A 72,089-nucleotide genomic window follows, 5' to 3' on the forward strand; every position below is an offset into this window, starting at 1 on the left:
GGCTGTTTTTACTTGGTATCTACAATTGCATATTGGGTCCTCAGGAGATTAAAAAAAAAAACTTTGATATTTAACTCTCATTTAAGTCACAGGCTGTTTGGGTCACCTGTCTCTGTGAGCATTGGTAAATGGCATGAGCTTGTATTGAGGCAAAATTTGGTATCAGAGGATCATCAGCAATAAGACGCATGGATGAAAATTTCAAATAGCATCTATTTGCCTTTACAAATTTGACCCTAACTTCTTAGGCCATGAAAAAGAGGTTACTTAAACTGATTGCATGAGCTCCTAGGTTGTTAAACTGGAGATGAAGCAATGAACTAGAAAGTCACGCCTCTTCTGAGTTCCTGAAATATTTAGACAGTTCCCATCTATCTGTTCCTATTTGACTGTATTTATTTTAACAAGTTTGGCAAAACTAAGGCCTGAGCTTTCAAGTACAGCCCTTCCAAGAGTTCTCCTTGAGACCAGGAACACTAGTGTCATGAGTCTTGTGTGAATTTCTTTCTCATGAGATTTTCAACTCTGATGGCAAACTAATGGCATGGAAATAGGACTATGGCCAGCTGCAACACTGTTACCGAATTATTGAGTTACACAGTGAAATTATTTTGCAGAAATGTGTTTAAGAATATAAAAATGTTCTTTTTCTCTTCAGAGGCAGGGAACCTTGTCACATATTACCATTTGTTTTGGAGTAGCACATAGAGACACTGGATATCCATGCCTAAGTCCATGACTTGCCTGACATGTAGGTGTTTTGAGAAGAAACTGATCTTAATTGAATTTGATGTTGGTTGTCGTTGCCACTTACTTCCCTTCCTCCTTAATTCCTTTTCTGAAAGTGTTTAAAAAGTTCCGACTTCATTTTAATGTGAGGAGAGCCACATTGTGAAATAACGATGAATGTTACAAAATAGAATTGCCAATCTCAGTCAACTTTTTTTGAGAAATTCCTCCATTAATTGAAGAATGTAAGGGTCCTGGCAGATTATCATAACCCAGCTAAATAAGTTGAATCATAAGTGGGTTTTAGCTACCATTTTTCTGGGAACAGAACCTGTGTAGAGATGGAGAGTGCACTGCAGGTTTCATAATAAGCCTATTACAGAGCAAGGTTTACTACAAGTAAATCCCTTGGCATTTCTACTTTCCTGCCAGCTATTCCTTGCAGCTTTTCTTCAGAAATGGAAGTTTCTTTTACGGTGAAACTAAGTACTTCTTCTTGTCTAAGTAACGTAAGATGTTCTTATTGGTACATCTGTGTCAAGTACATACTGTATCAAGGTATTTCATACTCGATTTCAGGATTAGTGTTTTACAGGTTTTGACGTAAACCATAAACCTGTGAGGATGGTGCCACCTAATGCAAATAGAGAACATGACAACCGGTTTCTGTTCCATGTTACATGACCAGTCGGGATTGAAAGGTTAGAAATTTAGTATTCTTTTATCCCTTCTGTCTAATTATTTGGAAGGCTGTTCTGCCAGAGATTTCCATGGAATGACTGAAAGTGTTTAATTCCTACAAGATCCACTTCTATTCTGGTCTTATTTCATCAATATGTTTTGAACTATTTCAAGTTTTTAAAACTTATAAAATACATAAAGTGTTTTACTAAAAATCTCTTAGGTTTAGCTGCTCCTGGCTTCAGTTGGATTCATCTGTCACCTGAGAACATTTCCAAACACTACTGGAGGAGGAGACAGCCAAATTTAGTAGATACTCTGCCTGCTAAGAAGAAACAAGGGACAGTGATTCAGAGAAAGCCTGACAGAGTAGCAGCTCTCTCATATCCTCCTGAACTATGTTTTTTCACTTGCACTGCTGCAGACTTAGTCATGATCATGCCCAATTACTGGTGTAAACCTTTGTGCTTAGTGCCACTGTCATTGACAACGGTGGAGCCGACTCAGATTTTGAGAGTGTGTATTGTGGTCTGCAGCAATTTACCTCTTCTGCATTGCTGTAACTTCAGGTATTAAGTCTCAGCTCTGGCTGAACATGGTCAGAAATGTATTTAAAGAATTTTTTCTCTAAGAGGAAAAGGGATTTTAAAGTTGCATAAAGGTACCTATGATAAAAGATAAACTACCTATGTTGAAGAAAGACATTATGGAGACGTACTTTCAGATGCTCTATGTCTTAGGCCATTTTTTGATAATCAGTATGGAAACTGTGGATCTAATATAAGCCAAGCTGTATGATACAGTGCTTTGCAAGACACAGTCAGTGCCCTTGTCTTCTAACTTGTGTAAATGGGATACGTACCTTTTCCCATGTAATCGATTACATTACTCAGTGAGGCTGAGTGTCTATATAACTTAGGGTGTTTTTTGGAACCTGTTTCTAAAATTCTCGTGAGAATTCATGATTAAAAACATCCCAAGCATAGTTATGAATAAATAAAGTGTAAACATTGTGACTGTGGATGCACATTTTAATGAACTAGACAGTTACATCTTCTTTTCATTGATCCTCTTGCTCTTTTCCTAGGCTCATGTGTGGTGACTGTAGAGAGCTGAATAATGTTTTAGTCACCAACTTTAATTAAAGCTATCAAAACCATGCAGTTAATTCCCTGAGCTCAACCTGGAAAATATAAAGGTTGCTGTTTATCCCTGTATCTAAGAGCATAAGCACTTGTAACTAGCTTAGGAGCAACAATTGCTTCATGGGGTAAAAATCCCCTTTATATGAGTAGAATTACATGAATTGTTCAACATTACTGTCATATTCTTTGGATGTTTTGAGAGCCTCTTTATAGAAACATGAAGGTGGATGAAAAATCACAATGTTCAGATGACCGGGGACAGGCCATAAAGAGGACAATGAATTTTTCCCATCTTTCTGCTAGGCAGAATGTGAAAAGGCTCTTGAAGACTGAATGGGTATGGAAAACAAAAAGCTGTAGAGGGTGGTGGCAAGAGGTAACAAGAATCAAATCATGATGCACTGGTCATGGTCCATGCTGACAGCCTGTGGTTGATGACAGCCATCTAACCTTCTTCCAGCAGGGGTTCATGGCCTCCTGAATTAGTGTGGTTCTGCAATGAATTATGAAGACTTCATGCAGATTGAAAGATCAGTAGTTACAGCAGCTCAGCCAGTGACACCGCTGTGCTGATGAGACAAGCAAGATCTGTTACATCTGCCAGAAATTTGCATGGTAAATTGGTACAGAAAATCCCAGCTGCCACAGAAAATGGTGCTGGTGCTTCTGTTGTGCAGTTTCTGTCATGCAGCTTCTTCCAGTTCACCCCAGAGAGTGTGTCATAGCTAGACAGCATTACAGGGACAGCTGTAAAACTAGACTAATGGCACTAATGTTGTCTAAACTCCCAAATTACCAAACTCTGATTTAGTTAAACAAGAATGTGCACAAAGTTTAGGTCAAGCTGACCTACTCTCTCAAGTTGTTAAATGACTCACCCTCCCGAGTACTCACCCTCCCGAGTACTCACCCTCCTGAGTCCTCAAAACTGATGAATGGAAGGACTTCTAATCAAGGGAGTCAGTCTTGGGAAGCAAAGAACAGATAATGCTAAGAACACTGTTACGGAAATTATGCAGAAAGAAGTCTCCAAGTGAGAAAGTTCTGGCCGCAAGAGGAGACAAGCTGTTCAGGTGTTACAATCCTCAGAAAATTAGTTGAAAGTAGGACGAAGGTAATTGTAGTAATGGGAGATCATGACCTCTAACTCAAATAACCCCCACCCTGAAAGAGGGCAAACCCCTGCTTCGGGAGCATGCGGAGTTGGTAAAAAAATTGTGCTACCTGAGGATGCATATTAATTTGCATTAGAAGCAAGAAACTTGTAACCATTTCTGTGTGTGAATGAAAATTAATATGTAATGTACTATGAATATGCAAGTGCTGTACTGTATATAAGGTGTACCTTCGATTAGCCTGGGGTGCCTGTTGGGAAGAAAGATCCCCCCGGGCACCCAGCGCTGCAATAAACCGGTGTCGGCTTTCTGAACTATCATTTGGTTTGGAGAGTTTTCCTGGCTACTGTTTTTGGTAACACTAATGCTCGTATGACATATTTTGCAGGATTAGAAATTCAAGAATTACCTGGATTTAATTTAATCCATATTAATTGCTAATTTTAGTCTGCAGGGCCAGGTGCAGCCATAAGGTTCAGAGGAGGAGTGCCCTGCACCTTGCTTGCTGGTCTCCCTCTCCAGACCTTGCCACAGGTTACATGCCTCAGTGTGGGGTAGGTGGGAAGAGGTGCGCGCAGGGACATGCTGAAGGCAGCCTTGCCATGTGGTGCCTTGCTGGAAAAGGCACGGGAAGCCAGGGACAGAATTTTACAGCTGCTGCACAGCTCGGTGGCTGTTCACCCGCTGCAGCATCTGTCTTGTGGCAGTGTGTGGCTGCCAAGGGGACTGAGCATATATTGCCACCATGGTGGCAAAGGGGGAAGATGTACTGGGCAGAGCTAAGGGCACAGGAATTATTGTTCTAGCTATGGTCTTAATTTAGTTCCAATTTAATATTCTTCATCGCCTGTCTAAAATCCTTAACATTATTCTGTAACCTTTTTTTTTTTTTTAAATTCTATTACAGTGACAACTGTATGCGGGAGCAAGTAAAGTACCATATGCTTTGCAAGTAAAAGCTGGCCTGTGAGGAAAGACTTTTGGCACAAAGCTCTATCTAATATATGAAGAACAGACTGGAAGACAAATTCTATTTTTGGCAAAGAATGAAAGCAAAAAATAAATCAACAGATAAACAGAACCATTTCCATTCACTTAATAAGACAGAGGAAGCAATGGAAAGGATGAAAAAATATTTGATTCCTCTTATTAGGAATGATACAAACTCACAAGGGCTTGGCTGTTTGTGTAAGAGTATCACTTTGACTCATAGAATGACACTCTTTGTGTTCTAATCAGTGGTTCTTTATAATCTGAAAAGTAATTTTAAACTTTCAATACGGAAAATGAATCAAATTTGTTATTGAGATTAAAATAAATAAAAAGGTCAATGCTTTTTCTTTGTATATTGATATATAAAAGACCAAGACCTGGGAAAGGTGTAATAAGGTCTGGCAATTCACTTTAATGCTAAAATCATGGAGAGCATATATTAAAGCATCATTTGAAGCACAAATAGTGCTACAGTTTCAAATAATCAACCTTTCTGAAAACTGTATATAGTAGTATAAAATAATTGCTTATTACCTTTTGATAAGTTTTCTTATACAGGCCATTGATATAAAAGTTAATTTCATTAACTTCTAACACATCTTAGGCCAAGTTTTTAGTCCTGTCCTTGTCTGTGAGTACCATTTGTGCCTACCTTTTGGCACCTGCAAACAGGAGTGAGCAGTGCTTCACTGTGGCGTGTCTAGCTATCTAACAGGAGTACAAATCACTGGGCAACAAACGGGGGATATCGGATAAATGCAGTCACACATAGTAAAGGTATTCTCCTAAGAAATTGGGAAGAGAAAACCATATGAATAAAATCTTAAAAGAGGACCTAGCAGAAAGATAGCTATTAATATGCAGTAATTGAGTAAGGATCAGTGCAAATCCAAGCTCTAATAATTTTTCTAATTTTATATTTTATTTGGTGGCAATATGAGTTTAACTAGCTGAAGTATTTCGCAAATCTTTATATTGAATAATTTTTTTATGTCAGCTGTGAAGAAGTGGTGAAGAAAAAGACACTTTGTGGAAGGCAAGCTACAATGTTCAATAATGATGGCAAGGTGCAGGATTAGAGGTAAAACCAGAAATAGATCCGGTTGGTGAAGGAACACATTAGATTAGATTTTCCTGAAGGGATTTTGATGTTCCAATTTCTCCTTTGGCTTTGTGATGCCAGCCTTTAGGTATTAGTACAGAATTTTATAGGTTTATGGTGGTGAGGGAGAGACTTAGTGAATATCTCCTTTTCCTGGCCGTGTAATTGCCAGTCTTAGAACTGGCAGCTCAAGGGTCTTAGTTTGCAGAAGCTTGTGGGACAGGTTGGTGTGAAAATCGTCTTAGCTTGTCTATCCATACAGTACTGTGTAGTGTAAATGTTAGTTGGCACTAGCCAGCTGGCACCACTTCGAAAATCTCCATGTATTTTAAGATTACTTCAAAGCTTTTAAAGGCCTTTTATTTTGAAGGTTTCTGAAACTGGAGGAAACTTTTCAATTTGAACTGTTTTCTCTGTTAACTTTTAGTTATTTATTTTAGCTGCCTTTAAGGAGAGGACTACTTTTGATCCAGTCAGGGTGGATATGTGTATTTTGGCATGACTAACAGGATTAGAAATGGGAGTGGCCACATCCCATAAAATTTAGATGATAAAACATGTGATAAAATTATTCTGAGAAATTATCCATGCCTATGAGCAGATGACAGGATGTAATCCTTCCTTCCTCCAACCTGACAAGCATCAGGCATCATCCAAAACCTATTCTGGATGCAAAATCTGTATCCTCTAAAGTTTCTTTTGAACAATTTAGGCATTTCAGGGGACCCACAGAAATTAGCAGCTGAAGGTAACCTATACTAGTGGGGAGAAAAGAAAGTTTCCTGGTGGATGCTCTGAGGGTGATTCTTTGCTGCTTAAAACATTGTTGACTCAGAATATATAGAAATTTCTCCTTCTGGAAAACCGATTTGAATGGGAGGAGAGTACAAGCAGTGATAATTTTAACCTCTTTTTTTTTTTTTTTTTTAAATACATGACAAAACCCTTGACATTAGTTGCTGGAATCAGGAGTGGTTCTAAACCATGTGGTGGTGATGGTGGTGTGTGTGAAGGCTGCTGGCAGCCCGCCAGCAGAGAGCTCCCCTGAACTATCAGTTATTTGCTGCAGTAGCTGTTGTCAGAGGAGCTGTATCTCTTTTTTAGCTGCTCAAGAGCTGCCAATGGGATAATGAGCAGTTCCCACTTAATTCATCATACAAAGTGCATACAAAGTACCGGTAGTTCAAGTACAAAGTGATCAGTTTTGTCATATTTGGTCTGTGTTATGTTTCCAAAGTGTCTAGGTTTTTAGATTGGTATTTGATAGACCACGGTTGCAGCCCAGCATATTTAAATTAAATAATCACATAAACTCATGATATCAGTTCTGTATTCTAAAAGAAAGGGATCATTTTGTGTAAATCTCTGCTTCTTTTCCAGAGAACAGCCTTATGGGCTGTTCTTCTGAAGCTCCCTTTCCAGGATGCTGCAAAGAATATATAGCTATTAAAATATTAGACCACATGATACACACCCTTGAGGAGCTGGGTTCACTAATAAGATGTTAAATATGAATTTGTAGTCGCCAAATTGATTTGAAGAATCAGTCAGCAATATGCAGGTGAGCGGAGGTTATCTTTATTCAGCAGGGCTGGGTGCATGAGGGATCGCTCCACCAGTCATGCACACCGAGGGGACTTTTCAGTCCCCCCTTTATACAAGTTACTCATGTCTATCCATTAGTTTTCCAGGAAATCGTTTACATATTCATTATAATTCTGAGAATTCATTTATATATCTCGTGCCTGCGCAATGTCCTTGAGGAGTTATCTCTGTGTAGACTTTATTCCTTAGCAGCCATGTTTAAAGTCTCATCTTCGCCACGTTGCATGTACAACAGGAATCTAAGACCAAACGTCCCTTTTAAAGATAACCAACCAAGGACTTAGCAGTCTGTGCATCCGTCATGTTGCAATAAGGGTCCTTGGACATTTCCTGACTTTAACTAAACATAGGTGCGTCATCCTTTAGATCAGTGGTACAGCATTCACTATTCAGTATAAGCTGGAAAAAACATTCTTAGCACAGAGTTATGCTAAAGTTAATATTGAAACCATTTCAAGGCTTCTTAGCAAGGAGGATTAACTATATTTTTCTACATCTACCTGAAGTGATTAAAGACTGGACAAGATGCATCTCTAAATCAAATGAAAAAGGAGGAATGGAGGGAAGATGGGACAAGCAGCAGAAAGGGGAAGAACCTGAGAGGCAGGTCTGTTCCACCCCATCCATATGTCAGGCACCAAAGTAAATGGTATGGAAGTGGTACAAGATGTTTCTCCCAGCTGTGTCCCTGATGAAGCAGCAGTCATTACTGCATACTCTTTGACCCCTTCTTTGGTGGCCAATGCAGGTGCTACACTGTGTTTCCAGGGATTTGGATTTCATCACTTATAATGCCTCTCATGGATAATTCGATGATAAATGTAAAACAAGCATGGTGTCTTTCATTTTATGTTCCCTTCTTTCTGTTGGATACTAACAGAATACATGTCCCTCTTAGGATGCCTTTCTCCAGAGTTTTTTTGGGGAAAATACTGTAAAGAGGTTTGTTTTTATGAAGCAATACTCGCATATCTATGTGAAAGCAGATTTTTGCAAAAGCCTAGTGACAGAAAATCTCTTTCTGAATGCATGTAGAAAAAGCAGTTTATTTACACAAACCTGGGTGTTCCTTATGCAGATACAGTAGATTTGGCCTGATTTATCTTATTTGCCAAAGGTGGGGTGATGATGAGTATTGCTGAACAAATGGTGCTCTTTGCAGTAGTCCGGATATTGCGGTAGATGTGAAATGGGCTTCCATCAGTTTCTGGATCAGATTGTCAACTTCTCTGATCAGCACAGTTCTACTGAAAACAGCAGCTTCTCACAGGCACATATTGGCAGGGAACCCTCTTCCTTTCCTATTTCACTCATTCCAGAAAAGAAAACGAAACAAACAACACTGTGTTTATGAGGATCTAAGAGGCACTTGAGATGGAAATAGTTGATCCTTCCAGGGCTGATAAGAAAGATTATTCATTACTAATGGTGTTTGCAAGACTGGTGCCTCAAAACTACACTTTTTAAGACACAAGTTGTTCTTTCTTTGTGTTCTGTTCTGAGTAGAACAGAACACAGAGTATGGTAGAGATGTCTTGTACTTGCAAAAATGCAACAAAGTTAATAAAAAATATGTATAAATGAATCAGATGTACAATCATAGAATAATTTAGTATGGATAGCATCTGTTTTTATCCACCACTTAAATCAGGGCCAACTCTGAAGTTGCATCAGGTTATTCAGGGACTTGTACAGTCAAGTTCTGAATACCTCCAAGGAAGGAGATCCAACAGCCTCTCTGAGCAACCTGTTCCAGTGTTTGGCCACTCTTGTTGTGAAGAATATTTTTCTTGCTCTTATTAATGAGATTTCTAACCTGAAGTGTCCTTTCCAAACTATGAGCTGGGGTTGTTCATGCTTGCACGCAAAATGCAAAAATCACAGCGTAGACTCACAAGCAACTCTGCCATGGCAAGTTATAGGTTTATGACACCTGTATGTTTGCCTAAAAGAGGGATCTGTGCAATTGTGCTAACTGTTGTGTGATTACAGTCTAAGGGCAATTTTTTGGAAAAAGTATTCTGCAAGCAAAATGCTGCCTTCCACCATATCTGTCTTGCAGAAGCCCAGTCTTATGTAGTATACCAAGTGTTGTTTTTTTAATGTCTGCTTGACAAAATGTCAAGTCTTATAAGTAAGCCTATTTCTTGACTACCAATAAAATTTCAGTTATTGCCTGCTCTGCTCTGTGATAAGTGGGGCAGTTCAGAACAGGGGTAGTTACAGAAACTGAGCAGACAGTCACAGTTAGGAGCTGTAGCCATTCAGTGCCCCCAAGACAAGGAAGGATTTTCAGAATTACAGTCTGGGACTTCAGCACCTGTATTTATGCATTTCACTGGCAATGCCTAAGGTTTTTGTGGACTGTAGCTCCTAATCCATAGTCATTATTTTGATGGGATAATTTTAACAAACTAGATTATTATTTTTTTTAAGTATAAAAAAATGCCAAATTTGAGTTTTTACAAGGTTAAATGCCAATTTTAGCATCATGCTTACTTGTGTTTATTGAGTGATCGGTTGTCTGGAAGGACTGGTGCAAGCATATGTGATATGTTCATCCTGTAATGTTGTGTCAGCTAAAGGAACTTGAATGAATGGAATGTGTTGACAGTCAAACACAGTCCTTTCAATTCATGATAAACCTGATAAATAGAAAAGCACAAGAAATACAAGCTTGACTACCTAATCTTTGAATTCGTTTTAGAGGTCTAATGCAAAGAAGACCCCTCCCCCAATACTAATGCAACCAGATCCACCAATATTAATTAACAACACGTAAGCACCTAGAATAACAGGCTAGTACTGCGTGTTGCTCTTGCAGCTCTCTGTGCCTTTCAAAGCCCTGTCCATGTGCCTCAATAACATACTGTTATAATGCCCAATATAGGTTTTACCTCTAAGGAGCCTAACAATAGCTTCTGTTCCAGAACAGAAATGGCTTGTTACAGGACAAAAGCCTTTTGTGAGGAGAAAAGTTGAGCAAAACAGTTTTATACTCAGTTGTCTTTGTTTCCAGGCAGGCAGGCAGCTAATAATGTGTGTTTGTCAGTTTACTACTTTAACGCTGTTCCAGAAAGCAGTGCGCTTGGCCATGACATGTTTGGGTTGCTCTTTATGGTTCGTCATCTGTGTGGCCTTCTGGGAAAAGAACTTTACAGCAATTCTGTTTTAAGTAACCTTTGTTGTATCTGTGCCTATAAATACAGGATGTCTTTCTACTAGATTTTTGCTAGGCCATTTCTAATGGTGACCTGAACTAGAATGAAGTGGACATGAGCAAAGAGGAAGATCTTACTCAGCAGGTAAGAGGCGGCCTGTGGATGATTTCTGAGCAGATACACTGATATAAAATACTTTTGCATCCACTTCAAGATTTCAAGTGAGTGAACACTTCATTGTGGATCATGTGCATGTATGTTAGGCATGGTCTAATTCTGAAGCAAATGAAGGTCCAAGAAAAGCTTCTTGTTTTAGCTAAAAAAAATCCCATTTGCTTTAGGAAGCAACTCTAACACATTTAAACTTCCTGTTTCTTTCATTTATAACATTATCAAAAGTAATAGAAATAAAGGTCTAAAATCTGATCCCATTAATATTTGTGGGAAAACAGATTAGCTTTGGCTTCATTAATGTAGATGAAAGCACTATAATTTGTGGACCAGAGTCTGACCTGGATTAGAAAGTGGCACACTTGAATCAGCTACCAATCTAAGTGGAGCTACTCAGTTTCTATATGAGTGCATTTTAAAACAAATTCTGGTTCTGAATTTGTAATAGATACTTTCAACAAAGTAAAAAAAAAAAAAAAAGAAAAAAAGAAAAAGTACCAGTTGTTTTGAGTAGTGTCCAGAAGATTTTATTGTGAAAACATTAAATAATAATTTTTCATTAAAATTTTTGAGAAAGATGTAATGTGGCTTTTAAGTAACAGTGCGGGCAGACTTGCTGAAGCTACTAGACATTCTTATCAAGGTGAACAAATGGATACTTTATATGCCAGAGGTGCACCTACTCTGAGTCACTGACTGCCCCCTAGACCATCTTTGTATATGAAATGAGTCATAGAAATTAGAGATAAAATTATTGTAGATCATGAAGTTCATTCTCTCGCAAATGTCTTCCTGAGGATTAGTCAACTGTTAAATGGATCCTGCTTTTAGCTCTCATTTACATTGCTGCAAATTGGAGGTGACACCAGCAGTGTACTTTTGTGGTCCCAAATCACTGTGAGAGCAGGATCAGCCTCTTCATTTTGAGACTCTATTTTACTTTAGGGATTTTTTTTTTTCATGGTGCAGGTGGCATAGTCCAAGGGAAAGCATTTACAAATAACCTTGCCACAAAGACAACTCTGTTGCTTTGAGGCAGCAAGGGAACCAATGATCTTGAGAAGCTCATCTAGTAATTGCATATATAGTATGAAGGCTCTGGATGGGAGTAGCAGATAAAGGCAGATGTCAGATGTGAAAATAAGTGGCACAATATTGTGAGCTAAACTCATTCCATGAAGGACGTTAATAATCTTGAGTATATTTGAAAGTTTTGAAGCTGAAGGAGACTTTGCTTCCACTCCTAATATTACCGCACATCTTCCTGTGACCTATGGCAAGTTTGTGCTTCAGCTTCTCTAACTGTAAAATAGTCACACGTACCTAATATTTACGCCACTTGCAGGTCCTTCCCTAGGAGGTTTTTGCAGCAGTATATTACTCTCAAAGAGCCACTTCATCAAACAAGGTCACTGAGGGAGAAATTAGTCACAGCAATATCTTGACAATGTGCTGTGATCTTCATGTCTCTACCTTACAAGCCACCAGTGTCTGTAGCACACATTTTTTAGCACTGTGCACAAGAGCCAAAACCTCCCTCAGTGCCTGGAGCTACTCCCTGGAAATGTCTGTGTTGTCCTGCGTATGACTCCATGGCCAGATTCGCTCCTGGTACAAATCTGTGTGGCTCCAGTGACTGCAATGAAGCTGCATTAATTCCCAGCAGTAGATAATTTGTTCCTGTGCCCTCTCTCTGCTCCTTCGCTGCCTGGTTACTTGGGGAGCAGGTGGGTAATGCTTTCCATCTATCAGGGGCAGGGGCAGGGAAAGCACTTGGACACGGGTATACTTGCTTTATGGTTACTGTTGTGTGAAGTCTTAAGAAGCATCTCCTGTTGATTTACTTCTAGTTTTTGAAATTCATTACTACACAAAAAGATTAATTAAACTTGACTGTACCAACCTGGGGCTGTAAAGGGTAACCTGGTAACCGCCAGAGTGGGCCAGAAGAGTTCTTCTGCACTTACTGTTTCGTAGCAATTGAAATACTTTTAAAACTGTGTTGATTTTTAAATAGAACTGGAAAGAAGTCTGAACAATGTGAATAATGTCACATGTCAACATCACTTGAACAATATTCTTAGCGTTTTTTTAGATTGGAAAACTTTTATTTCAGTTTTTAAACATTGTTTTACATGATAGAAAAAAAATTCAAACCTAAGTGAAGCAGTTTAACTCTTCATAAATAAAAAATTCAGCCAATCAAACCTTATGTAATTTTGACTTTTCTGTTTCACATGTTTTTCTAATTCTTAGTTATACAGGATTTTGACATTTTGATGTTCTTTGCAAAATTAATCTTTTGTTCTTGAAAATTCTTTAGCAACAACTCAGAAGATCATCACAATTTGATTTCTTAACCATAACTTAAAATAGTGGCTAAAATAGGTTAATGATCTGAAACAAAAGAGAAAATGAGAATGTGACTGAGACCCCAGTACTGAAATTTGCTAAGTGTTTGCATCACTTTTTTGGGTAGCCAGTAATAGGAACGTTGGGGTTTCTTGTTGATTAGATATACAAAAGCTCCTGCTACAGTTGCATCTTGCCTCTTTCACCTTCCTCTCTGATAGAAATCCTTCTGCAGCTATTCATCTACGGTTACTCAGAGCATCTTTTAAACTAACTCCCTCTCTTCCTTTTTTCCCCTTTCAAGTGCTATACTGTGCATTTCTTTTTCTCATTTCCCTGTTTCTTTTTATCAATGTGTTTTTGAGAGAGGTTTATAAACCCATTAGTGTTTGCAGTCTTGCCTGAGGTCATGACACAAACAAAAAGTATGAGAAAAATAGAAGGTTCCCTCCTCAGCCTCTGAGTTTGCCTCGTAGAACATTACAGATATATTTTCACTTATAAAATCCTTCTAAGGCAAAAGTTCAAGAACCGCCTTGGATTTTCACCTGTGTTTCACACACCAGGAACCTCAGTGCTTATTATTCCTCCCAAAGGCAACACTTTGCATTTCCAAATGCTCTCAGCTTGCAGATTGGCATATTTACAGATGAACTGCCTTTTGGCAGTGCTGTATTTCATGGTATAGCTAATGTTCCACTTCAGAGCTTATATGAAGCCTAAAAGTAAACACAAACTGATGAAGAAAAATTGCTTTAGATGCATATACATTTTCTGTGTTACCACAAGATAGAAAATGTCTATGAGCTGTAGAAGCCTGATGGGATGCCAGAAGTGGCAGGTAATTGGGTTAAGTGGAGCAAGCAGTTTCATCTGCACAGTGCTGAAATACTCGCTTGCTGATACTGTCCTCTGTTCTCTCCTCTTCCTACATGCACGGTGCGCTAATATGTTGCTGTAATGCACGAGTGGAGCCCTTACGCTCTTGTGGATTGTCACAGACATCCAGACTCTTGTGCACCTGAAGTGATGCGGCGGGTAACTAGTGAATACAAGCAAAGCTGTTATTTGTATGAGTTGAGATTATCCATAATGGGAAACGAAGTTTGATCCACTCCTACTCTTCCTGCCTATTGTAGGACTGGTGCTGGTCCACCCCTACTGAAACCTTACCAGGCACAGACCCCCAGTGCAGGGGGGGCTGGTGTACCAGCACAAGTTGCAGCACTGGGGCAAGAAGTCCTGATGGAAATCAGAACTTGGGGGAGTACCAATACCTATCAGCGACAATTAACATCAGATACATCTTTAGAAAGAAAAATCTGAATCTCAGATTTGTGACATAATGTGGCCCACAGTGCTTAGATTTTGAAGCTAATCCTTCTGGCAGAAACATTTGGATCAACACCCAAATGTTCACTTACTAAGAAAGAGAAGCAAATTTCAGAACTTTCAAGACCTCTGACTTAGACTGCCAGTAACTGTATTTGAAAACAAGCAAAGAAAAAATGATGCTGAAACAGATGTTGGCCAGAAGAACTTTCTAGTAGTTTCAGTATCTCCTGTTACTGTTGCCACACAACACCAAAAATATAGGAACATTCAGCAATGAAATAAAATATTATCAGAACTTTTGCCATATTAGTGCCGTGCCTGTTTTGCTTTCCTTTCAGCACAGCAGGACACAGAGTTCCATGAAATTAAGTCATGATCTGTGCCCAGCTCACTTGCACTGGAACTCTTTCAAGCTGCTGTTTTACTTAATCATGCCTGTCTTCTGTAGAAAAAAAACTTACTAAAAATAAGAAGTTAAACAGATGATTTGTAAGTCCTATTTCCTGGATGCTTTCCCCTCTGCCCAGGTACTGGGCCCTTCCTGATGGTAGACACTACGTAAACAACTAGACAAGTAAAGCTGTGTCATAACTCGTGCATATAACTGCTTGAATATGAAGGGATGCTGTATTTGTACCTTGCAACAAATCTGTTAAGTCCGTTTAATTCACTGCAAAAAATACTGTGAACGATTTATAAATGAAAGTCCATAAATATCTGAGTTTATTTAGAAAAAAGACTCACTCTTCTGCACAAAATCACAGTGCGCCTCATGCTAAGGACCTTGAGTAATGCATAGGTTGACCTCTGTATAAATGTAACAGTTTCATTTATCTGAAGGTATAAACAACCAATGTGTGTGTTTGTGAGCAATGGGTGCAGTATTTCTTTCAGGTCGATGATCAAAATGCATAGTCTCAATTTCTTCATGGAAAATAAATCCTTTGTAGATGACTATAGACACACTAGTTATTAGAGTTCTAATGCAAATTAATGTTTCCATTAATAAATTTACAAGTGATGAATCCTTACCCTGCTCATGTCTATTCAAAGGAATTTGTTTTGGTAAGCATTATAATGTGGAGATGGTACCTTGTGTTCATGAAATCATTTAGAATGGTTAATTACATGAATAGGCAGTTTTCTGATGTATTGCTTTTGATACATGAACTGCTCTTTGACTTCAGTATACAGGTGTTATAAAAAAGGATGTGCTCACCTTTCCTTCAGTTATTTTACTGAATAGTTTTCAGAGATATACAATAGGGACAATGGGCAAAAACTGGGTCAAACATTAAAATTTTCAATAGTTATTTTTGAACACAGAGAGTAGGAATACGTTATAAAGCAGAAATGCAAATGGTGTTATGATTATGTTACCAGTTTCAAGTTTTTGAAAGGGAGCAAAAGAACTCTGAAAACTTCATAAAACAGAAATCAGGATATTTTAATGAAGGCAACCCCTGCCACAAAAGATATTTAAGAAAATATTTTTCATAAATTCATTAAACAATACATTTTTTAACGACTATGGCTTTTGTAGCTGGAACTCTTCTCTCCTTTCTCTCAAAAAATTAATTTTATACGTCTAGAAATTAAATGTATTGCCATTTTTATTTCAAAATTATTTGGGTTTTTTCCATTTGGCAGACACTGGTTCCTCTACCCCTACTGTTTCTCCCACAGCTTCATTCATTTTCTTGTATTACTAATGGAGGTGTTAAAATTCTCCATTTAATTGTCCATTATAAGCAGGTTTTGTTTCCTTCATTATTCAGGGAAGTTCCTCCATTACATTTATATTCCAGAATGATGTAGGAATCAGGTCTATTCTGCATGGGGGAGTATCAGCAATACACCCAGAATTATTTTATGGGGTATTATAGGGTGTGTTATGGTAATAAACCAAAGCCTTTAGATGAAGAAACAGGTTCATTAAAAACTGAGTGCTAAAACTGGGGTAAGCAAGGATTTCTGTTGTAAATGAGCCAGACTGTGTTTGACTGCAAGTGGGCATCACAAGTATGTCACTGTCAAGATACGTGCACGGGAGTTACAGGCACAGAGTGGATTATTCTGCCTATAGAGCTGGTGGCCAGCTGCCTTCCACACTGACAGCAATGCCCCAGCGGGCTCCCAAAGTAGCTGTAAATACAACATGTCACAGAAATTTAGAGCAAGAGGGAGAGAGGAAAGAAATACTTCTGTGCTAGGAGAAAATTTTTGGACTAAATAATGATAGAAAATAACATAATGAGAAAACAGGGAAAACAGTGAGGAATAATATAGAATAAGGGAGGTGTTAATGACCTTAAAGGAAGTCACACAACCGTTCCTTTCCATATGCACATGAGACGCTTCTGCCTTTTCTTCTACGTGCTTTTGTCTGTCAGCAGGAACCTCTTTTGCCTTATCTAGACAGGCATTCACTTTGCTTTTGTGCAGATCCCTACTTCTTCTGGAAGTTCAGAAATTGGAGGGAGTACAGATTATTGCTTTGTGGAAAAGGTAAAGAATGGTCTCATGCAGAGGATATCTTTTGATTTCCCAGTCTTTTTACAGGTGTTAATTCCAGCCCAACCCAAGAAAATCAAGGACTGCTGGTTAAGTTAGAAAGTCTTAAATATGTGCTTGAGAAGATAATCATAAGCAATGTAACAGTCTGTGATTGGCTACGGAGTGATTTATATTTTGGTTAAACCATATGGTGGGGCCTGTTTTAAGACATTGTGAGATGGAGAATTCAATGCCTACCTTGATAATTTGTGAAATAATTAATCACACACAACATTAAAATCTCTGCTTTTTTTTTAAATTTGCATGTATTTGATTTTGATTTTCTGTCCTTTTCCCTGTCACCATCAGATTAATCACACTTGTGGTAGGTTCAGGATACTCAGGAGGGACGATGATCTAGACACTTCTTGACATTCTTTGGGACCATGGAAGCAGATTAATTTTTGTAGCTTCTTTTTACACCTTCTCCATGTTTTCATCTGTTTAAAAATCTGCTCCCAGCACTACAATATAAATCATACCAATGCCATATATAAAGGTAAACATCATCTTCTGGTTCTTTCCTGTTTACACATTCAAATATGGGTTTTTTTTGGTCCTTTTGACCACTGCCCTGGAAGTTCAGTTATTTGGCCACATTAGATCCACAAATTCCTTTAAAAGCTGTTTATTTTCAGGTTTCAGTCCCCATACTTACTAAGAGTTACCAGTGTTCTGTGTTTCAGGGCAGTTAGTTTCTTTTATATATACAAATGTTTTTAATATGAGCAAGAATATACTTAAATGTAGCCATTAAAATAATTTTTTTCATATTTAAAGGGCATGTGCTTGACAAATGATGTCACACAGTGTACGTCTTATATTTTTATCTACTAAATCTAAGATATTATGAAGAAATATCTACTAAATACTAAATATATTATGAAGGCATATTCACCAATTTTGTTCTAAAACATAAGAAAAAGAATCCTGTGAGAGCTTTTTAAATCAAAATACTGACCCCCAATTTGAGGATCAGTAAGTGTCCACAGAGACCTCCATCAGCAAGAAGTAATGGAAGTGCTACAAGGTAAAAACAGCTGGTGGTTGTACTCCATTGCCATGTTCTGTTTCATTCATGCATGTTATTTGGTTGTATATTTTATTGCTGGTTACAGAACACATCTGAAAGTGACAATGATGAAGTTGATGGCAACAATATATGTGGTTTCAGAAAGAAAAAGGGAGTCAAAGGTCCTACAAAGTACATTCCTCCTTTAGAAAATGAGAAGATGGAGCTGTCCCACACCTCAAAAATCCCAGATCCTTGTCCACTTCAAGGAACCACCAGTTCCTCAGAACCACCATCAGACCAGTCTCTTCAAAACCCAACTGGTTTCCCTCCAGTACAAAAGGACAGAAGAGGTCTTGACGGTTCCCACACTGGCAGTGACATGGAAGAAGACATGTCTGCAGAAACACGAGAAGTCCAGGAATATGCTGACACTGGGAAAAGAAAAGCAGGAAAAATACACAAGGAAATAAATACACCAGCTAAAACAGAGCAGCCCACAGGCGTGCAACCTGTGAGGAGCACAGGGAAAGCTGGGTGTGCGGAGGCAGTGCGCAGGGGAGAGGGCAGCAAGAAGGCAGAGAGTAAGCAAGAAGAACAGGGTGCGATGCAAGAAAAAGATGTCAAGTTTCATGTGGCCAAGATGGGTGCCCTGGGCAGTACTGTGACCGCACAAGGGAGCGGTACTGCAGAGTCCTTCACGGGGGCCCCTGACATTTCTAAACGAAGTCTGCAAGAGCTGAAAAATCTGCTGAGTGAAGGTCCTCTGCCTGCTTATGGGCCCCATTACAGTGGCCAGACAGGTGGCACTTTTTCTCAGAAAAATCTGAAGCCCCGGGAGAAAACAGCTGACAAGCAGGGCCGGCCCTTTGAGGCTTTTAGTCCCCATTTTGGAGAGGAGAATCAAAAATACCACAGCTTCCACAAGGAGGGAGTGGGGCAGCAGAACAAACCTCTCTTGGTCCTCAGCTCTGCCGGGTCGGATCAGCAGCAACCAGCGGGAAGTGATGTGGATCAACTGATTCTGGGACTACCAGCAGCTTCTACACGTGCAGAAAACACAGCTCCTGATATTCCGTTCGAGCCCTCTGCAGGCCATGCCGGTAAGGATATTTAAACATCACCTGATGTCCTGTTAAAAAAAATATTTCTGTTGTTTTGTGGGGTTTTGTTAAGCTGCAAACTTTAGTCAGAGCTAGCACATGAGAGAATTGATACCTGCATTTTCTGTGTGATTGGGATGGATCAGATGTTGTACTTTACATCTATGCGACCTTTTTTTTTTTTTAAAAATAAGGCATTTATGAATCCCAGCTGCCTGCCCAAAACTGCCACACACAAGCGGTCATGTCTTTTTCACTGAAACTGAAATATTTTGTCATTTAAAGTGAGCACAGGCAACAGTTCCCAAAAGTCAGGTAGACACTGCAAAGCTCTGATGGCATCTGGGCTCCTTAAAATTTCCTTTTTGTTAACATTTCCAGCAGCGGAAATTGCTGCCTTGTAGGGATGATGTTTTCAATTATCTGTCCTATGAGATGACTGGAATGTACAACCATCTCATATAAACTGTAGGGGAAGAAAAGCAAATGAGGCAGAGAACTTCCATTTACCTTCATGCTGTTCAGTAAGTCCATTTTGGAAGTGTTTACAGAGCCAATTAATTGCTACTAATAGGCTGAGATTTCTTTGAAACTGTAAAAGCTATACTTCTGGGCTAGCTGGATCAGCAAACTGAAAGCTACTATTAGCTATGATAATGTAATGGGCTTTAGCAGTTTGTTGTTTTGTGCCTATTCCAGGAAAATCAACAATTTGCTGGTGGAATAGTTATCAGATTAATAGATTTCCAGGAACATCAGGCTAAGATCATACTATCAGCTTTTCAGGATCTACATTTTACCCTTACATCAGACCCTCTGTATCTCACTGGTACAAGATATATGAATCTCTTGATAAAATACCTTGTCCATCATTAACTATGTAATAAAATATAATAATAGCAATTAAATTTTTACAACAGTATTAAGTTATCCTGCTTTTTTAAATGTCTCCTTTCAGGTGGGTAGAAATATTGCTTTGCATACTCTGGAAACAGACAATTTGAATATATCAGGTGTTGTTAGCTACAGCAGGATTTCTTAGTATGGTGTTACCCGATTTGAACAAGTCCAAACAAGAAAATCCATGAACATTATCTGTGCTAACTCATGGCACTGCATGAGAAATATAAAGCTTTGAAAAGATACTTCATGCTCAAACGACTCTCTATTCATGTCTATCAGAATAAAGAGGTTAGAGGATTATTTCTTAGCCTAAATTTGATGCTGTTCCCTGTCCAGATTACATTGGTTTTCCACATTGCTTAAAGGCTGGTGAAATGCATTGACAAATTTAGATTACTACTGTTTTCTTTTTGTCTGCAAACCCAGCAAATGTATTTTAAAATACAGGAATAATTATTCTTTGTCATAATGCCATTTACACGGTACAGGGAACTGATAAGATTAATTGCAGATCCCACAGGGAGGTTTCAAACCACTTTTAGTCACTTAAAGTGAAGTGCCTAATCCAAGTTTATAACCTGTTCGGTAGGAAAAGGTAGACATTTTGGCTCTGAAGAGATATTAGGCGTTGATGAAAATTAACCTCTGAAAGTGGGCATTTCTTTCCACTCAGTAGGGACGAATTCCCATGATGATTAGTTTAGGTTATTTGCCTAACTCTGACATGCCTAAAGCTACCTTGGGTTAGTCCTACTCTGCATCACTGGCAGTAACGAGACCGTAAGAGAACTGTGGATGAGAACTGTGAAGGAAGGTGGGGGAAAGCTGTTTTAGCTCATCAGAAACATATCAAAACCCAAAAGTTTAGGAATCTCATGAGGTTTGGATTCTATTTTGTGCTGACCAAACAAATTGTAAGGCTCAGTCTGTGTTACTACACAAGTAAAGGGAATGCACAGAAATATTTCTACTTATTTAGAAATACATGTGTTTGAAATTTAATTTTTTGAATACCTTCAGTAACTTAAGAGCAGAAAGTTTTAAATGAAATTCTGCACTCTTTAGTGAGCTGTTGAATAAACAGTATTTCCTTGCTGCCAGTGACAATTAAGGCTGATAAGATAAAAGCATAAATATTTAATTTTTATAACTAAAATATTATCTTAAATATTTTAAATATTTAAATATTAAATATTTACTTACCAAAGTGCCTGAAGTCTTGGATCTAAACATATTTCAATACTGAGTAGATCTGAAATGCAGCCTCTTGTAGTTCACAGGTTTTCAAATATTTGAACTTTCTCAAATCAGAAATCTTGTTCCAAAATGTTTGGGAAAATTACAAGAGGTTGTATTTCAGATCTACTCTGTGTTGAGATATGGCCAAAGCAGGAAGGCACCTTATTGTTCTAAAAGTACACAGTTAGGGGATAATCTCTAGAGGTCAGCAGCAGAAAGGCTAAACATACAGCTGAACTTTAATGATTCAGTGTAATGCAGAGGACTGAAATCCAGTCATGGTAGTTATGTGGTTAACATCTCTCTAAAATAATAACTCCATATATTTTTTCCAAAATTCTGATTGGAAATTGTGGAAATATTACTGTATGTGCATTCTGTCCATTGCTTGTCAGCTCTTTTGTAAAAGAAGTGCTTGGACATGGGGAAAAAAAAAAAAGAAAAGAGACAGACATGCAAGATACTTGGTTCAGTATGAAAAGTATTACTTGGATAGTGCCAGTGAAACTGGAGCTGAACCTAAAGCTCTTTTAATCTAATTCATCCCCATGGAAAGATATAAACTGAAACATGTAGTTAATTAGGCAAATCTACTGACTGCACTAACATGAATTTAGGAATTTTATTTGCATAACTATATGTGATAATGATGTGCACTTCTGCAAATTGGTATGTAGTCGTTAATAATCTGGTGTTTCTTAAACTGTTCAGCACTTGCATTCTTGGGAGACCAAGAGGGATTATTCCAAACAGTAAAGATTCAGATGAAATTTCAGATAAAAATTCAGATGAAATAGCATTAGTAGTGTAGTGTAGTATAGTGTAGCGGCAAAGAAATAGAAATGTTCTTCTGGAGCTGTAAGTGGACAATCAGGAGACATAAGTGGACACTTCATATTCACTGCCTCTGCAGTCATTCCTGTGGAATAACCACATCTTACACTGGCGATTACTTAGGACTATGTTTTTCACTTGCTACTCTTCTCTGCTTTTATTTTATGTAATCTGTGCTGTTCTTGCACCTTTCCTAAAGTGAAAAAAACTGAAGCCATATTATTCCTTTGTATTCCTTCCTCATCTCCTATCTGTAGTTCAAGAATTTTTTTCTAATATTTCTTTTTCAACATTTTGAACTCAACTTGAACATATCAGGGCTGAAGCTCAGCTACTTTCTAAACCTTCTTGATTACCCTTATGTTCTGTTGCAAAAACCATCATATTTTCTGCCTATTTCTTTCCTTTTCCCTCTGAACTGAGCTGTATACAACTTACTCCTTTTTTTTTACCTCACAAGCTGTAAGAGCAGCTATTTTTCTTTAAAGCAAATCAAAACTCTTGAGTCCTTTATCTTCCATACCAACAGCTGAAATCTTCCTGCTCTGTGACTCTGTATGATTTTCCATTTTTCCCTTCAATCTATACAAAATAAAAATGCTAAGACAACACTTCCATCCTATCTTTCTGGTCTATTTTGTCCCCTTTTGGGTGAGATCCAACTTATCTGTTTCTGGTTCCTGTATTCACACAGTAATTCTTCCTACCCATTGGAGACGCATACTTTCTTTCTATTAATAGTGAAAGGTTGCCAGAATAATTAGTTTAGACATATGTAAGTGAAATGCATTCCGTTTGATGTCTCTGCCAGCTGCTTCACTTTCTACAGCATATTCAAGAAGAGTTTAGTCTTTACCTTCAATACTGTGCAAAATCTTCCTTTCCCTAGATAACCTTGCTTCCCATTTAATGAGGCACTCTCACTCATTCTCACTTGAACTTTTTTTAATTAGATGAAACATTTCAGACCAGAAGGGGCTACCTAGCTTGCAATAGTGTATACCTCTGTTCATGCAACTATGCTTGGTGATTCCTTCCTTAAATCCAGATTTTCTGTTTGCGTTTGAAGGTAGGCATGCCACATATGATCCATCATATTTAGGATTACTAGTTAGATAGTTCCAGTGGGTATTACTCACCTTAATTTTTTTTCAGACACCTGCATATTTTGATTTCAAATCCTCTTGCCTAGGTGGAATATTTTCTAACCTTCCTACAAAATTATGGTAATTTTCTCATTCAATAAAGAAAAGCCATTTTTATAAAACACCGTGGAAGATTGAAAAATATGGATGATTTATTTTATCTTTCATCTATTGAGAAATAAAGTCTTATTTTCTATTCGATTCTTAATGATGTAGCTCCTCTGAGAAGCTGTGTCATGTTGTTGTCATACAGTTTGGAAAGAATAATTCATGGATAATTGAAGCTGTTCATTGGTCTCTGAATTAGATATAAAAGTTAACAAAAAAGCGCTGAACTTCTCCATGACCATATCAGTAAAAAAGCCTTCTTCACAGTTAAGATCAAGAAAGCAGACTATCAAGAGACAAAGAAATGGATGGAAAAAAGTTTGAAAGTATCAGTATCGAACAGATCAGGAAAATATTTTTACTGTCTCCTATGCTTTGATAAGTTTCTGGTATGCTTACATATGTATTCCCATAAGGGGTTAGTGGTCTTGTAGAGAGGCAAAAATATGAGGTAGGAAATAACTTTTTATTTACTTTACTGCAGAAATCAAATACTTTACTGACCTATCAGTAATAATTTTTGGCAAAACTGTTTTTGGGTGAAACAGAAATGTAAATTATATAATGTTTTCAAATGAAAATGCCTCTGATCACTATTCATATCAATAGTACTATTCAAATGTAACCCAGTACTTATGTCCATGTTCATGTTAAAAAACAGATGGGAATAGAAAAGAGAGGTTTTTAATATTACCACTAAAAATTATATCTGGCATAGGAAAAGCTGTCATAGAAGGGCTGAGAAATAGAGGCTCTTAATGTTTGCAGAGAAATGGGAGAGCACTAATTAACATGCTGTACAAACAAAGTAGACTGGCTGTTCTCAAATACACAAATAAAAGTCCTGTAAGGAAGAGCAGATGTATTTAAATTAGCACTGACAGGAATTTCCATAGGACTCAGAAGAGTGTAGGTGTTGATTACCCTGTAGGACTCACTGCTAATGGATATCAGCAGCACCATGTATTCGTTTTCATAAAGGGAGTCAATATTCATATAGATCATCAGAGCCCTCATGTGGTGGGTTGACCTTGGCTGGGTGCCAGGTGCCCACCAAACCGCTCTGTCACCGCCCTCCTCAGCAGAACAGGGTTGGAAGAAAATAAGATGGAAAAAACCCCCTTGTGGGTCAAGGTAAAGGCAGTTTAATGAAACAACAGCAAAATTTGTGCATGTGGAAGTGAAGGAAAAACAAAAGATGTTATTCTCTGCTTCCCATCAGCAGGTGATGTTCGGCCACTTCCCAGGAAGCAGGGCTTCAGTGCATGTAGCAGTTGCTCTGGAAAACAAATGTTGTAAATAACAAATGCCCCCCTCCCTGCTCCTTTCTCTTAGCTTTTATTACTGAGTAGGCGTCGTATGGTATGGAATATCCCGTTGGTCACTTTGGGCCAGCTGTCCTGTCTATGTCCCCTCCCAAGATCTTGCCAACCCCCAGCCTAGTGGTGAGAGGGGGGAGGCTGGAGAGGCAGAGACAGCCTTGGTGCTGTGCGAGCACAGCGCTGTGGGGGCTGCTATGGGGCTCAGCCAGACCCAATACACCTCAGTATTAGATTTCCAAGGATGAAGAAGAAATTAAGACAACTTTGGATATTAACCCTTCTAGTCCTAGCAACAAGACCACCTTTTCAGTAAAGAACTGCAAAACCCATCGTTCTCTTTAGACAGATTCTTTTGCAGGGAACACCTTGCCTTTCCTGTTAATAGCCAGTGCCCAAGAGAGCTCTAGAGTGACGAAATGATGCCTTGACTGGCATACCAATTGCTATGCTCGCAGGGGTTTTTATTTCCCTACCACACTGAGACAGTACCAGGTGCCACAGTGTGCCTCAGAGCAGAGGGATGTGTGGTCCGGTGTGGGACAGGCGTGCCCAGACTTCATCTCACGGGACAGGAGGGTGAGCAGCAGCGGCGTGGCTGCAGCAGGGTCGTGTCAGGAGGGAGCATGGCTGGTACAGCTGGTGCTGCTGGAGAGGCAGTGGGAGGAAGATGCTGGGGAAGAACTGATGGAAACATGTCTCTTTTTCCAGGGCATGATTTGTACCTGGAGTCTACCTGCTGGTGTCTGTTGTTACTGCCTTATGTTACATTGGTGGTCATGTTTCTCGGTGAAGAGTTTCAATATTGCTACATTTTTCAGGTCAGCCTGTTCGTGTTATTGTCAACTCCCTGGAAACAGGTAGCACGTTCTTTTCATTTCATCAGTTTGACACAGCCACCTCTTATAGAGCTGAGAAATTGTTTGCTTTAGATGCGGTGTGATCTAATAAGGGACCATGGGAAAGGATTTCTTTGAACAAGCAGATAAAGACAGATTGATCTGGGACATGCACTTTCTTCTATTGTTGCACTTTTCTATTGCTGAGAAGATAAAGCTGATGTTAACCATTTGTTGTAGCCTTATGTAAGCTGCCTTCAGCAATTTGAATGATTTCAATATTAATAACCCAAGAGTGGTGCCACTCTTCTGCTAGAAATAATAATAAACCCTATAAAATTTGTAGATTTTTTGGTAATATATTTAGTTCTGTGTTATTAATAATTTTTAAATATGTAAAATAATTTCTTTAAATTTGCAGATAATTTATACTGCTTACAGAAGAAAAATGAGTAATACTAATTGTTTCTCAGTGGTAACTTAAATGGGAAATACACATCGAACCATAGAAACACAAACATAATGTGCTTTTCTGTTTACTACTGATTTGATATAGATATCTAAGGATCTGTATGTACCATTCTGCTTTAAGAAAGATGGCCAGTCTGGATTTATATTTGATTTTAAACTGAAAATCTGAAACAAAATCTGAGAAAGTTGTGAAACTTACGTTCATGTTTCCACAAGTAGATTTTCTGAAATGAAAACAACAATGCCAGTATTTCTAGAGGCCCAGAGAGCTAGGGAAACAGTTACACTCATGAACACAGTCCTCCCTCATAAGCATGTAAGACTTTAGACTGTGTATCTAAGTCAGCTAGACCTGTCTAATACTTACTTATTAGCTACCTTATCTCTAGTAACTAATGCTCTGGATAATGACCGTAAGGACTGGGAAAGGACAGAGTACTCAGTTCCTTAGTATACCTTTCCAAACTTTAGCCATCACTGGTTTCACAGACTTAGTTTGCCCATGATTTATGTAGCGGCTATCAAGAAAATACATTTTGGGACTTGTGCTGGAGAAAAGTAAGTACTGTCAGTAGTTATTTCACTAAAGATTATTTAAGAAACAGATCCCTTTTTATATTTCCAAAATCAGAGGTATTAAGTTATGATATTTCTTATCTACCATACAATTTACAGAAATTTATTTCAATGGGAAAGATAAGCTGCAAATGATTTAAAAGATGAACTTCCTCTAAAAAGTGTGTGAAAGCTGCAGGAGTGTTTTTATTGATCCTAACAGATTTTGGATAAAGGCTATGGTAAATGAATAAGTATCTGTCTTTTGACTAGTGGGCTGTCTAGACTGGTATATAACCTAATTTTACACTAATACTAGATCAATATATAAATTTTATTCTCATCATTTAAAAGTATCTGTCATTAATCATAACAAGTCCAAGTGGAGAAGACAAATTCTTGCTTCTTCAATTTCATTTGTGCTTGCTTAGTGTTCTTCAAAAACATTACTTTAGAGGAATATTCTGTTACTTGATGTTATTTCAAATAATCTAGTCCTGTATTAATGCATTTATTCAAATATCTTTAGCTTGAAGATAATAGATATATACAAAATTTGGAAAACTACCTACCACTGGTAGATTTTTAAATTAAGTGTATTTGTAGCTGTACTTTTTAAATAAATCCATGCATCATTAATATGAATGCATATCACATTTGTGTTTTTCTAAGATATTGATTTTATATCACTTATGTCTCTTAGGAATACCAATCTAAAGAATTACTTAGGTCAGAGTCGAAGTTGTTGTTTTCATGTATTATATGTTTTTATCTGGAAAATATTTGTTCAGTAGATGCAAATTTAACAGGTAACATTTTGGGGAGTTATAAGAAATACTTGCAAAATGTACATCAAAAGTACAATGTTCTGATGTCAAGGGTTGCCAGTCAAACTTTACTTTGAGTAATATGAAGACATAAAAATCTCTGTGTGATAGGTAGACAGGAAACATCTACCGTCTTTGCACAGGACATTAAACACGTGTAGAATAAGAGGTGGACCACTGCTTTTACAAAGGCAAAAAGGCTTTTTACTTTTTTACTCAGGCTTCTGTCCCTGGAGTTGAAGAAAATGCTACTCACTGTAATCTGTAGGAAGATTTTCAGAATAATTTAAAATTCTATTAATCTAATATATAGCCACAGTTTATTATCTGTTAATAAACTTCTAATTGATGGTCAAGTTCATAAAGAGGTCGTATCTGCTAAATGGAAGTAAACATTTGCGTTGTAAAACAACGTTATGGGATGACTGAAGTGGTATTCGAATAGCTGTTACTGGGATGACATACACAAGACAAGGCCAGTTTACATATCTCCCCTGCTTGCTATTGTGTTTTGGCAGCATCTCTAGCAGAGTGAGTGTCACACAAAATATTTAAACAGGACTTCCTCATGTAATGTATATCTTGTCAAGGACATAGTGCCCTAATGTTCATAGAAGACAGTGGAAAAAAGCTGTTTCCATAAGCAGCTTACAGCTGAAGCAGACCAAGGGGAAATATGTCATGAGAAGAAGTGGATGTGACAAAATTATTCTTTTCTTGCTTCTACCTTTTTGATTTTTGCTGTATTTTCCTATAGACTCTTACATTTACTTAAAATTTTGTCCTGTGCTTTCACCTGTCATTCCTCAGGGAACACTGTTGTTACTTAACCTCTTCTACTTTACTGACCTAAAGCACCCTTGTCACCTCCTTGCCATCTGAAGCTGGAAGATGCAAAGGTTTTGAGGAATCTGTGACTGTGGATAGATTTGCTGTCTTCTCAGGGAATAACCAGACAGCCTTGTGCTGGGTGAGCTGGAAAGCCTCCTTACAGCCTCGCAGCTGGCGGTCCTACTAGCCCCAAAGGAGAGGTCAAAAAGATGTGTGTGTGCCTGCTGGCTACTGCTAAAGGAGGTCTGCTCTAGTTTGGGTAGTTTGGTTCTGGAGAGATTGGGAGTGCTCCCACCACCCTTTGCTGTGCCTCAGCATGAAGCTTTTAACTTCCACTTGAAGGGTGGTGGTGAATGGTTGCTGTTGGTGATCTTCCATTGTAGATCTGAATGTTCTGCAAAATTTCATCTGATCATATTCTCAGGAAGAACGGAGGAATTTCCTCCTAGAAATGCAGAAAGAAATATTTTTTCACATTTTTTCCGTATCTTAATATAAAATTTTACCCTTGGTCTATTTAGTTTATTGTGCTAAATGGAAATTAATCTCTTATGTAGTCTAACTTGAATAATAACAATACATAGTAAAAAGAAAAGCAAGCTGAAAGATAGGGAGGTTTGTGAGATGAAGTCACTATGCCCAGCTCTTTGCTCCATGCCAGAAGTTATACTCAGATGTTACTGCTTTCATGCCAAGAAGTTTATACAGTCCCACAGCTGCTGTAATACAGTTAAGAAGACAACACTTTAACAGAAAATGAATAAATGTATAAACTTCTCTTAAAAGTCTGCTGCCTGTGGTGGAGGAGACTGCAGTCCTCCTCAGGAGGTCTTGAGAAAGGTTTAGTAGAAGATAAATGCCCTTTTTGTCGTGTTTCTGTATCCATGCACTTTTCAAAGGCATTGAAGAAATATATCATCTGAATTCTATCAGCTTTCAGTGGGAAATAGGTATCCAGCTGCCATTTGTCCTCCTAAAAGCACCCAATGAAGCAGCTGAGGTATCCCTCGGAAATTCCTGACTTTACTACATGATTCCCCTGTGTTCTCTTGAAAAAAAGTTTATCAATCATTCAAAAATCCAAGGGATTTTGTACAGGTCCTCAGGGGGAAAAAAAGTGTGTTTATTTACAAAAATGTTTCATGATCCATATCTTTTCCTTATTTTTGTTTTTACACTCCATGTCACAGTTTCCCACTATTGCACTTTTTAGGAGAACAGCCTGTATTCCAGCACTCATTATTTTGTTTGACGTGAGCATTCCTCTTCACTTATAGCATCCAGCAGAGAGTCTGATGTAAACAGCCTCGGAGGTCCAACTCTCCTTCACCTGTTCTCTCATATTGAATTTATTAAGCAGCAGATGGCCAGGGACAACGTACAGTTTGTCAGATTTGAATCGATAGACCTCCATGGTGTGTCAAGATCAAAGAATGTTCCTTCTCGCTTTTTTCACGTAAGTTTTCTGGTTTCTAGCTGTACCTTTATGTTTTCATGGCCCTGTCCTTAACCTATATTTTTTCCATAGTGCAGGGAGAAACCCAAACTTAGAACAAATTATCTGTTCCCTCCACTTGTTCCCAAGGGATCTGGACTTTTTTTCATTACTGCTATCAGCTATTTCTCTGTTCCCTCAAACAGTAACCTAGTTAAATAAGGCCAGTAATTTCAGTTTTTTGAACTTCTAATAATCTCTTCCCTCAGAATTATCTTTTCAGATTTAATCTATTATAAGGATTTTGTTCTACTGAACATCAGTAAATTGCAAAAAGAAAAGAATAAACACTGAAAGAAAGAAAATGACTGAATGAAAATCACTTTAGTTATGAGAAATTTTATAGTCATCAATCACAATAGAAAATACCGTTGGGTTTCATGATGACTGAATAGTAATATTTGCCATATTAATGATTCAGGAAATAAGAATCAAATTAGGAAGCAGTCCTCACCATGTGTATCCTTGATGAATCAGCCTTTCCAGTATATTGCTTGTGTGATACTTCATGTGCGTAACTACAACATACTTTCACTTCACATATCACTACGAATATTTTTAAGCTTTACTGAGTGATCACAAAAAAAAATGTTGAGCACTTTTGTTTCAAATTCCTTTTGAAGTCTAAGCTGTATTTTGTTATTTCTCTTTTAGATGTTGCTAAACTGCAACTCTATCATCTAGATAAAATTTTCTCTCTCTGTTGTCATTTGGATTTTATCAAAACGAACTTTCAGTAATTTAGGTTTTTGTGAGGGGCTGTAGGTTAATTGTAACTTCACTTTCAGCTGCTATATCAAATTGCAAATGTCTAGATTAACTTGTTCAAAGACAGCTTTTGTGTTTACCTTACCATCTAAACAAATTGGAACTTTGCATGGCAGTCTATATTTCTGGACACTAAAAAGATGTGTATGCATGTACACACACACACGTATGCATACAGAGCAACTGAGAGTAATTTCCTTTTTTTTTGGGGGGGGGGGGGGGGAGCATAAGGGTTTGGGGGAGGGAGAGGTAGTACTATAGGGTAATCATCTTCAACGCCTTTTCAGTATCAAAGGGACATCTTAGACATCTTGGAGCAGTATTCACCGTATTGTGCGGTTTTGGTTATGTGTCACACAAGCAGAATCACTACCACTAAACTACCACCTACTTAAGAGAAGGTGGACTTGATTTATGTATTTATTTTACGAGAAGCTACCATATGCAATTTGAGGTATTTCAACAATTTTCCATCTGGATAGGCGAAATTTTGTTTTTTTCAGCTCTGAGCTTGCCCCTTCCTAGGTTTGTTCTGTCTCCCCTGCTCACTCCGATGGTGATCCTTTCCCTTAGAAGAATAAAGGTAAGATGTAAACATAAGCCAAATTTCACTTGGTAGAACTTGGCATAATTGCAGTTTTCATCAGCTAAAGGTTTGAATATATGGTAAGTTGTAAAGGTGCTTGTTTGAAGGTAGACGGTCCTCCCCTGGGGTTCTACCTACATTTCATTTGTGTAAGCTGAACCTCTGTCTTCAAATGGGGAAGGACAACTATGGGTTTATCCTGTTTACTATACAGGGGAGCACCGGAACATTAGAATAATTTCTCATGTGGAAGTGCTTCCCTGCCATTTTACCCCCAGACTTATTAAGTCCAGAAAGTGAGACTTTTCAGTTAAACTGTGCATCTGAAAAGCAGTGAGGTATGTGTTAATGGCATTTAAAGAGAAGACACAACCTGAATTCATATTGCCATGAGTCTTGTGTGGCCACTTGGATATATGTTAAGGAAATACTCAGAGGATATGGAAGCCTAGTAGAGTATAGATATGTTTGACTAGCAACTTTTGTACCTAACTGGTGATGTCCATAATTGTATAAAGACCATGCAAGAATAAGTGTTGAACATTTGCTTATTTTTTTATGGAAACTTAAAAATCGGTCATTTGGGATACTTGATGCCAGGGTTTTCATACCAATCTTGTAGAAGGTTGTTCTGCTTCATAATGACACAGAACTGGCTGTTGCTCTCCACTTCGGTGATCACTGCATTTTAGTGTTCTTTCAGGAAAAATACTATGATTCTTACTAAGAATCTGAGTTTTATATATTTTACATACATAAAAATACCATTCAGTTCTTTTCTCATTTGGTAATCTGTGATTCTGCTCTGTGTTTAGGAGAAAGCAATTCACGGTGTTGCCATGCCCAGAAGTTATCTTGAGCTGACATTGAATCCTAAAGATAATGAATTAGATTACATAAATGCAACCAATTTTAATTGTGACATAATCCTGAACCCTGATTTATCAACGTTTCGAATATTACCCTGGACTGAGCAGACGGCAAGAGTGATATGTGATTCCTTCACCGTGCTGGGCAACCCGCTAATGACCTCGCCGAGGCACATTGCCAAGAAACAGCTGAGCCAGCTTCAGGACAATGGTTTTTCTCTGCACTCTGCCTTCACTTATGAATTTTGTATTTATGGCATTACTGAGGTTGTAAATTCGAAGACAATATCCTTTCCTGCAGCCACGATACTAAATAACCATGACCAGACTTTCATTCAGGAGCTCATTGAAGGAATGTATTATGCTGGTGCCAACATTGAAAGCTTTTCTTCTTCCAGTGGGCCTGGGCAAATGGAGATCACTTTTCATCCAGCATTTGGCATAGATGCTGCTGACAGTGCCTTCACATTTAGAACAGGCATTAAAGAGGTAGCTAAGAAGTATAACTATGTGGCTAGCTTTTTCTCAGAATCAGGTTTCTACAATTCAGGGGCTCTTTCACATAGCCTGTGGGATTTGAATGGCCAGAAGAATTTGTTTTCTGCTGGTTATGGAGTTGGGGAGCTCTCAGATATTGGAAAAAATTGGTTATCGGGTCTCTTGGCACACACAGCAGCTATCAGCTGCTTGATGGCTCCTACCACCAGCTGCCGTAAGCCTTATTCTAAATACAGTAAAGAATCAAAAGAGACTGTAAATGCAAAATGGGCATATAATGATAACAGCTGTGCCTTTAATGTCAAATGCCATGGTGGAAAAGGCACTCAGATCGAGAATAAATTAAGTTCTGCTACAGCAAATCCCTACCTGGTGCTTGCTGCCACTATTGCTGCGGGTCTAGATGGAGTGAAGAGAGGTCTTAGGTATGATGATATGCTCCAAGAAGAAAATCACACTGCTGACCTGAAACATTCCTCAGTCCCTCTGAAACTGGAAGATGCTCTTGTTGCACTTGAGAAAGATTCATGCATTAAGGAAGCATTAGGCGAAACTTTTATCCGATACTTTGTTGCCATGAAACATTATGAGTTAGAAACTGAAGAAATGGATAGTGAAAGGAATAAATGCCTGGGTTATTTTATTTAGAAGGAGCACTCTTCTGTAGTGATGCCGTGTAAATGCATACAGTGAATGGCTAAGAATCTTGAAATTAGTAAATATATTTTAAAATGTTTTTAATGCTTTGGGAATTTCCCTCTCTCCTTTGTATAGTACATGGTGACTTGACTGCATTTTATTGTCCATGTACATTCAGGACAGTGCAAAGCTGATACTCATAAAATAACTTCAACAGGCTTTTAAAAAACTTTTTTTTTTTTCAATTTAAGTGAACAGACTTGCTGGTGAAAAGAAGGAAAGAGGTGAAACGAGCATCTGTACATCTGTAATGGGACTGTGCAAAGTGCAGAGAAGTAGGAATAATGGGGGTGGGTAGGGCAACGGGACAGGAGAACTGGTGAAGGAGGAAAATTTCTTGTTCAGCATGGTTATGGGATTTCTCCCAGACTATCCAGTAGCTGAAGGGTGGCTAAACCAGAAGAATCTGATAAACCAGGCTAGAATGATGAACACTGCAGAAAGAGGGGCAAAGGATTGTGGCTGTAGAACCTGAGGTCCAGGAGAGGGATTATAAAATAATCCATACATCAGGAATTCTGCTGCTGAATGAGGTTTGCAAGAATTATGGTGAATAACGATACTACAAGAAATCAAATGGTGGCTTTAAGAGGGAATTGTTCATAGAAAGCCAGGAGTATAAGGCCACTGTGCAATAAAAAAGGAGCTGGTATTATGTCTGTTTTGATAATTAATGGGTTAGTGCAGAGTTGTACTGCAAATGAGGAAAAAAAGGGCAAAGAAGCCAGAGAACTAAGAGCTCCAACTGGACTTTATTGGGAAACCTAATGTTATCAAGGATGAGGAAGATGACAGTGAAGAGAGGAACAGAAACATAAAACCAAAAAGAACAAGTGAAGATGTGAATTCAGAGACTGGCAAACAGTGGCTAAAGCAGAGGAAGAGAAGACTCATCATAAAATTAGAAATGGCAGCTGGTGTAAAGAAAAATAAAGGTTTTGGAATGGCAAGAGGTGGGTTTTAGATGTGTTCTCTGTTTTCATTACTGTTGCCACTGTCATCCTTTGCTATTAAAGATAACCCTCGTTTCATACCCCACCTCCCCATGAATTGTGATTTCTGATGTTCTTTATCTTGTCACAATATTTTGATCTATGTGTAGGAAAGTGTGAGCGAAAGTGTTTAGTCATCATTGCAGTAAAAATAAGATTCAGCCAATGCCTCTGTCAACTTGCAGAACTAGGAGGTGTGAACAGAAATGTGCTAGTTGCCTACTGATGGATCTTCCACTCTTCCCCTATGGAGTATTGTACTTGAAATGTATTTGCCTGGTACACAAACACTTTCTGTGGAATTCCAAAGAAGAACTCACTTTATACTCAGGTAGCAAGAGGGAATAAATAATCTAAGAAAATATGATAAATGCATTCCCTTGTTTCAGTCTGTGCTTGGTGGGTGGATTTGCTTCCCTCCTTTACTCATCTGACCCATTTTTTTTTGGGTGCCTCACCTCATGAGACTGTTTTTCTTTGTTCCAGGCTGATTTACATTGGTCAGTTCTAGCCTTGCATTTAAGCTGAACTTCCCATTCTGAAAATATGCCTCTCTTTTGCTGCCCTACAACTTTTTCAGGGGCTCTGGGAATCTGTGTGTCTTCTGACCTGTCTCCTGTCTTCTTCTGGTTGTTTCCCACTCTCATCCTCACAAGCTCCTGGCAGAAGACACCCATAAAAATTCTTTCCTTGCTCAGACAGCTTACTTATTATACTCATTATTTAGTCCCAACAGTCACATGGGTTAAGAGCTATTCCTTGGTTCTTCATCTGGCAAGGATGTACTAAAGCACAACACTGCATGTATGACGTGTGTTAATGTGGTTGATAGGATTTTTTTATGGTAGTAAATACTTTGGCTAAGTAAAGCTATACCAGAAAAGGCTATGGAACATGTCTTAAGCTTCTGCGGTCATAATGATTTTAATTTCAAAGTTTATCTAGAAGTTGATCTCAAAATAGAAACACATTCCCACACCAGAGTTTCCAAAATCCAGTTTTAGATCTGTATCTGCTTTTCACAAATTATTCTTTAAAAATAAAGCATATTCAACAAAACATGAGTGAACTCAGTCTTCTCAATGAAATACCTTATAAAATTGAGTTACATGGCTCTTTCAGTTCTTTTGGGACTTGGATAAGCCTACCCTGTCATAACACTGACCACATTTTGAAGTTGAAAACAGAGAAGATATTTAAGTTCACTTTCTACATTGTACTTCTGGACCTGATTATAAGGATGGCAAAATGAATGAAAGAATCAGATAACAAAATGTATTTTTCTCTTAATTTTGTATATGTTAGTAGGATGCCATGCTACTTACTTATGACAATTTTCAAACAATTATTTTTGTGTGGGTTTATAAGGCACTTTGTGGTTTGTCTTGGATTTATATTTATCTGTCACTCTGTACAGTCACTTTTAAACAGAAAATATATAATGGACTTCCGTAACTGAGTTTAATGAACATGAAGTTCATTATTATACTGTATGTATTATCCATATTGCTTTTGTATCACAGCATTGAAGAAATAACAACAGATCTAACCCTTGTGTTGTATATGTCCAACTATCTGATTAAATTCAGTTAAAAAAACATTATTTAGAAATAAAAAATGTCTGGAGCTGTTGTTCTACAGGTTATCTTATAGCAAGGTAAGATAAATCTACATGTATTTTTAACTGGTCCTCAATGACATAGGTTCTGAAAAGGCAGTGACTAGACTATATGATTAAATAAAAAAATGTCATGTTTCTGGCAAATCAATGCCCCCATCAATGCCCCATTCCTCCCCCCCCCACCCCCCCCCACCCCCTTCTTTTTTTAATAGAAGTTTCACAAATGCAGCTTGAAGCTAGTGTGTCCTAAATTTTGGTCGATATTTTGTGCGATACTGGTTCAATACTGGTTCCTAAATATGTTCTATATAATAAAAAATAAAATAACTCCAATTCTGTGGCAAAATCTAAAAAATATATCATAGTAAGCAGTTACGAACTTTTGAAGTCGAGTGCATCCCCAAACAAATTTTCTTGCATATTCTTCAGAAATGCAATGAGAAAAGAAAACTACTTCACACTGCTCAGTTGAATTTAATTCCTATTGAGTGCCATATGGCTGACATTTCATCTTGACGTGTTGTCTGAAAATACTCTTCACTGTTCTACAGGTCCAAGATCAAAGTCTTGAGCATGACTAGTTTGATAAGATAACTTAAACTTGTGCAGTGTTATAAATTAAAAAAAAAAAAAGATAAAAAGAAAAAAGGCATTTGAAATCTGTAGTTTTACATTAGCTCCTGCTGACTTTCTAGGATGCTAGTGTCAGATGTTAGAAAACCTTATATAAGAATTTTCTGATATTAATAAAGCATCTTTTAATCCTTTCAGCTTTAAGCAGACTATAAATTTATATCTTTGTTGAGAAGATAGTACTACTTTTGACATTGTGCTATGATGTGATTGCTTTTTCTACATGTTTGTCCTTGCTGGGCCTTGGTTCCACAACATACAGAAGAATTACAAGGAACATCGCTATAAAATCCTAATCCTAACTTACAAGAGGTGGCTTTTGCAATGCCAGCATGGTAAAGGCATTATGGTAGTTTGCAATTTTGATTGCAGATATGCAGATAAATAAAGTTGCTAGGCCTAGCTAAGCTTTTTGATCAATACCATTAATAATCATTAAATAAACATTCCCTCAAAATAGTGAAAGGATTTTATTCTTTTTTTAACAGGGAAAAGTTAGAAAACATTTTTGTAATTAACAACTAGGGTATATAGACTTTTATGGAAGGCTATTCCATATTGCATAAGCTGTATAACCTATGTAGCATTTGCATCATTACTGTAAGTCAGCAAATCTTTTCACTGAAAAGGAAACTTAGTCTTGTTTACAATGTGCAGTGGGAGTTTTTCCACAGAAAGTGTATCCCAGAGAAGGAGATGGTAAATTTAGGTGATATTTTTCAAAGTTATTTATTAATTAAAACATTTGATCCAAAACTAGTAGCAAATAAAGATAACGCAGTGTATAATTTCAGTGGAGCAGCAAATTAGTTAAATTTTATAGAATAATCTGAAAAGAGAAATAGATAATTATAAAAGATTTTCCTGTCAAAAATGGAATTAGGTATAGAATAGGATTTGACAGGGATCTGTCCTGGAGTCCAGTGTTCATTGTTTTCCCTGATCATCTGGCTAATGAAACAGAACAGGCTTACTGTTTTCTAAAATACCAAACTTGTGATATTTTCTCCACTAATGTCAAAGGACAAGGTAAAAAGAAAAAGTGATTTCAACACATTGGAAAATATTCTGGAGAAAAAAAAAAAGTGTACTTGAATAAGGGTAAGTGCAAGATACTAATTAAGACGGGGGTGTGAATTGCCCAAGTATGGTTTGTTGAGAGAGAAGCCTGGGCAGTCATTTCACTGGCTCAGCAATTTCCAAGCAGCAGCAGATCAGGAAATATAAACAAGGGTAGAGCTTGCAAGAACCAGAAACTGATCCTTTTGCTCAATTAAACTCTTCTCAGAATTTTATTATCAAGTGGCACACTTTAAACACATGTAGATTAATTAGAGAAAATCCAGTGAGAACAAAAGCAGATGGTTCTAAGTCCAGGTAGGACCTATTTACTAGGATGAGCAGAATGACTTTGTTTAGCTTAGAAAGAGGAGACAATGTATAGGTGTTAATCATGGTTTTCAGGTATGTAAAAGATGTAGCTAAGTAGCAGAGTATTATCTTTCCTTCCTGTCCATTCCGGTTAGAACAGAGTATTAGATTTATATCAAAGAATATTTAGACTAGACAGTCTGGAAAACTTCATAGTGTTAAGAAGAATGAAACTGGTACCAGGTAGGTATCTGTGGAAAGCGGCAGGGTATTAATAAGGGACACACTGAAGTGTAATTTATGATGTACTAAGGTAGTACACCATTAGATACATAATGTTTGCTGATACAATAAGCTGGCCCATTTTTCTTGTTTGCTGGGATCACGTTGCTGTGTGACTGTGGAACAGACAGACTGTGCTCGTTGAGTTTATAGGAAAGAAAAATACTTAATCTATTTTAGAAGATCAAAAAATAGTTAAATCACATTTTTTTTTAGTGGGGAATTCTGTTAATAATGTGTGTATGCAGGGAGTAAGGTAGACCAGAAGATATGTACTAGCAAAGCAGTCGGAACATCTGGCTTACCTACAATTAGACACACCATGTAATGAAATAATAGGAACACAGTGAAAAGACAGTGCAACACTATACTGCCATTGCTCAGGTAAATTTTATGTTGCGCAACGAACAATGAAAATATCTCACACCCCTTTTTACACATCATATCTGGTTGTATTTTGTGATACAGTGTCAGAAAATAGCACAACATCTACGGAACCCTCGATACAGTAACTTATTTTGAATTTGGAAATGCCATGCTTCTAACTAGGCTTCAGATTTTGTGATATATGAAAAGAGAATTTGATTTATTGACTAACATTTCTCCAGCATGTCAAGCTGCCGACACTGTGCACACGGGGAATGTTCAGGCTTCCTTCTTTCAGGCTCCAGCCAGAGGGCAGCAGTGGACTGCGCAACTTTCCTCGGGGCTCTCAAGCTCTCATTTTGAGCTGAAAAATGCCGCATTAAAATATATCTGTATTTTATATATATATATATATATTATATTTTTTTTAAAAAAGTAGTATGGCAGCTGAAAGCTAATGCATACCTGTCACTTGTTTAATTAAGCTTGGTTAATTGTTGAATTTACATAGCCTTTTCAGTAAAGGATGTGCTATCAGACTCAAAATATGATTTTATTTCTTCATAACACTGTATAAATGATCTAGTAAAAGGTGTATGACTATATTCATGTGGGTGGGTATGTGTATCATCTTTATGTATTCTTTAACAGCATTGCAACAGAAGTACAAATTTAATGGCAGTATTCAGTATTTGTAGCTTAACGAAGGCCCTTGCTGGAAGTTTGTTCATACTTGCATCTTATTAAAATACTTTGGGAAGTCTACTTGCTTACAAGGACTGCCATTTTATGTATACTGATTCCCTTCATTTCCAAACAATTTTTTCCTGTCTGTTAGAGGAAAATAATGAATACATAGCGAATGAATGCACCCTAGACATGCCTATTCCAGCCACATTTCTATTTCTGAACAGAAACCTAACTCTACCTAGACTCTAAATTATTGGAATTTAGCTACACATTCTGAATATCAGTCAGTACGTGGCATAGGCATTTTTAAGCGATTCTGACTCCATACGTGTATACACGGCTTTGCTCTGCAAGTTTGCTTCTACAACTCACATTTTCCACATTTTAAATCTCTTCGCTAAGTTACAGTATTGAAGCCTTAACAATACTTCTTCTCCAACACTTTCTTTGCAACATCTTCATGATTTTTTTTTAGTTGAAGCACTCAACTATGTTGAAAATTCTTCAAGTGCTTGGAATAAAAACCGATCCTGTTAAGGTTGTTGCAGAGCATTAACTTAGCTGCTCTGAAACTCTGCTGTTTTAAAGCATTTTAATACACCTGTGGAAAACAGACAAACGTGGTGCCAGGGTATGGCAGGAAGGAAGTAAAGAAGAGAGGAGCTATTTACAAGCAATTCCACTCAACATGTATATTAGTCTTGAGCAGAGGGAGAAAGAGGCGATAGGGCTGAGCAGGTGAGAGTCCTTTCTGCAAGCTCTTATTCATCACCTGAGAAAAAACCCAGAAAAACAGTGGTCAGGAGACCAGCCTCTGGATAAAGAATGAGTGAGTCTGTAACTACAGAGCAATTTTCTTTGATTGAACATATGCAACAACAGTAGTTCAACTTAATCTGTATTTTAACAATGCTTTTGATTTCTTTGCTGACACTAAGCTCCTGTCGTAACAACATCCACAAATAGTGCTTTCTGCTGTCTCGACTGGTTATGATATTCCACCCTGGTAAATGTGATGTCCTTGGTTTTTCATTCCTTTTGGTTTGTTTGACTTGTAAGGCTACAGTATACCTGAGGTGAAACCCGTCACCACCACTTGCCACCACAGACCTGCAGTTAATACACGACATTGTTTTTTAACGTACACACTCTGCATCGTCTTTCTGTAGAATACTAAGTTACATTCAAAGCTATTTGGCACAGACTCACCCTACTGAATTTTAGGCACTTAACTGGTGTACCTTATTTAGGATCTTAGCTCCCATAGGGCCCCTGCCTGCTCAGTGGCAAGAGATAGGTGTCTCCAAAGGGCAAATAAAATATTATATCCTTTTCTGTGCGGTATTGTTTAAGTTCTGTTCTTCATAGCAGCCCATTTGGTGCTGTGTTTTGGATTTGTGACTAAACCGGTGTTGGTAACACACCTATGTTTTTCTTACACAGCATCAGGGGTTTTATCTGTTTCTAACCCTGCCTCACCAGCAAGTGAGTTGGGCTGGACAAGAAGCTGGGAGAGGACAGAGCTGGGACAGCTGACCCTAAGTGACCAAAGGGATATCATGTACAATATGACGCTGTGCTCAGCAATAAATCTGAGAGGTAGTCTTTCTCAAGTAGCCACTGCTGGGAGACTGGCTGCACATTGATCTGCTTGTGTGAGGCAGTGAGAAATTGCCTTTACATTACTTGGGGCTTTTTTCCTCTTTCCTTCGCTTGTTAAACTGTCTTTATCTTGACTCACAAGTTTTTCTCATGTTTGCTCTTCCAGTTCTCTCCCTCATCTGATGGAAGGGTGGGTGAGCGAGCAACCGCGTGGGTGCTCAGTTGCTGGCCACAGCCAACCCACCACAAACAGCTATTGGAATACTTGTGCCCTTGGCCCAAGACAACCCCAGGGGAAAGACAGTGCATTAACTAAAAATCTTGGAATTTTTGGAGAGGACATAATGATGTGTAGTGTTAGTAATACTACAATTCTTGTGGGAAATGTGGAAAAGCCTGAAGGCTTTGAAAACTGGGAGATACGAGGCGCACACAGTATACTGTCTATGCCTGGGCATTAGATGTCTTAGAGAAAATGATCTTTTCTGTATGACACCTTATTAGTGGCCAGATTAGCAGCAAATGTGTTTTAATCAAAATTCTGTGTTCCGGAGCCTGCTTTTTGTATTTAGATATTTCATTGGTTGCAGGTATTCTTTACCACATGGCAGCATCCATGGGTTGTTAAAGTTCAGCCTATTCTCCAGCAGGACTCAGTGAGCACATCATTAGAGGGTCACAGCAGAGCTGCACAGTGAAATCTTCTGTGCCCCATAGTAAATCAGTGTTTCATGCTGAAGTTACAGTTACAGCTGCATGACACTGGAAGTGAGTAAGAAGAGTCTCACAATGAAGCTACCCTATAAGAATCTGTATATTGTACAGCAAATCAATATAAATTTACAACAGAATTACATGCTAAGCTTCTCTGTATTATGCGATAAATCATGGAGATCCACAATAGAGTTAACCATTAAGCTCCCATGTAATGTATGATAAAGCACTAAGATACAGCAAGGCCCATCAAGCACCTTGCTTTATTTGGGCTATTATCATTACTGCTGTAATGGTATGGGGGAAAATAGCAAATCACTTTGCCTTTGAGGATGTACATGGGATGTGGCCACTTTTTGCTGATTCAAATTTGTGCCACCTTTGGGATGCTTACAATGCTGCTTGGAAACGTGGCTGTGCAACGCACAGATATATTAACAGAAGAATTTTAAACATTGAAGGACAGTGAGATGTTCTCTTTAGTGTAGGTATTCTGCACGATGCTCCATCACTCCTGACTTGCTGACCTCACTTGATGGTAAGGATGAACTAATCCTGGGGCTCTGTAGGTTGCCTTAGCAGCATATGCATTCATTAAGTAAAAAGTTGAAAGTTTCAGTTCTCTTTTGGGAATGCTTTGTCATTCAGTGAAATCTTTAGGAGACACTGCCAAAACTGTATTTGCAAGAAACTCTGTGAACACATCAGTTTAAAATTTACTTTAGTTTTGTTCTGATGAGAAGCTTCAGATCATAGTCACTAACATTTTCTTTTCCTAATATTTTCACTGAAAGCTTAAGAGAGTGCTCTTAAGGATATATGCTTACAGAAGTGTTTGCACTATAAGTCCGGTGTGCTGGGTGTTGGAAGGGGAAACGGAAAATTTGTGCAGATGAACAGGCATCCATAAAAACAGCAGAATGAGAAAGAAAAGCTGATGTTGATCATAGGAAAGCAAAAGAAAACAAAGAGAGATCTTATGGCTGCTTCAGGCAAATGAGTTCATCCTTTACCCAACTGAATACCTGGCATGTGGCCAACCAGTAAAGAAATGGGTGGGAAGGATGATATCTAGAGCCAGTTTCCAAGTGGAAGTTAGTTTGGAGACAGTTTACAAAGCTTTGGGAAGTTCAGTATCTTGATGGAGCTTCCCTACTCAGAGCATGTTTTTGACCTTGAAGTACACATGACCAGTACTGTCAAATAATGTCACTGCATTGAAACACAAATACTAGTTATAGAAGCCACACAGAGACCAACGGTTACTCAGTTTATTAATTGGCTTCTCTGGTGTTCCCTTAAATGTAAATGATGAATTAATCTGTCATTTTAAAAAGGGTCTGACTCTAAACCTTGGAAAAGACATTGCATGCTATAGGACCAGTGTGATCCACCAAACTCAAGGAACAACCAATAAAGACAGGCATTACAATGGCTTCTGGCAGACAGCAGTTATCCATCTACTCAGCTGAATCCTGCTGGATCCGAGAAGCCCAAAGCTTCTTGCTCTGTCCCATGAGTGTTGCCTTGCGGCTGAAATGCTGCTTTCATCCCCTTAACTCTCTGCTTGACCCTTGGAATGGTAGGGTAGCCTGTCATTTGGATCAGGGCCCAGTCTAAGTCACTTGTAGTATCAACTGTGATGCCAAAATGGCACAGAGTAACTGCTCAGAGATTAATTTTGTCCTTAAACAGCAAACATATTTATTTTGTGCAACATTGGGGAGACTAGCCGGTTCACTCCGGACAAACTAGCTCCAAAGTTTTCAGTGAAAAGTCAGGTAATTTATACAGTTTTCATGAGAGGTTACAACATCTTTACATACATATTCACTTAATTTTGACATCTAATAATCATATTCATAATAGGCAGTGTTTAGGTGGCGTGAGGTGGAGTCTTCTAGAATCATCTTTTGGGGAGACTTTTGGGTAGTCACTCAATCTTCAGCCTCACCTTTGAGGGCTGCTCAATCTTCTTCCTTGCTTGAATTTGTTTCCAGAGCTTGCAAAACCTTCTGACTCATGGCCTTCTCATCTCCTTCAAACGCCCACCTTATCTTCATTTATGACTGCTAGATTGCTCAGAGTACAATCCTCCTGTCTCTTACTTTAGTACCGTCAGCGGAACAGAACAGGCCATGTCATCTCTGTTATATCTCAACATAAACAGAGCATTACCCAGAGTATGGTACCAAACCCATCCTGACTAATCCTTTAAGACCTTGCTCTGTTTCAACCGATCTAACTGATCAAAGTGATTTCTTTCTTATGTAGGAGGAAAAGGGATTAATGTATTTTTAAAAACTAGAAACCATACAGGTAATTTCTTGGAACCTATGGGTAGCCACCGCTATGTCAAACATTTTGGATGCCAGCAACATCTCTGTGTTGGCATTGTTCTTGTTGCACCACTCAAGCCAAATGCTTAGTGCTGATTTCAGAAGCAGCTGTGTGGAATGGTCAGAAAAATGCTAATATCATTTTGAATCGTTTTCATTAAGCCTTGAGAATCCACAAAGTGTCAGCAGCTTGTTTTTGTGGATCTGGATTGCTCTCTCAGAGGGAAGTATATGGCTGAAAAGTCTGCACTACCCATTTGCTGCATTAATGAACAGAACTGGATGTTACCACCACCTTCTCCTGACAGCATGGGAAGAGGTCTTTCCATTGATCCTGTCAGAAGAAACCATGCAGCTCATATGGCTTGTACAAGATAAGTTATCCATTTATGTACTGTGTTGTGCATCTTTAAAAGCAGCAGCATGCAAAGCAAAAACTGTTTGGTTTTGTTGAAACTTGCTGGTATCTGTCTTACATTTTACCTGCTGTTTGAAGCCACAAATCTTGGCAAAAGACAGAGGTCATCTATTGTTCTTCTGTGATAGAAGAGGATGCTGTGTCTCTCTGGGTGCACCATGAGTGCTTCTTAGGATCGTGAAGTTGTAGAAATTACATTGAGAGAGGCATTGAAACATTGACTTGTTTATCCCAGGACTGCCGCTGGCAAACTCATGGCAGAAGTTTAGTTAACCTGTATCTAAAAACTCCTGGGAGCAAATATAATCCCAAAGGAAAACTTTTCTAAGATTTTCTGTCCTTCCACGTCCTCAGTGTGGCACTTCCTGAGGTTGATCAACTATTAGTCACAAAATTAGTTTGCGTGAGTACCAGCACCTGTATGTTATGTGACAAAAGCTCATCTGTATAACCACAAAGGAACACAGAGAAGCAATGGCACATGGAGCAGAGTCCAAATAATACCCTGTAATGGGTTCTCCCAGGACCATCCCAGAAGCCATCAGCTGATCACAAGCCCATCTTCACAATCCCAGAGGAGCACAGAGTCCCTAGGCAGGTGGGAACCCAAATTAATGACTGAGAGGAAGGGACGCTGTCCAGACTCCTTCCAGGGCTGTCCCAGGAGTCTATATGTGATCTATATGTGTGCTCTGCATGCATGTGCCTCCTGGTTATATGTGCTCAGCCTTGCTACTGTTGGATCTACAGCATGGAGCTGTGGTAGCCTTACCTCTCAGGCTGCTGGATTCATCACAATATAGTTTCCCCATACATCATACACATAATTTATTTTAAAAATTAGGTTAGACAGATTCTCCTTACAGAGCCACACACAGGATATATGCCCATAGACTGAGAACAAAATAAATAGAAGGAAGGTCCATATAGCTTGCTTCTGTCACAACATATCTTATTTTAAGGAAAAGAAATACTTTGATAATAACATTTAATAAATCTGACTAGGAAAGTCTAAACAACACACATCCAAGCTGACAGTCAAATTTGTTCACCAGCTTAATTTTGTCTCATTAAGTAGATGACTATCCCAGCAGTTCTGTGCAACCTGACAAAACATGAAGATGCTTGTCCAGCAAATATCAGAGTACTGCATACAATGTCTGCAGCAACAAAATTTTCCCCAAAGCTCCCATAAGAATAATTTCTTAGGTGTGAGATCTAATGGAATGATGATGCAGTTTGGTATTTTGGTATTTTTACTGGTATCATTTCAGAGATTAAAGGAGAAGACTCACACATCTGATGGCGTTCACATTTGTATCCATCTTAGTTTATCTGGTGGCTACAAGTGCGCCTCCAAGAGTCTCGAAAACAGGAAAGGTTTTTATTGTAAAGATTCTTGAGTAATAGAAGAAATTAGTCTGAGATTTAACTTCACAGTGCCTCTTGCTGACTTGTAAAACTTAAAGTACTACTAATAACTGTATAGCTTTTTTTTTTTTTTTTTTTTTAGTAAGGTCAAATTGTTCAAGTGAGCCTGTTTGGAACAGAATCATAAGAATATTTTTTTCCTACAGCAATGTTACAAGTGGAAATGGGAACATGAAGAAATGGATTATTAAGCAGCACAGTATCAAGTCTAAAAAAATCATAAAATGTAATTGCCACCTACTAAGACAGAAAAGAATTTCAAGATTGCTTTCTTTCTCATTGATTTCCTACTGTTTTGTTGGGTCTTCGTCTTGGAAAGTAGAAAAATGAAAACAGTATTTTCTTAGTCTTCTGTCTGTGGATCACTGTGTCTTAAGCATGCATTTTTTTCTCCCATGCAAGAATATAACTTTTTATTATTTATGTATTCTCTTACACCAACCAAAATCAGAGACACTAATTATCATATTTATCATTAATTATACAGTTAAAAGTTATGTAAAGTTAAGAGGTTTTAAAATATCCTTTTGTCATAATACTTCCTTGTAGTTTCTTCTTTTAAGAGCTGTTGTGCCAACTGAGTGACCATTAACTGCGTTTTTTGTTATATTTTTTATGTTTGGATGAGTTACTGTGTAGCCATTCCTTTCTAAAGCATGCAGGCAGAGATATCATAAGAGTTCTGTGTGACACAAAAGCTGTTTTCTTTTTTAAAAAATGTTTCCTTCACCTGTTATAGTGTAGACACCAACTGTGTATTTAATTCTAAAAGCAATTTGAATATTCACTATGATTAAGAATTGAAATGTGGAGACTTCAGAAAAAAAAAAAAAAGTACTATTCTTGCAGAAAGCAAATCTCACCTCCAGTGACATATACAGAATCTTCTTTATTTTGGTGTAATGACCCCAGATAATCACAGCATTTAGTTTCTTGATATTTTTTAAGCTGTTTAGGCTATTGCCTTTCAGGATTTTACATTTTTAAAGATGTAAGTGGAAAAAAACCCCCACCCTTCTGTTTTTCAAAATCAATACATCATTTTGCTGAGTAAATAGTAACATTGAAAGCAATTATTAGCTTTAAGAAGATTTACGCTAGCTCATCTGATGCTTTAAACGTGATTCCTGACATAGCAGGCTATGACCCAGCTTTTTGCATATCAGACCTTATACTGTAAAAATCCTCTCTGATCTGTGCAAGGGTACTCTTTTCTTTCAGACCTTTTCATTTCAAAATCCTCTCCTGAATGCCTTAATTTTACATAATGCTACCCAGCAGTAGGAACCTTCCTTAATATTTGGAGGCTTTCCCCTTGTTTTCTTATCAGTTTACATCAGTTTACACCCACCTACTTGAGTAGAGCTGCTCTGTACCTACACCACGGTGATAACAGAATTTAATTCAACAATTCAGCCCTTACTGTCATCTGCTTGGATGGTCTGCTTAGTTTTTTCCTTCTACAACAAACTGAAGATACACAATCAGATCTTCAGATGAATCTACTGCAAGGATGCTCTCAGGAAGGATGAACTTTGGCACACTTCACCCTTTGTGGTCCACTCTTATCTTTTACGCTGTTGCACCATTGAGGGGTAGCTCTGGTCTCCAGAAACAGCACTGAACAAACACTGGCTGTAGCCTTACAAAGTGTTACTGACAGAGTAATGTCAGAGGTGTGATGAGGAGTCATTTTTTGTCCTTACTGACAGAGTAGATTACATTTTACCCATTAAAAGTTAAGTGAATATGAGTCATAACTCATACATATTTTTGTGTTTACAAGAACTAACAGGACAAGAGTCCTTGTTCTATGATCACCAAGAATGGGAAAAGGTTAAAAAATGCTTTGGTGGCTTTCTGGCAGGGAATGCCCAGGTTTCCATCCCACAGAAACTGAGATGAAGCAGAGTGAGAGGAAGTTAACATACATCAACATACATCCCAGTAAAGGATAACAGAGGATGTGGCCTAGAAACTGGTGGCTGGAAGTTCTCTTGTAATTACCAGTTTAGACATAGCCCTGAAGACCATGTCTGGGGCACATCGCTAGCTGTTCCTTCACTAGCATAACCATCTCTCTTAGAGAGAGGATGGAATTGCATATGCTAGTTTTTCCCGTATAGATTGCAAGTCAGAACTGTGCCAATACGTCACCTTCCACGTGTATACCGAGCCTTAAAAAGAGAGCCTCTTTCCTTCCCCCCCTTCTCTCTGCTGAACTGTTCCCTGTTCAATGCAAGAGGTCCATTCCCTGCCATGTGCTGGCTCCCCTCTTTCAGCACGTTGTAGAGACTGGGACCCCTTGCCCAATGTCCCTATGGCAGGCTGGTTTTGCTGATTCATTATTACTGCCCTCTTTGGCGTGGCCTGGGATCCCATAGTGAACTGCATCTTCCCCACCTGTGGTCTGACTAGGTGAGGGAGAAAGGGTTCGTATCTTCTGCTGTACCTTAGATATATGGCCACTGTCTGAAGTCGACATATTGCCTCACTGACTGCAGCACTCCTGAGCACGTAACTTATTTCACCTGTTTGCCTAGGCACTTTATACTGCTCTGCATGAGTCATTATTTGTATTGCCAGACTGCCTACAGCAGTAGTCTGCAAACCAGGAATTACAACGGGAAGCAGAGTGATAGTAGGAGATATAAGAGAGTGTTATAAAAAATGCAGTTGTTTTTTACTGTATTTGCAGGTGCGTGTCTGGAGGCCAGCAAGAGGAGAAGCTGCAAGCATAAACAATTTGGGAATGAAGGCCATGGTCTCCAGTAATGACTAAATCCTAATAGGCAACGTACAATAGAGAGCACACTTGGAGGCAGGAATATATGGCTTACAGTCTGTGTAGCTATTTATATAATTTAAAAAGATGGGGGTGAAATGGTATCCCTTCACCATTTTAATGAATAATCATATAAAGGTCTGAGAAATAAATGTCAAAACCAGAAGCATTTCACTTGTCTGGGAGTTGCCTTGTGTGGGTTTTCACAACGGTGAAGATAAAATTTGTCTATACAGACACACCATAGTTTGAGCCTCCATTCAAGAGGCTGATGCATTGCAAACTGTTGAGTAGCAGTGCTTCCATAAATCAAATGTCTAATCATTACCCATGCATTAGGCACAGCGACTTCATGTTGTCAACAAAAGCATTCAGGATTTGTAGAGGCTTTTATGCTCTTTTTTTTTTTTTTTTTTCCCTAATCAAGAAGAAATAATCTGACAGGTTCATTCCTTATTTTCAAAGGGTCTTCAAGGTGTAGCCACAACTATGCTAGTTTCAATTCAATTAAGTGGCAGTTTATGCAGAATGAATTATTGTTATCTGATCATATTAAGAGTTTTCAAATTATCTGTAAAACCTCACCAAAGGACAAAAAAATCTTAGAAATTTTGAAGTTTTTTGTCAAAGCAGGTTTCTAACATTTCCAGCTTTACACTCCTTCCCCATGTTGTGGAGTTTTGGCTATGACATCATTGAATTGCACAACCATGATAATATTTCTATTTTCATTCCAGCTTTAATATTAACTTGTTGCTTATATAATCTCAAGTGTATGGATAGGTCTATATTCTTAGGCTTAGGAAACAAGATAAATCACCAAGATCTAAACACACGTAGAATATTAACAGTGCAGATCAATATTAGTACTATTTATTAACAATATTACCATATGTTAGAATTGATACGATGCTGATGCGTCGCCGTCTTGCACCATACAGAACAGAGATGTTCCCATAGCCAGCATAATAGCATCTTCATTGTAGTCAATTTTTTTTCCGAGCATCCCTTCCCAAGATAGTGCTGTGTTCTCGCCAGACTTCCTCTAACATTCGCTGCAGCTTCAGGCAAAAGCAATAATTAATGATAAGACTTGAGTGGTGTACAGCTAAGTACTAAACCAGACTGCCTCTCCTCATCCCTGCCAGTTGCTTGCTCTCTGATCTTCAGCCATACCTCAAACTGATTGTAAGTAAAATTACATATTATGAAAACTATGATGTGTATGTCTACTGTTTCAAAATAGATTAATTTAATTAAAATCTCTGATTCCATGGGATTCGCAAGATCTTTGGTCTAAACAAAGGTCTGCTAAAGCTAATTAAGGACACTAAGGTAAAATTTGCTCTGCAGGAATCATTCTGTGTTTTAGAAAACCTTTCAAAGTGTCTATACTTTGAAACATGATGGAAAATAATGATAAAAAATACTGATTTAAGGTTTGGTCCATGCTAGAATGTTTTCATGATATAGTGATATATGATTGCAGGTGTTAGTGTTGTGGCTATAAGAGTATGAAGTCTGGGAGGAAAAGGAGTATCTTTGTTAAATAAACTTTTATACTAAAAATACTGATGCATTTTTGAAGATAAAACTTACCTATTTTTTGTAAGTTATGTCAGTTCGTCTAAAGAAATCACCATATCACCTCAAAACCCCCACAATACTTAGCAGTGCAGTTTTCTATAATATTTGTGGTTGTAAATCTTAACGTAAACACAAATATATCAAGGAAGAAAATATTTTTGCTAGAGCGTTTTGTTTGTTGGAGTGAAGTCGGATGCATTACACTGACAAAAGGTGTATCTAATTTAGAAACATCTCTTCTTATAGCTGTACAATAAATCTTTTTCTAATACCACCCAAGCCTATGATCTTTCATTTCCCCTCACTTCTCCTTTCCTTTCCCGAGACTGTCCTGGTTTATTTAGATTTGAGTGGTTCTCATTGCAGTTACACTTCCCAGAATTTTACAGCACCAGTCCTTTGCCGAAATCGCAATACATCAAGAAGTTGATGGTTTCTGAAACAAACTTTTTCTAGATTGAAAACCTTTCCGTGGGAATGTTAAAGGAAGTTAGTTAAAATGTTTCAGCAGATCAATGCTGTGGCAGTGCACGAAGTTTCAACTATAGAGGGATTTACAGATCAAAAGAAAAAGCCAAACATTGTGCAGAGTTAAACAAGAGTCCTCAGAAGAGAAAGACTTATTTCCCACTCCAGTAAACAAGTTGGCAGCTACGTTCAGTACAAGTATAAATTTCTTGCAGGCCTTCAAAAACAGCTCATGTGGCAAACATCTCATTAGTTCATCTGGGAGACCCCAAATATGCATAAACTTGTGCGATGCATGACAATAACAAAGAAACGGTGCAACAACTTCAGCCATACTCTAGCTCCCATGTCCTTTAGTCTGACAAGTATCTTGTTAAGAAATGAGTGAGTATAATTGCTCAGGGGGGTACAGAGACATCCCATGTGAAATCTTATGGGACTTTTCTTGCTTTTGTGAGGGGATGTGACAATTAGTTTCAACTGCTTTCTAAAATTTAATGAGAAAGGTGATTTTTTTCCCTTGGGGCATTAAGGATTCCCCTACTTTCACCAAAGTCTCTCCCTCTCACTCCATGTCAGGCCTTTGGCCACCCCTTGAGCCCACAGTGAAGGCTGCACCGTGCTGCTGGACCTCACTGGGCTCTGGGCTTGGGGACCCATATACAGGTCTTCGTCCTTGCACAAGGTTTTATAGGAGTAGGTGGAAGCCTGGTCTGGATATACAGCCAAGTTTCAAGAGGGAACACTTAGCAGCTAGTAGACATGTCTAATCATTTTCCTCTCCTATTGTCTTTTATTTTGTCTGTGTAGGTATAATAGATCAAAATGATGAACAAGGATGCCATACTAAATTGCCTTAAGAGAAAAATTTTCTTACTTGTTATATTGAAATTATTGGCAAAGTCATGATATTTATGCAAGACACTGTCTGGGGGAGACAAGCAGTATCTTTGTAAACAGAAGATTCATGACCATATACTAGTAATGCAAGAAAAGATGTGGAAAAAAGAGGAAACTCATACTTTTGGAGTGAAGATTTAATTTGGTCTGAAACATAAAGAAGTCTGGTTTACCTCCAATGAAGAGCTTATGTGACTAAAAATAGTGTCATGGTTTTGTCTTGTGATATCAGTTGCTTAATAAAAGACTATTTCTCTCTACAGACCCACGTCACTATTATTTGTTAAGCCCTGTCTTTTGCTCCGGGCTAGAAGAGGAAACCAGAAGTATTCTAAAATAATACAGCCAATTGTGCTATTGCTTGAATCCATTTATAGACAGTATAACTGTATTCAAAGTGAAAAGAGAAGGTCTTTATATTACACTCAAATATGCAAGAAAAAGCACTAAGCAGCTCTTACATGGAAAACAGTATGCTCCTTTCCATCCACTAGATAGAGCTAGGGGACTTTAGGTATTGGTGCAAAGTTCTTGGCATAGCACGTGTTTTTTTTGCCAGGAGACCTGGTGCTCTTCTGTACTAGTCTGGAAATGTAAACAAACCCGTTTCCAGAACTGGGTAGGTTTCTGTGTTTGAAAGCTCATTTTATATCATACGTTGAATCTCATGTTGAGGTAAAATAAAAAATAGTATTTTCCTTCCTCTACCCTTTTTAATTTGTGTATCTGTAGGTTATGGCCTTGAATCCTCTTATTATGCATTTATTATTGTGCGTTAGCTTTCTTCATATTAATAGGGGTATTCCAGCTTCAGATCTTACATCAGGCAAACCTTTTTGCCTTACCTGACAAAATGACTAGGAAAACCAGCAATTTAACCATTGAAAAACATAGCTTTTGAAATGTAGTTTCTCATTATGAGAGTTTATTGCCTTGAAAGCAACCTAATATTTTATAAAAAAGTGAAACTCAACATCATGTTCTGAGATTTTGTATTTTTGTAAAATATGGATTTCGGACCTTATAACACTGTTGGTTTTTGTTTTTTTTTTTCCCCTTGTCAATTTTCTTAAGGAAGAACACTGTAAGATTGAATTGGGATCAAACTAATAAAATCCCATAGATATGAATTCAAAAAGTATAGCTTTTCTAATGATGCAACTGAGCTAGGGAAATGGATTTTTATTGATTTTTTTTTATAATGTCTTATGAAGTTCTTAAAAAAATACCATTTGCCATTACATTTTATTGAATTAAATAGAATGCTTCAAACAGCTCTATTTTGAAATTGTGATTGTGTCTTATATTTGGCAGTGTTTTCCCTAAAGTTCCTACACTTGCAAGGGAAAAGGCTGGTATGATATAGTTGTGATGAAGCAATCCACCCCCACCCCCCCCACCCCCCCACCCCCCCCCGAGGCAGGGCTGGGCCTGCAGGAGGCAGATGGAGGTGAGGCTCTGCCTGCAGCCAGCTGGCCTGAGCTTTGGCTTTTACCTACAAAGCTTGCAACAAGGCCATGAGAGCAACTAGGGACGGGACAAAGTGTAGACGTTTGAGGGAAAATGGTCACTGGAATGTTCGGGAAAACTGAATATTTCTGTTTAACTGTATTTTTTTCTTTCTTTTCCCCTCCTTCGAATTTATTGTTTGTGTTTTATAGAAGAACTACATTCAGGTGCCTGAGTGGAGGAGGATGGAAAGGGTAGGCATGAGAAGGCAGGAGGGCTAAACCCTTTTTCTGTGGGTAAGAAGAGAGGGAAAAAAGGAATAGATGAGAAACTTTCCCCCCTGAGAACAGTACTGAGTGATTAAGCAATCAAAGTCCACTCTGCAGAACTGTATCATCCGACATTTCAGATTTTTTCTGTTCCCTGACTTCTGAACTGGTTAGCTCTGGTTTTCTTGCTTGCTCTAGGGATGATGCTTCTGTAAACAAGCTTGACAGGCTTTAAAGCAAGAGTTGCAGCACACAGAGTGTAAAATATTGAGGAAGACAAAAGCAGATTCTAAATTAGGATAGATTTCCATCTCTTTCCATTCTCTGAAGTGAAGACTGGGAATGAACATTTTGTGTTTCCCATGGTAAGTTCTGCACATTGTACACTATTTCTGATGATCATAAAAGGAAAGTTATATGCAGCTGGGTCTCTTGCTGATAAAAGGAGAGAGCTTATTTCTCTTGTTCCATGGTAAGACAGATGTTTTCAAAATGTATTCAAGTACAGTCAGACTCCTTGCATGTGATAAGCTGGGAGATAGAGCAAAGATTAGAGGACATAGCCACTCAAGTTTGAATTCTCAGGTGAGAACCTCATATTCAAATATTTGCAAGAACCACACTAAGGAGTTGTCAGAAAAGTTGTCTCTAATATGGTTCTGGTCCTGGTGATATCACATTATGCTTTCAATCCAGGACAGCATGTACCACGTTATCAGTGACTTTATACACCTAGGAACACCAAGGCAGGAATGGAACTTATTGCAGTTCATGTTAGTGTCATACAAATGCTTTTTTCCCATTTCTCCAGAGTGTCTGCCAATGCAAAATTCCCTTTACAATTTTCTTAGCAAAATCCTTTGCTTGAAAGAACCACATGTACAAACATGCATGCACACAAACATCAACTTCTGACATATAAAAAGCATAGTATTCAGCATAGTGCTAAGTATTTCAGTCACTAACCTTTAGATTGGGCAGGCAGAACAGTGACTCAGGGTTTCTGCCTAAGGAAGTTTACATCAGGTCTTCTCTGTCCTGCTAAGGCCCATCTTTCTCATATGAGTTGAGCAATTGTTTCCTGTGTTGATTTACTGATGTAACGTACCCTTCTAGGAGCCAATGTGTATTTATCTGTGTTTTGGTTCTGAATGATATTTCATGAATGTCCAAACTGCAGACTGAATTGCTACTGTCAAGATTAGAGACATTCATTCCCCTGCTTGGAGGCTGAGATGGAGATGCTACTTTCAGTGAATGAGTTCAGTATTTATTTGTATCGTTTCCATCCAGCTTTTTCACAGACTTAGCCCAGAACTTGATGCTACCAATCCTAGCAAGCCTCAGTGAGCCTACTCTTTCTGCCAGTCCTAATTTCTCCACGTCTGGCCAAACTTAAAAGACTGATCATTAGTTTTGAACGAGAAAAGTGGTGCTTATGCCCTATCAGGCTTACCATTGCACAGACTGACGCGAAATCTGACTTTTATTTTCTTTCACAAAAGTTCAAATATGCCTTCAGACATTTTTCCATGTTTTTCCAATTCTTTAATTTGTGGATCAGTATAAAGCCCCTGTTTATTAAACTGTGTAACTCAGAAGACATTCTTGTGCATTTGTGGAAGAAAGCAGCAGTGAAAAGAATGTTAGTTCGACATAGAGCGTATTTCATTTTGCAAAGCTGTTTTCTCCAGCTGAGGAATGTTTTTTTCATCCCTTTGTCTCTTCAGTTCTACTTTCCTTTAGATCTAAATTAATTTTGAATTCTGTTAAAAAAATTGCGAACAGTATGGGAATTAATAGCTCCCAGAATTCAGCTGGAACTCTTTTGAGTAGTATCTTTTCTCCATTGAAATAATTATGCTGGGAATCAGCTTCAGTGGAGCTGAGGCGTGTGGCTGGACTATGCCAGTCCTTCCTGTATGAAGTGGACATCAGTCATATCATCTTACCTAAGATGTACATGGTGTGGGTGTCTGCCTCTAACAGTCATCCTGGTTTGTAGTCCTTGATTTTGATGAATCTGACCTGTTATAGACTTCGGTACCCTAGTGTACTTATTTTCTTTCCATTCACTATAAAGTCTGGGGCTCAAATTCAGACATTAGTATTACAGGCATCTTCATTGGGACAGATTAATCCTGCTCAACTAATCTACGTGTATATTTCATGTGGATGCGATAAGAATAAGGCCATTACACTCATTTGTTAAAAGCAATATGTAAAAACTCTTCCAGTAGTATTTCAGCTCCGTGAAACTCTATTTAGCACTTGTTCATGACTGAATTATCCAGTACACATGTAAGATACCATAACTTCTCTTATAAAGTCAAATATATTCAGACTGGAGATCTGATATTTGGATCAATAATGACAATCCAAATAAGAAGTGTGTTTCTTTTTAAATTATACATGTCCTGTTAAATTATACTCTTCTGCGCATTGCTGGAAAAATGTCAGAGAAGGCATTAACAAGACATAAGGCTCGAAATCACCCTATTTTTCAAATATTCAAGTATACAGCTGGGAAAGGCACTTCAGGGCACTTTTCTTCATTAAGCTACAGCCAACAAATTATCCTTAATATTTATAATGATTTGCAGCATCATACAACTGATTGATCTTCAGGAAAGAGTGCTTTGGTTTGCTTATGTGTATCTTTTCTGTGGTAGTTCATGAAAGATAAATATGTCTTGGCTTTTGCAGAAAGTGAAAATGTTAATGTGTAGAAACATGCCAGAAAAAGGTGCTTTTTATCTTCCACCGCATCTACTTCCAGGTTTTTTTGGTACTTTACATACTGATAAACACAGATTTAAAAATCTCTATTTATGTTAAATGTCTAGAACATGAAAGAAACTGCCAAAATCTAATGTAGAATTCATCTTTCTTTAAAACAAAAACTGAGGAAGGGATCCACATAACCATGCAATATGCAAGTTGCTGTTAACACTTACCTAATTAAAGTCACGGTGTTCCGAACATCACTGTAGCATAGGTATTGAATTCCTTGTTTAAAATGATCACAACTTGTGCTGACCGTGTTTCAGCTCTCTTTTCTTATGTGCTTGGGAAAAAATAGTCCGTTTACCTCTGTCACTCCAGAATGCTTGAGTATGGCTCAATGAATCATTATAAATATGCAATGTTTCACCCATGAAGCATGAGTATGTTTCTCTCACAAGTATGAAAGATGCATTACAGGTTTTGAAGGTCTTTTTTTTTAAGGTGACTGAAATGTACACTTCATAGCAATGACCTGTTTAATTTGTTCTGTCAGGATTCTCTGCAATTATTAAATTCAAACAAGTGAACTTTCAGTTCTTGGCATTTTGTTGTGCCTGGGTAAACCAAAGATGAGATAGGTAGATGATGCAGAAGGTGAGCTGAGGGCAACCGGTGTTAGGATTTATGCTTTCCAAGTGTTCAAACATCGCTGTCATCAAATGGACAGTAAATTAACCATCCACATTTATTAAGAAAAAGAGAAAATGGTTTGACAATGACATCTTCCAAAGGTGCAATGCTCTACTCCTGAATATGTGAATACAGACCAGCTCAAGACTGTGGAATTCAAGCTGGAAATCCTTCCATGGCCTGTGTGTAAGAGGAAATTAAGTACAACTTACTATTTTAAAATTCCATGAAAATATTTTTTCTTTTTACTTTCTCTGTGGTTTTCTTTCCAAGAAGTTGGAAAGTGAGACGTAAGCTGAACTGTGTTGTGGGTGAGCCAACATTAGCCAGTGCTATAAATAATGAATCAAAAGCCTTAGAAGAACTCACTTCAGTGGCTGGCTTGGGTGCAAACAGAAGAGAGAGATGTAGGATGCAGGAAGATTAATGTCATCTTTTTCTTCTGAGCAAGGCTATTTCTCATTCAATGTGTATATTTTATATCTTCTATTCCTGAGTAATTCTGGGGCACCAGTTTCCAAATACAGACTTTACAGAGCAGTAAGGAGTATTACACACCAATGTAGTGGTATATAATGCCACTATTACATATTAAAGTAGCATTTGCTTTATAATTAATTTCTGTTATACTAAAATGATGCCAATACTTGTAATTTTGGTAATTATTTACTTCCTGATGTATGTTTTTTTTATTTGTTACATTGCTACTTCCAGGGAGGAGTGGAATATACTGACTTTTGTATAGATCAGGGTTTTTTTCCAAATGTTTTCCAATTTCTGATTATTAAGGGCTTTTCAGCATGATTATAGTCAACTTTAAACATTTTTCATGCATATGGTGATGTGTAGCATATATGAATTTCCTTTTCCTCTTCATTGTTGTAACCATTTTTGTGCAGGTCTTACAAGCAGTTTAAATGTTTCAGAGAAGCAATTGATATGTTTGATTTAAATAATTGATTCATTGATTGATTACAAAATAGATTAAATTATTTAATATTATGTAATACTATTTATGTTGATATGGAAATATAATCAGTGAAAGGATAATCAAAATGATAATCAATTTTGATTAAGCCATACCTCCTGGTGGCTTCAGGAAAAGGCACTTGCACAATTCTTTACTTTTCTGATATTGATGTGCACATCTGGATTTGAGAAATTTAAGAGGAGAAAACATTTCTTTGAAAAGTGCTTCTAAAACTCTCATTTGCAGAACCTTTGTTGAAATTTTCAACATCTTAACAAGGTCAGTCCTAGCATAAACTGTATTGGAATACTCTTCAACAACTGTTTCCAAAAGCAGTTCTTTATACAATGCAAAGAGAACCTCTGCCTTCCCAGCCATATTTGTATACTGTACGCACTGTTCTGTTCTTATGCAGAGCGTGACAGAGCATAATACATTTATCAGACTTGTCCATAGTATTTATCACATTATCATAGGAGTTATGTGATATGGATAACGTGATGGTCCACACAGTTCAGAAAAGAGCTGATTGAAAAAACAGGGTTGGGTCTAGTTGGTCTCAAGAAGGGATTTTGCAATAGGCTTTTTGTAGAGGAATTGTAGAGGAATGAAGGTGGGTTAGTTAACACTGGTAAAATACAGCTGGGCTGGCATCAGGGGTGGTGGGTTGGCTTATGTTGATAATGTGCAGCTGTGGCTGGTTCCTGCTAAGTAGTTAAATAGCTCTATGGGATATGGAAATGGAGGACTGGATAAGCAGGATCACTGGATGAAGAGAGACCTGAAAGAAGCAGAGGGAGGAGAGAGAGCACCCCAGATGTAGGAGAGACAAGAAGAGGCCCTGGGACAGAGGTCCTCAAACTATGGCCTGTGAGCCAGATACGGTCCCCCAGGGTCCTCAATCTGGCCCCCAGTATTTACAGAACCCCCCTATCCCACCCCACCCCCCTTCCCCCCTGGCTGGAGGTTGTGGGGGGGAAACCAAGAAGCCACAGATGACCTCCTGCCACTTCATCTGCGTGCAGGCCTCCTGTTTAAAAAGTTTGAGGACCTCTGCCCTGGGAGAAGGAGGGGGCCTGAATGAGAAGAGGCTGGCTGGAAGAGGGGCCTGGAGAAGAAAGACTCTGGATGCAGCAGAGGCAAGAAGCAGGGTGGACTGGCCTGAAGAGGATGAAGAAACAGCATGGACAGTAGATGAACTTTTGAAACCTTGTGGGGGACTGGTGGCTGTGTTGGGGCAAGGTGTGGGAGCTACTTATTGAAGTCAAGCTGGTATGTGATTGTAAAAGCCTTGTTGCAGCTGGCTAGTTTGGATAGTGCTGTGACAGCTTTTTTCAGCCTGTTCTACGCGGTGCGCTCCTGCCATGCGCTTCCAGCAGCACCACTTGGGTGGTTTTGCGGTCAGCCAGTTCGGACAGTTCATTCTGCTAAAAACTAATGCAGGAAAAAAATATCTTTTCAGGAGGATCAATAGGATGTAGCCACATGTCTGATTGCATAAGGACTTGTGCTGACACAAGAAAAAGATTGGGAAGTTGCAGCCAAGAGCAAGGTGAGATTCAGTTGGCTTAAAGTAGCTTAAGCTTTCCGCAGGATAGCCAACCAACCTTAAAGGGACAATTTTTTTAGACATAGTACTTAATTATTATTCTGATGCTTTATTCTTACCTTTATCTAAGTACAAAGATGCTGAATGAGTTTGCAGCGTTTTTGTATTGGATTTACCAGCGTCCCTGCTGATATGCCACAGAGGATACTGCCCACTGTGCTAATAAAAATGGAAGTTATTCAGATTTCTTTCCATGGGAGCTATGTTCAGATTCATCAACAGTTGTGATGCATTTAAATAATAATAAATTTGGCCTTGAAATGCCATTTCTTCTTTCTGCTTTCCACTTTATTTTAAATATAAATCTCAGATGGAGAGGTGAAAGTATAAATATGTCATATGTATGAATATTAGTAATTCTACAATTCTCATTCTGTGGGATATAGTATTGTAGAATTCAGATGTCAAAACCCAACAAAACTGGTTATTTAGCTCAGATATTGGCCAGAAGTATTAAAATTGCACGCAGAAGACTCTTTACAGGAGATTTTTTGTCCAGTTGTGCATTTTCCAGTTATTTGGATTTTTAAGTTGAAGTATAATTAAACAACTAACTCTTTTTCTCATCTGAATATAACCAGAATACCAAACCTTTTGATCTTGCTTTTTCACTAATTATAATATTTTTAGATTCTAAAGAAGGATGTAATTTATAACTGAGACTTTCAGCACATCAGGCAACAAACAGGTTTTTTATCTATGGATGAAAAGCAACAGAACTAAACGGGCAAGAAAAAAATATCTTAATTACAGACAATTTGTTTTCCCTATGACTGTCAAAACCAGATTGTGTCCAAAATAAAAGCAATTATTTCTATTAATTACTAAGTAGAAAGGTTGGATGTTAATGCTTAAAAAAAATTCAGCTTTGAATGTTTCTCTTCTACATTTATTAAATATCAACTTTATGAAATTAAATGATTTCTAAATTAAAATTCCATATATTAATGTAGAGCACTGGGTTACAATTACTAGCATATATATACAGAAGAAGCAAAACTAATTCATGTTTGTTTTCAGTCTCTCTAGATTTAAAATGTTATTTGGGTTGCAAAGACAGTCTAATTTCTGTTTTCATTTTTTTGTATGACAAAGTAATCATGGAAAATGTTTTGTTATTTCTTCAAGTGCTCCCCTTAAAGCCTACTGCAGAATAGAAGATGTTTTAAGAGATGATGTCTAATTACCTATTAACTACCAAATTGCCTCTATCTATTTAGGATCTGGGATGTCAGTAGGGATCTCTCTGTGTTTTGGAAGCACTGGAAAATTTTGTCTTTTTACATGAAGCTTTGCTCTACTAGGAATGATTCAGGGCAGAAGTTTTCCATATAATTTTGATCCTTTTTAGTATTTATCTAGAATTTATTTACCTCTCCTGACTTTTTCGTTCTTCTGCCTGAGAAGCATTTGGACAATTTTTCATACACATTCGATTTCTGAGTGAGAAGCATGGTGCAGACTTTCTAACTAATGTCTCTGTGGGGCTTACACCATGCCCTGCTGTATGAGTGCTTTGGCCCTAGAAAAAGCTGAAGACTTGGCTGTGATACCCTCTCTTCAGTTTAACCTGTCTGTTCTACGTAGTGCTTGCCGTTGCATAACCACAGTGCATTGGATAACTAAATTTGTCAGTCTGAAATCATACTTTGCAGCAAAGCACTGACATTCAAAACTAGTAACTGAAATACATTTTGACCTTACAGAAGCCATAATAGTTACAAATCTTTTAGCTTCTTTATAAATCAACAGCGAATAGCAGGTGGAGAATGTTGTATTTCAATAAATAGAAAAAATACTAACTACTAAGCATATGGAGACTTGCTGTTTGCAAAACATACTGTATAATTTTCTCAGATTGCTCTACCTAGCAATGGTGGTGTAACAAGAAGTTCTGTTTTCTAGAGCTTTATACCCTCCATACTCCAGTATTTTTAACCATGCCGCTGCTGAACCATTTGAGCTAAGGGCCTTTATTTATGGATGTAAGTGTCATCCTGTATCCTCCTCTGTGGGACTCGGGCATCTGAATCAGTGTAGCAGTAGATCATACATGTCATGAGTTAAGCAGTTTTTAATGTGGTTTAAATCAATTCAGGATCAAAGTGGCTTATTGATTTATTAATGACACAGTTAACTGGCAATCAGTGAACTATACATTCAGGATCAATACAGGCAGCACAACAGATAAACCACAGTCCCAGATGGCTGAAAAATATTAATATAGCCCTACAGATTTCCCAAAAGTCTTCTGTAGGTAATGCCTTCCCCCCCTTCCCCCCCCCCCCCCCCCCCCCCCCAATACTTACATATACCCTTACACCCTCTGGCAGTCCAGGTGCAACAACTGCCCCCCCCCCCCCCCCCCCCCCGTGGATACAGGTCCCCCAGGTGGTCCCCTGCTTGGGGCCATAGACAGGTGCCCCACATAGCCCTGTGTGCATGCTGAGGAGGGGTGCCCCCACTTTGCTTCTGTGCTGGGGGTCACTGACTGGGTACAGGGTGCTTCTGCACCCCACAGAGAGCTGTTGAGCTTGGCCCAGGCAGGGATAGGATACCATAGGGTGATGCCTGTCAGTGCCTAGCCAGGTTTCTTATCTAGCTCTGAGGTCTCTCCCAACACCTTCTAAAAATTTAGATTTATCTTATGCTGCTTTTCAGCCAGTTTCAATAGCCTTTTTCCAATTTTATGGTTAGTGTTTTATCTAATTAATGGTTGTCCTGGAGTTCCTCCTTGGCACTGTCAGTGTGGGGCAAAGGTGTGCTCAGATCGGTGTGGTTGTCCCATCACACACCTGTTACACACTCATATACTTGTACTGGGTGTAGGCATCAAGGTGTGGGTACTGGGGTGGGGGAGAGGGGGGAATGGTTAGTCATCTCCCTGTCTTTACATGCCACAGGAGTTTTTTCCACCTTACTTCCTCCCCCACCCTGTTGAGGAGGGGGAGTGTATTGGTCATATGTATGTCCAGTAACATATTGGACACATTTATTTCTGACATGCATGGTCACTTATACCTTCTCTGAGTTTCTTGGCTATTTTAAAAAATATGATTCTTTTGCATTTTGAAAAGCAAATGCATCTGTGATTCACATTGTGGGGAAAAAATGCTATCTGCTGGTGTCTACTTCCCTGGACTATGACCATGATAATTGACTCATCATTCATAAAGGCTAGACAAATTATATGACACAGTATGAAGGTACTGTACATGAATATCACACACACAGAGAGAACATATTTTTAAATAGGTGTTCTATAAAATTTTGCATTTAGGAGGTGAAGCCTGAATACTCTTCCCTTATGCCTTTGAGTCTGTAACTTGGCAAGTATTTAATTTTCTAGTGTGCAATGTGTTTTGTGGATACTGATCCTAAGAAGCAATTTATAGACGTGACGCTCCTATGAAGAATAAAGGTATTAAGATGCAAGGTAAACTACAAGAAAACATACAGTTGGTCTTGAATGAATACTTAGCTGGTCTGAGGAAGAGCAGGGAGATTAGCTGCTGATCTGTTCATGTGTTTGTGGAGGCAGGTGTAAAAGAAAAAGGAAGAACACAGACTTTCATGCTCTGCATGTCCAGCTTTGCTACCAGTTGGACATAAGACACTTCCTTTTCTCTGCATTTTAAACAAATTACATTTCCCTGTTATCCACTGCTACAACTACCAAAGTTGCATGTGTTAAGAGGTGAGAGACATCTATTAAACACTAGGGTACCAATCTGAACACGATGCATGTAGTTTATCTGTGAAACGGAAGTCAAATGACTCTGTGTGTTCTGTTCTGTACAATTTTCAAGCAATATAAAAACTTCTGAAAGAATATTTTCATTTGAAGAACTGAAGGAAAAGTTGGAAAGATAGTAGACTATATGATTTCATTGAGAGTCTCCCCCTTAATCTTTAAAAAGATTGACAAAGGAATCATGTTGATCTCAGTCTTAAAAGAAAAAAACTAAGGTAAATTTAATTGTTAAATATAAGTGTATTTTGTGTCAAGGGTGTTAAAAAATTATATACATTATTGTTCTGATTGGTATTTTGATTATAATTTACGTTTTACATTTTAATAGACTATAATGAATATATCCCAGAATTTTGTAGAGGGCTGAGATGTGATTAGAAAAGTCTTTTGATTGACACAGTAAAATTTTCTGATTTGGGAAAAAGACACAACACTAAGGAAAAGTTTCTGATTAGTTATTAGTGATCTAAAGGTGAGGAAATTTGAGCATTATCTCCTGAAGATATTTACTTCCAGTAGTTGCATGAAATGTGAGGGTTTTCTCTGGATCAAGGGTTCAATCCTGGCTCATTCCCAGGTTATCCAGGGCTAACAAAGTATCTGGTAGTGATCGGAATTGCTAAATCTTCTCAAATCTAGACAGACTTATCCTTGTTCTTTGGTTTAAGCTATGGCTTTATCTACTTCTCAATCTTTTCCAAATCTCTGTTGAGTCCTGCTGCATCCCTTAACCTCTGGATCACTCATTTCAGAGGCCTTGGAAAGCTTGGAGTACCATTGTGAAAATAAGAAGGATCTTTTTCTTAGCTGATGGCAGCAGGCAGTCAAAAAGTCTCTGTAGTCCAGGGAAATCAAAGGGCTTCACCTGGAAACCAGACCTTTGATTTAGCCATAGCACTTAGCACATTTTATAAAGTTTTTTACTTAACTCCTTTTTAAAACACATATTCTATTTTAATTTAAAAAGGTAGGTTGTCAATACTAGTCAAAACATTCGTCATTGCAGATGTTGAGTTCACTGAGAAAAAGCGTTTGTGTGCAAAATGCAGTTTTGTTTCACGCATCACACTATGACATCATTTTCCAGCTGACAGCAAGTCATATAGTCCCATTAGCACCTGTAAATAAAAAAGAGGCTCTATACTCCTCTATACTCTATACTCTCCTGTAAAGATATTGCTACCATAGAAGTACTGTAATGCAAACAACAAGAAGTACTTTTCCAGCAGTTGAAAGAAGATGTTACAAGAGAGAAAATGGCCAGAGACATTATGTTCTGAGGCCATAAAAGCACGTGCAGCTTACCAAAGCCAACTACCTAATTGCACCATCTGTGTTACTGTGGCATTCTTAAGGCAAATATAAAAGCAAATATTGCATGGATCCATTGATATGTGAACAGACATGTTCAGTAATCTGTGGTGCCATTTTGACTTTGCAGAGACAATGGGCACGGCTCCAGTACTGTAATTCCAGGAAAGTTCCCACTGAAATCGTCTCTAATCAGAACTGCAGAGTTAGGTCAATATTGATATTTCTAGCCCAGCAGACCAATGACTTTTAACGCTATTTGTCTGACTGTATCCTATAAAACTCACTACAGAGCCATCTGAAGAAACTTCAGGGATTTATTTTAACAGTTTCTTTATAACTGATCCAGCATCAGTTCTTACATATGATGCATTTTCAGACCTCATTTTTGTGCAGAATAATAACATCAACTATTATTATTATTATTGGTAATGGTATTAATATTAGTATCCATATTAACCATGTTTCCTTACCCAGAAACATAACATGCTGGAGCCAGAGAAAAAAAGTTCTTCCTTTACAGGCAGACAGAGTAAGGATCTCTTGGAGTGCTTGCAGGCTGCATCTTCTCTTTTCTCCCAGCAATGCAGTGCTTGCCTCAGGAGGTATTTGGAGGACACTAACGAAGTCACTCCTTTCCAGCATTACAAAACCAGCTGGTGTCCCATGAAGCAGAGCTGTGGAAGCTACTCTGCCTGTGTTGTGACATTCAAGAACACTTTCTTCTGTTCAGCCTCTTCCTTACTTCCTTACTCTGCTTTTGTCTAATGAGGTAATTAATTTCTGATAACAATGTATTTTAAGAAAATGTTGTACAAAACCACTACTTGATACTTCTGTTATTGTAAAAAGACCTTTCTCTTAATAACAGGTAAGGCCCAAACCCTGCATTTAAATTTGGAAATCTCCAGATTTGAAGTTGAAATACAGTACTTTACAATACTTACATGTAATGTTTATCAAAGACAGGTGGGGAGTTGCCAAACAAACTTTGTCTCTACTAACAAAAACTTACGAATGGCAGTACCAAAGAAGGAATGTATTATAGAAAGGATATAAAAATATTTCCTGTAGAAGCAGATATTATAAACAGATGATATCACTAACATATGAATATATAAATTAAAGAATAAAATAAATTGAAGAACAAGATGGATTCCAAGATACAACTTAGTGCAGGCTGTATACAACTGCGAGGTCCATGAAGATCTAGGAAAGCTTCCCAGGCTGCCACCTTAGGAACTCTCAAATAAGGTGATTTTGCCTATGCAGCAACCATCAGGTGAGACCTGGAGTTACCTTTTTCCTTTTCCTTCTCCTTTCTTTCCAGTCAAATTAATAAAATAAAAACAGGTTGCACTTTACACAATATTGGAGTGAGCAGGGTCATACTAACTGCTAGAAAAATGCACTGTTTGTGTAAAAGCTCATTCCTTTTGTCATTGAAATAGTTTCAATGGAATTACAACAGGACCAAATGTGTCCCTGGCTATTTAGATCTGTCATAGTGCAAAGTTTTGCACTTCTCAAAAATATCACTTTGTAGGGTTTGAAGGTCAGGCAGGGCTACAGAGGATCAATTTGTAGCAAGAACTGTGGAAGGTCTTTGATGAAATTGGTGTGAAATAGAGCACATAGACAAAAAAGGAAACAGCTCTTTTTCTCTCCCTGCTGTGCTTAATTTCAAACACCAATGCTATTGTTAGGGAGAGATCCCACACAGATTTCAAAAGAGGATGTGTGTCCTCATACTAACACACGCTTCAAAGTGCCACGGGGTTGAAAAATCACTGTGTTTAACAATAACTTTAGCTTAACATAGACAAAGCTGCCAGGCAGCATGGCTATTAATGCTGAGCTGCTATGCAGTGTTTACCAAACCTGAAGTGTACAAACATCAGTAATCATGCCTCTGCATTTTCATCTAGCTGTTGTCTGTACTAAGGGTCCACCATTTTGCTAATACAGGGCCTTCATTTAAATTAAAAATGAGTGATGTTCTTTAAGTTATTTTCTTAAATTAACAGATTTTAATTTCAGTATTAAATTTTAAAGAAAAATGGGAAACAAGCCGAAACAAACCTTCTAAAGTTACAAGGAAATGTTAGACCTTCCATATTGCTGGTGTTGCCTTAGCTGGAGACCAGTTTTGCCCCTAGCAAAAGAGTAGCAGGAAGACAGCCCTTGATTGCCCTTATTTTTCATTGGAAAAGTTAGATCTTTCTGCATGCCAAATCCTCTTTTTAAATAGTATGATAAATTGAATTCTGTTTAGTTTTATATAAGAAAATTTTGCCAAAGTGGGCAGTTGTCTAGCAAGACAGAACAGTTTATGGTGATGGACAAGTATAATGAAAAAGAATATCATGCACATAAATCATTGTTCTTAGGGGTTAAATAGGATGTGTAATGACCTGTGCAGGTATTAGAAATACTAGCTGATGCTGTGTGTGTCAGCCTGGTTGATCCTTGCAGACACAAATACTGAGGTTTAGAAAAATGTGAATTACCACTAAAGATTTAAGGCACAAACATTCTAATGAAGTTTAAAAGGTAAACTTGTATAAACTAGAAATAAAGCTTAAAAATCTACTATAAGTAATTGTCAAGAAAATGCAGATGTATGAACTGCAAAAAGTGCTCCTTTGAGTTTGTTTTACCACAAGTGAAGGAAACAAAAGGATGCCAGGAGAAACTGGATTGGTATTTATTCATGATGCTTTTTTGTTGTTTGTAGAAATCACATGAGAGAAAATAAGGAAATGAAAACAGTTGCAGTAAGTAGAAGTGAAGAAAAACATAAACGTGGGAATAAATGTAAGCAAAATTTTAGAACATATTGAATAAACATAGTTTTTCAACTTAAAAGGAAGATATAATGGAAAACCTGATCTTTTAAATCTTTTTGTTTTATACATATGATCCTCATGTTAGTTTAATTTCCAAACTACCTGTTCCACCGTTCTCTGTTTTTAAGAATCAATGTAAAGATCTGATATCTGAACAACACAAAAAAAAAGATTCTTTTGATTTTAAGTATGAAGAAACATAGATTACTACCCCAATAACAGTTACGATTTTGCTTATTTATTCCCTTTTTTTCTGAAATGCTACAATAAATGGCACTTGATGGGACACTTGTGCTTTCTCCCAGCAAGATATCAGAGGAGAAGACGGCTCACCCTGACATAGTGTTGTTACACAGTTCAGAACAAACACCTGGAAGTGTCAAGCAGTGTTATTAGACCAAAAACAACCAAAGGAAAAGCTGGGGGTGTAGTTATGCTTCTGATGAAAGAATTTGGGAATATGTTGAAGTTGCAGATTAGCTAGAGGACAGCAGTGCATTCAGCATATGAAGAAAATCCTTTTTGCTGATGGTGTTCCCGCAGTATTATTGACATCTCCTTTTGCTCCTTTAGTGCCTGAGCTGGTTGAGCAGCCCTCTATGCAGGCTGATGGAAAAGTTGCCAGTTTTCTGAAAAAATGTATTTATTCCTGAAGTAATTTGAAAGGCTGACAGGCTGTGAACAATTGAAGCTACATTTTTTTTTTCTTTGCAAAACAGCATTTAGGTAATGTCAGCAAAGGTCAGTTCCTGGAATTAAGTCAGTTAAATGCTTTGAATTTTTTTTAATCTTCTACTCATAATGCCATGTGCTGGCATGATAATTCTGTAAAATGTCAGTGTGGGTATTGTTAAATATATTGTACAGAACAAAATCTGCCACCCATTCACACATGGTCTGGAATCAACTATCCACTGTCCCTGTCAATCCATCTATAGGAAATACAAATTTTGCAGATGGTCTGTGCTTTTACATTATGTATGTCAAAACATTCTGGAATTCAAAGGTGTTTGAAACGTGGGACTACTTGTTTTTATTTTTTTCTGACTCTATTTTTTTCTGACTCTCCTTTCCATAGATTAGGTTGGCAGAATAATTTGTTTGCATTTATGGATAAATGAATTATTTTCTGTACACAAATGTATCTTGGAAGACAAATACTCATTTTGCTCTCTAGGCCAAGTAGAAGGAGGATGTTAGACTATCATTTTTATTGTGACTAAAAAATGGGCTAGTATTCAGTAAATTTAAATAGATTTTATAATACAGAGTAAAATTCACTCCTTGTGCAGAGTTGCATGAGGAGTCTATGACAATGTTGTTAGGGAATTATAATAATCATAAAAATACTTGTAAAGGTGTGCTCTGTTCCCAGAGCCAGCTTTGACTTGTTGAGAATTATGAATATTTATCAGAACTCTGGATATTTCCTCTTTAATCAGTGCTATGGAGCAAGTTTATCAGGAAGCACAGGGCTCATATGATTATTACTCACTTTGAACAAAGGAACAAGTTGGATGGTGTACATGTACATTTATCTCTGTGCATCAGGCATTCACTATACTGATTGTCCCCAGGAAGCATAAAGCAACTGTTGGGTCTGTTTGTGCATAAGGAGGATTCACAATTTTATAAAGAGTTCTTGGACTGCACATGGACAGCGTGATTGCCCTGGAGAGGCAGGTCATGTCATTGCTCTGCCTGCCTCACCGCTTTGGTGCTTGTGGGAGAAACATCTCAGGCACCATGCAGGTACAACAATGCAGCACTGAGCACCTCTTCTTACTATTTCAGCCTCTGTTGATAGAAGAGATTGGGTTGAGGTGGGGTCAAGGGTGGTTGCTTCAGTGTTTATGAATTTTTGAACCAACGTTGATACCTTAAGCCCATTACATTGACCAGAATGGTTTCGGTGTTGTGTATAAGCTTCATCTGGCTGAATGGAACACCCCGCCGTTTCTGCTTGTAGCCTTAAATCATGCTCTGGGAGGATGAACTCTGTTTTCATGTATCTGTACCATGCCTAATAGTATGATGGTGCTATGTACTCCAAATAATCACAGTATTTTGATTCTGTAAATCTGGTATCCTGTGCAGATGGCTGTGAACGCTGCTGCAGTTGTGTTCTTTAGCATAGAAGCTGAGTGGATGTGAGCTTTGTGCATACCACCTGCAAGTCAGGATCTGCAGGGCAGGGACAGGGTGCTTAGCTGGGGTAATGGCCTGCATTTCAAATGTATAGACCTCAAACACTCAACAGTTAAACATGTGAAGTTAATTTCAACTCAGAAAAACCTGGATCACCAACATGAAAGGTGTATTTGACTTGACTAGTCAGATTTATTTCCTCTTTTTCTTATCTGTATGCCATCTTCTCAGCAAGATATTCTTAAGCCAGGGACTGGGTCTTTACTTTTTTTATTTAATTGTCTACGTATTTCAGATTATACATATACTTTATATATGTTTAGTAGTTATATGTATCCATCAAAACCTTACATTCAAGAATGATGTGTTAGATGGAAATGATCTCACCTACTTTAAACACTTAATTGTAAATTAGCTTTTTAAAGGAGAAATACAGGTCTCAAAAGAGTTATTCATCTATCTGAAGGCAGTGTATTTAGAATGAGACATACTGTCCTCAAGAAGTGACTTTTTCTTTCCAGTGCTTATAGAGAGAGCCTAGGAGAGTAGCCCAAACTTCAGATCCTAGTGTTGGGACAAATGATGGTTGGGTGGACAAAAAAGATGAGTACATGCAATAAATAATGGCTTGGCTTCACAGCACAAAGTGCCTCCCTTGGTCCCACATTAGCGTTACGCTACCCTTTTGGTGTGCCTCCAGTACAGGATCTGGTGTGCAGTGTGACCTCACAAACAATCTTCTGGCACAGGAAAGGGAGTAGGTGGGAACGGCTGAGAGGTGGGAAGAGGTGGCAGGAGACGAAGGGGCACTGAAACACTTTAAGCAGATGTTTTCTCTGAACAATTTATATCACGAAACTATAGCCCAGGGCCAAACAATCAACATGAAACAGCTTTCATTTTCATCAGTATTATCAAATGCTGCTGAGATTTACTTGAAGAAATGCAAGAAGAAACACTGAGTTCAATTAAAACAAAAAGTTACGGAAAAATATTAATTCTTACAATGTTTATTTTTTTCATATCTGATGAAGGAATTCTGAAAACATGTTTCTAAAAGTAATGGGATAATTTTGTTTCTAATATTTTCAGATTTCCCTTTTCTTCATTCTTCTCTCTAGAAAGCCTGGGAAACTTGTAAAAGCTAGGGAGAAAAATAGATTTCACTTACATTTTTTATTTCTTTTCCTGTGAAAATGTTTCAAACAATGTAAAATAAATTCAAGTAATTGTCATATTCTTTCTAACTTTTATTCTATACTTTTCCAGTAAAAGTAGTACAAAAAGTGAGATAATGTACAAAACTAAACATTTAAAATTATGTGTTCCAAAGAAAATGAAACATGAAATTGTCTAAATTCATTTTCCTCTTGAGCAATTGAAAAGTGAAACATTTAAAATTAAATAAAGAGTGAAACGTCTACAATCCTTCTTTATCTCTCTTTTTCTCATAAATTACATTGTTTAGGATTTCACCGTGTTAACACTGAGCAGACTTCCACTTAGTACAGACTTGCACAAGGTCACGCATGTATGATTTAGAAAAAAACAGTCACTAATCCCAAGAGACTGTAGCCTAAACAGAAAAAAACAGAAGAGCAATGAAAAAGTCCTTATTCAGATGCCTTTTGTGATCTTAGGAAGGTCATCTTAACCTCTCTACAACTCAGGTCCTTATTTGCTTAATATGGAGCAACTACTTCTATTTTTCACTGAGATGTACAGAAGATACGTATATTACAATTTTGATTTTTTCAAAGACGATACTGATGACAGCCTAATAGGGATTTATAATGTAAACAGGTAGGTCAGTAGCTGAACCATGGCTCTTGAAGCTTTCTGTCCATCAACTACTTCGTTTCTTGTTAATTTATGTCTTGAACATTATTAAAGCTTCCTTTTAGTATGGATTTTAAAGTAGGTCTTTTTCCAAGGAAAAGACGTTTGCTTTTATCGTGCTCAGGTGGAAAATAAAATAATAATGTAGAAAACCCCCAGATGGCTTCCACTTTAAGGCTAACATCTTTGTATTTTTCAAAAGGGAAAGAGTAACAAGTATATTTGCCATGTCCTGCAGAGCTCTGCACATAGTCATCCAGTTTCTCAAATAATATTTAAATTAGTTTCAAACTTTGCAATTACATTTTCCCCTGAAGTAAAGTAATGGCATTTTTATCTTAATTTTGCTTTCCCATCTGTAAAAGTAGCATTACTTCATGCTGTATCCTTCACATTAGACTTTGGGATGTGAGAAAATTATCTAAGTCTGGAGTTATCATTGAGGAAATGTAGTTCGCTGCATCACGCAGTTCAATTTAGATTAGGAGAATGAAAATAGTGTTTGGCAGAAATGAAGAGAGGAATCTAGTTTTAAGAGTTAACACACTAAATGAAAATTTTATGCAGTATGACGAACAATTTTGAAACATCTATAAAGATGTTTTAAATACAATCACTGATTCCCCCATCCTCTGTTTGCATATTGGGAATGTATTATCAGATCTTTAACTCCTGACTTGTAGCTGGACTCATGGAAAGTAGTACTGTCCGAAATGCAAAGTTCTCAGCAGGCCCTGTTGGTTTCAGTGGGAACTGCTGAATGCTCAATCTGAAAAGCAGATCAGTGAGACTTCAGTTCTGCATATGGTCTGTCTGGAAACTCTGACTGAGTTTGGTAACTCTTCATGGGATTTAGGAGTTAGGACAGAGGCCTAGACCTTTACTTCAGTTTATATATATTTCAGTACTGGACATCTGTAACCATTCTTTGAAAATCTTGACCTATGGGTTTGTTCAGCATCTGAAGGAACGAGATGAATAAGTCACTCTGAATTCTTCTTTATTCAGTCACATCCCATTGCCTGATGTGACCTTTGGAGTAATTATTGAATGACGGGTAAAATGTCCTCCTTCTTTGGCAAAGTGTCAAGGGGGTATTATTTCCTCAAGTTTTGTGGGGGTTTTTTTTGGGTTTTTTGTTTTTTTGTTTTTTTTTTAAATATTGGGCTCTTTTTAAATCATATTCCTGACAATCTGTATATTATACATGTAAATGAAGAAAAAATACA

At 37.9% G+C, this 72,089-nt stretch overlaps 1 protein-coding gene across 4 annotated transcripts; it reads left to right on the forward strand.

Annotated features, from left to right (window-relative positions):
- The first annotated feature begins 11,211 nt into the window (after positions 1-11,211).
- On the forward strand, positions 11,212-35,357 carry LGSN (lengsin, lens protein with glutamine synthetase domain). 4 transcript variants are annotated; one of them, XM_056343445.1, is made up of 5 exons: positions 13,989-14,092; positions 17,255-17,444; positions 18,064-19,060; positions 29,409-29,587; positions 31,796-35,357. In XM_056343445.1, exons 2-5 carry the CDS (start codon positions 17,430-17,432, stop codon positions 32,993-32,995), a joined length of 2,391 nt encoding a protein of 796 aa, XP_056199420.1. In that variant the 5' UTR covers positions 13,989-14,092; positions 17,255-17,429; the 3' UTR covers positions 32,996-35,357. The 4 variants fall into 4 exon arrangements, with proteins under 4 accessions (XP_056199418.1, XP_056199420.1, XP_056199419.1 ...); XM_056343443.1 differs by lacking the exon at positions 17,255-17,444 and having other exon boundaries at positions 11,212-14,092; XM_056343444.1 differs by having other exon boundaries at positions 17,255-19,060.
- Positions 35,358-72,089: the final 36,732 nt, after the last annotated feature.

Source organism: Falco biarmicus, chromosome 6, assembly GCF_023638135.1.
Source record: "Falco biarmicus isolate bFalBia1 chromosome 6, bFalBia1.pri, whole genome shotgun sequence".
Taxonomy (NCBI): Eukaryota; Metazoa; Chordata; class Aves; order Falconiformes; family Falconidae; genus Falco; species Falco biarmicus.

Excerpts from the sequence above, each read along its gene's own strand:
- LGSN (XM_056343443.1), top strand. The coding sequence starts at position 14,015 with ATGCACGAGTGGAGCCCTTACGCTCTTGTGGATTGTCACAGACATCCA. Across the intron at positions 14,093-18,063 it reads CACCTGAAGTGATGCGGCGG|AACACATCTGAAAGTGACAA; the intron begins GTAACTAGTGAA and ends TGCTGGTTACAG. Across the intron at positions 29,588-31,795 it reads TTCCTTCTCGCTTTTTTCAC|GAGAAAGCAATTCACGGTGT; the intron begins GTAAGTTTTCTG and ends CTCTGTGTTTAG.